Consider the following 72089-nt stretch of genomic DNA (forward strand, 5'->3'; position numbering starts at 1 on the left):
TACCAACTACTGAGGATACATAGTACACCATGCATCATTCATTCATATACTGGCTACTATCACACTACTTTGTTTCAATAGGAAAATGAATGGCAACTTGAAATAAACTAATACTTAAGTTAATGGTAGTTCCTGTGTTTTGTATTTAATAATATTTATTTCATATTTTGTTAATTAAACATTTCCATTACTTTCATAACAGCACATGTGACAAATTTCTGTACCAATATAAGATTATTATGCAGGTATGTTTTCTTCTATGATTACAATATTAATTGTTTAGTAGTAAATATAACCTAATTTAGGTTTGCTGCATAACAAAAGACTGTTACAGAATAGAAAATTTGGCTGAATTTCATTATCAAAATACACTGCAGTCGAGATTTCTGGGCATGCCTTGGATTTACTTGTTGGTTGTTTGGCTCAGTAAAGCATAGTAAGAATATGAAGCATTCACAAGCTGAAACAAATGTTGAAAATATTAGAATCTGCAGTAATTACGTAGATCCCAAAAGCATTTAACAATGTACTCTTAATTCAAACAAATCACTGGTTAATGAATTATAACATCAGTCTGCATAAACTCAGTTATGATTAAACCTGTCAGCTAAAATCTATATCTACATCTACATCTACATTTACATCCATACTCCGCAAGCGTAAACTCCGTGTGGAGGGGGGTACCTTGAGTACCTCTATCGGCTCACCCTTCTTTTCCAGTCTCGTATTGTTCGTGGAAAGAAGGATTGTCGGTATTCCACTGTGTGGGCTCTAATCTCTCTAATTTTATCCTCATGGTCTCTTCGCGAGATATGCGTAGGAGGGAGCAATAAACTGCTTGACTCTTCGGTGAAGGTATGTTCTCGAAACTTCAACAAAAGCCCGTACCGAGCTAGTGAGCGTCTCTCCTGCAGAGTCTTCCACTGGAGTTTATCTATCATCTCCGTAACGCATTCGCGATTACTAAATGATCCTGTAACGAAGCGCGTTGCTCTCCGTTGGATCTTCTCTATCTCTAGTATCAACCCTATCTGATACGGATCCCACACTGCTGAGCAGTATTCAAGCAGTGGGCGAACAAGCGTACAGTAACCTACTTCCTTTGTCTTCGGATTACATTTCCTTAGGACTCTTCCAGTGAATCTCAGTCTGGCATCTGCTTTACCGACGATCAATTTTATATGATCATTCCATTTCAAATCACTCCTAATGCGTACTCCCAAATAATTTATGGAAATAACTGCTTCCAGTTGCTGACCTGCTATATTGTAGCTAAATGATAAGGGATCTTTCTCTCTATGTATTCGCAGCACATTACACTTGTCTACATTGAGATTCAATTGCCATTCCCTGCAGCATGCGTCAATTCGTTGCAGATCGTCCTGCATTTCAGTGCAATATTCCATTGTTACAACCTCTCGATATACCACAGCATCATCCGCAAAAAGCCTCAGTGAACTTCCGATGTCACCCACAAGGCCATTTATGAATATTGTGAATAGCATCGGTCCTACGACACTCCCCTACGGCACACCTGAAATCACTCTTACTTCGGAAGACTTCTCTCCATTGAGAATGACATGCTGCGTTCTTTTATCTAGGAACTCTTCAATCCAATCACACAATTGGTCTGATAGTTCATATGCTCTTACTTTGTTCATCAAACGGCTGTGGGGAACTGTATCGAACGCCTTGTGGAAGTCAAGAAACACGGCATCTATTTGGGAACCCGTGTCTATGGCCCTCTGAGTCTTGTGGACGAATGGCGCGAGCTGGGTTTCACACGATCGTCTTTTTCGAAACCCATGCTGACTCCTACAGAATAGATTTCTGTTCTCCAGAAAATTCATTATACTCGAACATAATACGTGTTCCAAAATTCTACAACTGATCGACGTTAGAGATATAGGTCTACAGTTCTGCACATCTGTTCGACATCCTTTCTTGAAAACGGGGATGACCTGTGCCCTTTTCCAATCCTTTGGAACGCTACGCACTTCTAGAGACCTACGGTACACCGTTGCGAGAAGGGGGGCAAGTTCCTTCGCATACTCTGTGTAAAATCGAACTGGTATCCCATCAGGTCCAGCGGCCTTTCCTCATTTGAGCGATTTTCATTGTTTTTCTATCCCTCTGTAAGTATAGTTTTCTGGTTTGGTAAATCTCAGTAATGAATAAAAAGAAAATTTTTCTAATTTTCTGTTTCTATTTGTAGAACCTGAGGAACGGCAAAAGCTGTTCTTTCGATTCGCAAAATGTCAAACTCATGCACTTCTTTGCGTTACAAATGGAGTTACACTCCTCGAAATGGAAAAAAAACACATTGACACCGGTGTGTCAGACCCACCATACTTGCTCCGGACACTGCGAGAGGGCTGTACAAACAATGATCACACGCACGGCACAGCGGACACACCAGGAACCGCGGTGTTGGCCGTCGAATGGCGCCAGCTGCGCAGCATTTGTGCATCGCCGCCGTCAGTGTCAGCCAGTTTGCCGTGGCATACGGAGCTCCATCGCAGTCTTTAACACTGGTAGCATGCCGCGACAGCGTGGACGTGAACCGTATGTGCAGTTGACGGACTTTGAGCGAGGGCGTATAGTGGGCATGCGGGAGGCCGGATGGACGTACCGCCGAATTGCTCAACACGTGGGGCGTGAGGTCTCCACAGTACATCGATGTTGTCGCCAGTGGTCGGCGGAAGGTGCACGTGCCCGTCGACCTGGGACCGGACCGCAGCGACGCACGGATGCACGCCAAGACCGTAGGATCCTACGCAGTGCCGTAGGGGACCGCACCGCCACTTCCCAGCTAATTAGGGACACTGTTGCTCCTGGGGTATCGGCGAGGACCATTCGCAACCGTCTCCATGCAGCTGGGCTACGGTCCCGCACACCGTTAGGCCGTCTTCCGCTCACGCCCCAACATCGTGCAGCCCGCCTCCAGTGGTGTCGCGAGAGGCGTGAATGGAGGGACGAATGGAGACGTGTCGTCTTCAGCGATGATAGTCGCTTCTGCCTTGGTGCCAATGATGGTCGTATGCGTGTTTGGCGCCGTGCAGGTGAGCGCCACAATCAGGACTGCATACGACCGAGGCACACAGGGCCAACACCCGGCATCATGGTGTGGGGAGCGATCTCCTACACTGGCCGTACACCACTGGTGATCGTCGAGGGGACACTGAATAGTGCACGGTACATCCAAACCGTCATCGAACCCATCGTTCTACCATTCCTAGACCGGCAAGGGAACTTGCTGTTCCAACAGGACAATGCACGTCCGCATGTATCCCGTGCCACCCAACGTGCTCTAGAAGGTGTAAGTCAACTACCCTGGCCAGCAAGATCTCTGGATCTGTCCCCCATTGAGCATGTTTGGGACTGGATGAAGCGTCGTCTCACGCGGTCTGCACGTCCAGCACGAACGCTGGTCCAACTGAGGCGCCAGGTGGAAATGGCATGGCAAGCCGTTCCACAGGACTACATCCAGCATCTCTACGATCATCTCCATGGGAGAATAGCAGCCTGCATTGCTGCGAAAGGTGGATATACACTGTACTAGTGCCGACATTGTGCATGCTCTGTTGCCTGTGTCTATGTGCCTGTGGTTCTGTCAGTGTGATCATGTGATGTATCTGACCCCAGGAATGTGTCAATAAAGTTTCCCCTTCCTGGGACAATGAATTCACGGTGTTCTTATTTCAATTTCCAGGAGTGTATAAAAGACATTTTTGTATAATTTCTGGAAGTTATTAACTTCAGTGAAGCTGTAGTAGATCCTTTATATTCATGTGCATACAACGTATTGGCTTGATTTTTGAGTCCAGGAATACCAGTAGTTGTTAAGAGTTCGTTTTGCAACCTTGTAAAATTCTGCAGGAAAAAATTAAATATAACAGTAATGGAATTAAGGTAAATGAGTCTTAAGTGAGTAAATTATTGTTGTAATCTGGTAGTTTACGTGTAGCATAATGAAATAATGCTGAAAATTGGGAATATATGGCTATTTAGTTTACAAGTCAAGAAGATTTATTTAGTAACAAATTTCAGTAGAACGTAATTTAGCGGCCAACGGGTATCGCCTACTACTTCAGATGAAAGCATCTTCGGTTCCGTGTCAGTTCCCAGCTAATCCTTAAATTTTGGGTAAAAATCATCGGCAATGGCAGCGGAAGGCCCCTGATACAAAGAGTCACCTTCGTGTTGCCAACGACCTTGTCAAAAGAGGGCCGAGGAGTACACAGAGGTTGGGACATCCTGTTACTCTTGGGTGGGGAACTGCACCTAAAGCGGAAGAATCAGTAATGATTAACTGCATGAAGCTGCAGAAGACAGAAGACAATGAAAGAAAGCGCAAAAAGACCATAATACAATTGTCACAGAATATGTGACCTGCAGCTGAAAAAGTCTTATCGTGATCTACCCACTGACAAAAGATTCCGTATTAATTCTGACCTCTAAGAGGGGATTGTGTGGGGAGAGGTAGCAATGAGAAGAAGGTTAAATAACCAATGAAAGAGTAGCGTTTTGAGAGTCTTAGAGTGGAAAGTGAGTCGTTTGAAAGTGGAAGAGAAAGCAAGGGCTGGATCTAGGTATACTCGGGATAGGTGGTGTGAAAAGAAAAGAATATAGAGTAATATCAAAAGTACCAGAAAATATTATAACTCGGATTACGATACACTGAGAATACAAAGTAGCTGATAATGACGCTGATCTGAGATAAAGAGAATGGAACAGGGGAGGAAGTAGTAACGCCCCACATCGCAATGAGAAGACTGATCATCAACAAAAGGAAGGAACGGAGCAAGTTTTCGGTTCCGTTCAACACAGTTCAAGTACCATGGCTCCGGCTGACGTATCCTTGTCAGACGCATCGGATATAATAGTCATTCGATATGCTTTTGGTATGGAGTTGTCTTTTCCGAGTTATGATTTTTTATGCGACGTTCCCATTTTGCTACAGACGTCTTAGGTGCTCTTCGTGATCCATTCATTGATTTATTTTATGATATGATTTATTTTAAGGAACTCAAGTGCTTTGTTGCAGAGAAGATGACTTGATAACCCATAACTGACTGGTACGCTGCGTACAGCATCAGTGTTTCTGGTGGAAAGGTAAAGTCCTCAGTCTGATTAGTGACCAAAAGTGATGCAGAAATTACGACTCGAAATAAGCATTTGGAGCAATGTGTGTCAAATCCCCTTGCTACTATCTAGACTTGGATTTATCTTGGATTTCGCTTTACTTTGTGGAGGCTTCGCTCTGGAATTTACATGGGACACATCCTTAGACATCCTTAATCTGCAAAGATGTCATCGTTCACTGAACTTTAAACCATAGTCTTCATTTCTCCTAGCCTGATGATGTGGGTTAACCAGTGTACATGAATGTCCATCAGCATACAATTACTAAACCATCAAATAAAATAAATGGTTCATTTCTGATACAAATCATTCACTTATCCAAAACTAATGAAGTATTGTACGAATTTAATAGTCAAGAATTGAGTGAAATTGCTAAGTTAACATACAAATTCTTCATTTAGTTTTCTTCACCAAACTTCCATATATTCCACTAAAATTGAGATATAAATTCTAGCTATATTCTGTACCTTTCAGGGTCAAATCTCTTCCTACAGTGTATATTAAATTACTGAGTAACCGACCACACAGACCCGCTAGGTGTCTGGTTGTGCGCTTATCAACTTCACTTCACTCGCAGAGGTGTCGAGTTCCTGTCTCGGCACGGCATCGCTTGTATCCTCTACGACAGGACCAGCTGTACCATTGCCATGTCTGAACGTCAAAAGAAAAACATGGCACAGATGACTTGAAATCTATCGTATGCAAGGCAAAGAGTCATACATTGACCTGACAGTGCTGTTACTGATCTGTTTCATTGTTAATCTACAATTCATAGCTACTGCAGAGCTTTGGGAGGTAGTTACGCACATACCGAAAGAAAGGCTTCTTTGTCGATGCGGTACAGATGCCCAGCGGTGAGAATCAACGGCTTCTGGGCACGACTGATGAGAATCCTCAAGGAGAGCTTGAAACGGGGACTGGTCTCCACCCATGAGGAGCTGTACGCAGCCAGTGATACTGCCTCTGCCTGTGGACAACAGTAGTCTATCTGCATACCTGCAAGTACACGAGCAAGAACTGCACATCATGTAATCAGTGCTGAAATTCTGAGCCGTATTGAGTTCCGAATGATTTGCTTTACTTAGGCACGCTACAAAAAAAAAAAAAAAAAAAAAAAAATTCACCCACACAAAACAAAACGCTGATAACGATTAACACTACCTCTCGCATTTGTAATAGCATTATCTGGACGAGAAGGATTTTGCAGAAGTTTCTTCCAACATGTTACCTCCATTTCAAGACAATCATTGATGATCGTGTAGAGCAGGACTTAACAACTGGCCGGATTTGAGCGCGAGTACTCGCGTCTGCTCAGGCACGTGCTCGCGAGCAGGTGCAAGGTCGCGAGTAGGGAGGGAGTGGAGGGAGGGGAAATGCGCGCGCACGTATGAATAGGACCGCAGCGTGCCTATTGAATTCGCGCCCACTGTGTAACGTTAAAAGTACTACGTGCAGCTCTAACAGTCACTTCGCTGGTTAAGAATCATGTCAAGTCGCTGTTGTGTAACCCCAACCATGCTTTCGCAGTTCAACCCCCATTGGGAGGAATTGTATCTGTTTACAGAAAAAGTTTAGTATGTCACAAAACGCTGAATTCTTTTAGGAAATTTAATTTGCAGCGATATTATATGTCGTACCACGAGGAAGACTACGGAAGTGGAAAATGTGATTGACCAGATCGTGCACAGGAAGTTATTAAACTTAAAAGGAAGCTATCCGAAGAAGATCTGGATGACGAAGAAAAATCAACTGAGGCAGCTCTCAGAGTGAGCTACAAAATTGCTTTGTTTTTAGCAAAATCCCTGCGCCCCTTAACTGATGGCGATTTAATAAAAGATGTTTGGTAGTTGCAGCGGAACATTTGTGTCCATCTCAAGTTGAACAGTTTCGGATTGTGCCATTATCTGACAAGACCATTATGCGTCGCATACAGGACATGGCAGACGACGTCCAGAGCCAGCTTGCAAATATCTATAAAGATTTTATGGCGTATTCTCTAGCTCTGGACGAAAGTGTTGATATCACTGGAACAGCGCAGCTTCCCATTTTTATTAGAGGTGTTAATAGTGATCTTCAGGTGAGGAAGGAGCTCCTCGAAGTAGTAGCCATGATGAACACTACAACCGGAGGTGATATTTTAAGTAGTGTTGAAGAAAGTGTTGAAAATATAGGATTGTCGTGGAATTCTTTAGTTTCAGTGTCTAAAGACGGTGCACCAGCGATGACAGGGAAAAAATTAGGTTTCGTTGCGCTGTTGAAGGAGAAAATGCAAAAACTGACCGTGCCGAATGAAATTAGGGGCGTTCACTGTGTGATCCACCAGGAAAACTTATGTGCAAAGAGTACACTCTAAAAAATGTAATGAGTGTTGTTGTTAGTACAACCAATTATATAAGGAAGCATGGGCTACAACACAGACAATTTATAAGTTTTCTTGAGGATGTAGAAAGCCAGTATGGTAGCCTGCCTTATTACAGCGAGGTCCGCTGGCTTAGTCGTGGCGAATTATTAAATCGAATTTTTGCCTATTAGATGAGATAAATATGTACATGGAAATAAATAACATGTGTGTTCCTGAATTGAAAGAGCCTTCATGGAAATGTGATCTCGCGTTCTTAGCAGATTTAACTAGCCTTCTGAATGCTTTGAACATTTCACTATAAGGTAAAGATCAGCTAATTACTCATTTCATAGATCGAATAAGAGCTTTTAAAATGAAATTGGCACTTTGGGTGAGTGAGCTATAAACAGGAAATTTAGCTCATTTTCCTAAATTATCATCCATGCAAGATGTTCACAAAGACTGTGAACGTTATTCACATAGTTTAGTTGCCCTTAAGGAAGAATTTGATCAACGCTTTCAAGATCTGACAGCAGTAGACAGTGATTCTGATCTGTTCTCCTCTCCATATTCAGCGAATATTGAAGAGATTCGTCCTGAGCTGCAACTAGAAATTATTGACCTGCAGGGTGACAGAGAATACAGAGACAAATTTCAGAACAAGAAAAACATTTTGGAATTTTACAGACTCTTCCCTCAGGATAGATCTCCTCATTTGCACAAACTGGCGGCTACAATAATATCAATGTATGTTAGTGAATAACTGTTCTCTGCAATGAAATGTAACAAGACACGCCTGAGAAACGCATTGTCTGATCGAAATTTAAACTGCACGCTGCGCCTACGATGCACAAGAACAATTACTCCGAACATAGACGCAATTGTAAAGGGCAAAAAGTACAAGATAACAGAGAATCCCACACTTCAGTGACACCTTTTATTGTGTAACAGTTCAAAAATTAATACGAATGTAGAGGCATACACAAAGCTAATAAAATTATGTGGCACTTGTACATTCTCCTTTATTTGTTTCATTTGTCACAGTAATAATTCGTGAGTGATATTCCTGCAGGTGGCCGCGGATTGACATTGACTGGCAGCAGCTGTTGTGTGCCCCACATGACTCTCCCCACTCTCCGCTCTGGTCCGGTAGTGGGGGTAGCATGCTCGCGCTGCTCCGTGCTCGCGCCTTGCTGCTCACAGCTTGCTCCGCGAGCACGTATGTTGTGAAGCCCTGGTGTAGAGCTACGAGAGTACAGGGATGTTTCTTGAAATGTTTCATTCGTTTTTCCAAACAGTTCCAGAGGTCGTGTGTGGGATTAAGCTCTGTTGATTTAGTGAACCAATTTCTGTTCAGATATATACCTGAGCGCTTCTTAAACCATGAACGTATTCGTGCAGCCCTATTAATATGGCTGCTGTCAAGGCGAGAGTGTTGAAAGGTTAGGCTACCACTCATAAAGATTTGAAAGAAAAGGCATCAGTTGCCACTGAGAAGGTTGAAATAAAAATCTAGGTTCATGTCCACAGTAACCTGCATGAGTAAGTTGGTATGAAAACATCCCAAAAATATCAACGAACAACCTCTGGTCAGAACTACCTCCTCCACTCACAGCGTATGAAACACTTCATTCGCCCGTTGATGAGCTCGACTCCTTGCGTCATTTGAAGAGAAGCTAAACTGTGACTTAGCAGATCACTCTACACCCCTCCAGTGAGCTAAAGTTTGGTTTTCTTGGCCCATTGAAGACAAAAAGCTCTTGCTACAGTACACCCTACTCCAACTGTCTAGCCCGCATCTCGTGGTCGTGGGGTAGCGTTCTCGCTTCCCACGCCCGGGTTCCCGGGTTCGATTCCCGGCGGGGTCAGGGATTTTCTCTGCCTCGTGATGGCTGGGTGTTGTGTGCTGTCCTTAGGTTAGTTAGGTTTAAGTAGTTCTAAGTTCTAGGGGACTGATGACCATAGATGTTAAGTCCCATAGTGCTCAGAGCCATTTGAACCATTTTCCAACTGTCTACTGTATGCCGCTCCTTCCGTAATTCCGGTTGGATAAACCAAAAAATCAGGCATTTCCAGTTGTGTGGTCGCTTGGAAACTGATTTAGCTGGAGATGCATTCACTGTAAGCAGCAGTCACTGTCGGGTGACAATCTTCTTCGGTCACTCCAGATTATAAGCTGCTGAACGTCGTACATAAATCCTTGTAGACACGTAGGCCAATTGTCTCTCGATATCTGAGTAGGTCTCAAGATTCCAATTTGATAAACCAACAAATCCAGCATTTGCTGTTACTGTATGGTCATGGGCCCTCCTAGATAGGACAGATAATTTCTCTCATTTTGCCACGTGTCAATGTCGACCTAACTTTCTTCCAATGTTCCTCACAAACGCATGGTACATAGACACTTCTTCACTGCCATGACGTTCTTTGGAGGTCATCTGTGTCTGGTAGCCGTTGCACATCATCTATTGCGCTACAAAGTGACCAGTTTGCTCATTTAAGTGATTACTAATATTGCGTCAGGTGAACGTATACTCTCTATTAACTAACGCAGTCTGCAGGCAATACACCAGTATGATTTTATCTTTTAGTTGAGATTTACGAAGTATGATTTATGAAAACAGTGACATATTGAAGTCACAGTTCGGAAACTGTGTATTTGCGCTCCTGACGATGTTCAAGTGGCAGTACTATCACGTATTGTTGAGTACGTCGCTAGACATGGAACACAACAGTGATTGTTTCGCATCAACAAGATTAACTTACCATTTTTCCTTTTCCATCCTGCTCACATGGCCTGTGCCCGAAGAAACAGCATACAGGTCAATTAGATGGACTGTATAGAGAGAGGAAGCAGTGTCGGATATGCTTCATTGTTCAAATAAAGATGTCCACTGAAGGGAATTTGCACCAAAGTGTCATTATCATAATAGAATTAACAATGATTTACTCACTGCAATCAGAAACGATAGGTATGACAGGACTATTAAAGCCTTACTTACAGTGGGCCGTTGGAAATACTACCAGGAACCGCTGAACTCAATTGTTGCATGTTACAGATAATTCCTTCTTCATTCACCGTGACATTCCTTGATTTGTGTTTGCCCTTAGGAATCTGTAGACTCATATTGAACTGATGTCATGGTTAATTTGAATAAATAATAGTTCCATGCGTAAAAGCATGTATTACTGATACTGAAACTGATCCCTAGTAACCCCTTTCATGTTATATCAGTCACTACGTTTCTCTGTTTAAGGGGTGAAGCCTCCCAGACAACGTTTTCATGGTAGGTGGTTGAGCAGTGGCTAAGAGACTTGGGAAAGTAATGCGCTGGAGTGACTTCATTTTATTTCACAATCAGCAACCAGTTTCCTTTCTCTAGCCTCGTGTGAGTATTTTTCTAAGTGTGGATGAGTGGATGAATGGTAATTAACACACCGGTGGTAGCTAGAGAGATGCATTGCACCTTAGAAGTTGTATCAACGCCATTTGAGACCCCACTATAGATAAACATCACCACAGCCTCCTATCTTGCCTGAGTTTCCCGTTGTTTCATGTATACGTTAGCTAAATTCATGAGACGCACCTTGCGAATATACCGTCAACCGTCTCCAGCAAGCCGGCTTTGGTGCCTTTTGAATCAGTCTTGTCCCAGTTCCTCGTAACACAGTTTGAGACAATTTCGGATGTTCTTTGTGAGGAATAATTTGATCCAAGCTTCTGACATAGTTAAGCAAGATCCAGGTGTAATTTGTGACTTTATAATTGAACTTTTCCTTTCATTCGGATCTGACAATGTGTCTTCACAACATCCACTATAAGCCACTTAACTTTTTACTCTCAACTTCTACATTAGCCGGCCGCGGTGGTCTAGCGGTTCTAGGCGCTCAGTCCGGAACTGCGCGACTGCTACCTTCGCAGGTTCGAATCCTGCCTCGGGCATGGATGTGTGTGATGTCCTTAGGTTAGTTAGGTTTAAGTAGTTATAAGTTCTAGGGGACTGATGACCACAGATGTTAAGTCCCATAGTGCTCAGAGCCATTTGAACCATTTTTGAACTTCTACATTAATGCACATTATCTCCCGAAGTATAGAACCTTCGGAGTAATAAACTTCGTCGTAGTTTTCTGATGCCAATGTGTTTCAGGATCTGTGAGTGATAGCACTTTGTGCTTTCCTCCGTATCTTGTAAAGTCATGGAAGCCCCTAAGTGTTCATTAAATCAACGTTACTGGTGCATGCGTTTTTTTCTGTTTTCATAGTGCTTTATTTGGTGAACTGAAACGATACATTATGTGAACATGCAGACAAGTGCAGTGAAATCTGCACAACATCAAAGCATATTATCTCCATTGTGAAATATAGAGGATTGTCAGAACAAACTGTTAGAAGTATGGTGAGTGTATTCCCGTCAGCCATTTTTCGAATTTAATTTCTGTTTGTGATAAGATCAAAAAACGTTGTTTTCGTCGTCGCCGGCGAATGCTGGTTTACAAATCACTTGTCAATGTGAACGGCACTCTTGGTTCTTCGACATCTTCTGGGAAGGGTAAAAAGAACGAAACGAGAGGAGTTTCTAAAACTGCTCAATTTGTTCTTATTCATGGACCTACTTTATTTTGTGGTGCGAGGTTAAATTTTTCTATAATGAACGTTTCTTCTTCCTCTAGTTTGGGTAACGGATGGCTAGCTGTAGCTTTCGTTGCTTGTAACAATGCAGTTAGAGCAGGTTTGGAATCCTTTGAAACTAGGGAAATCTTAGCTTACCGTACTATACCTGTTTCTGAGATTATTATTGCTAGTGAGGGTTCCTACCTTTTTCCGCACGGGAGTTTGTCTTTGTCTTGTCGTAGACGTTGTAAGATAAATTCTGATTGTAGCATTCACTTATTGGTGAAGGCGAGTGGTCCTTCTTCTTTGGAAGATTGTCGCATTGCGGGTGATTGTACTTTATATAATCATTGAAAGTAGTAGTTCTCAACAAACGGCCCTTTTAAGGGCCATAAATACTACACACTGATCTTGCCAAAAGCCGAGAAGCGATTCTTCTTAGTGTTCTAGCTCCCTGGGGCACTCTGGGATGCTCTGTGTGGCACTCTGGGATGCTCTCTGGGATGCTCAATAGATGTCGAGCACAGTCTCTGATTGGTTGACCTGTTTTTGGCGCGCGATTCAAATTGGGTTGGATTTGTGCAAAAATGTGTTAGTGGGACATACTTAGCTTCAACTCTGCAAGCAATTACGAGTTAAACGAACCTATTTAAGCGTGGAGAAATTTTTATGAGTACGAATATAATGAATTTAACATACTTTCTCTGGGAGACCCTTAAGTTAGAAATCACATTGTAGCCCTCCTTTCAGCTTTATAGCTTTCTTACAATTTTTTGTGTGAGCAGGAACTCGAGTAGGTCTCTTGTGTGTACGGTTAATCGAATTTTGATGCTGAACTGTTCGGTTCCTGGAGACTCCCGGAGACTTGGAAAGAATATAGTGGATTGTGAACGGATGGTACGTGTTTATGGTAATAAATAGCCACGCCATTTATGTACATGCTTCAGTTTAATATCCTTCTGTGCACAAGGTGTCTATCCTGATACGCCCCTTCCTCTTATTCCTAAAAAGAAAGAATATTTCCACTTCAGAAAAATTGTTTCTTAAGTACATTACTGTAAGAGAATGAATCATCTCCACAATTGCAGAAACCCATTAATGTTTATCCGTTGCGTGTTCTATCAGAGGGAATTAACATTGTTTGGCTTCACAATAAGAGGGATTATTAACGGATTCGCACAACATTGCGACAATAAAAAGAAATGAATTCAGTGATTTGCCCCTTTCCCTTAAGATAAAAATAAGGCAAAAGAAAATCCATGTCAGATGAGCATACATTTTCTCATTTACAACCCATCGCTATTACTACAACAGGTTTTGGTCCCTAAGCCATTATCAAGTGGTAAACTATTTAACAAGACGAACGGCGTTACTGCAAAAATTTTCAATTCTCTCAATTAAGGAAAGACTCTGGCGTAGAATGTAATTCAGTTAATTTGGTTTCTAATTAGTGTACTTATTCGCTTATAAATTTTATCAACGATGCGATCGTATTTGAGATGCGATTGGTGGATAAATATTTTTTCCCTGACACATAGTTGAGTTAAAAGTTACTAATTACCGCCAAGATGACGTATACCATTTAGACCAAGTCATTGTATGAAACTGAAAGCTTATGTATGTGGGGGTACACTTGCAAAATAAAGTCGGTCATAAAAAGACAAAGGAATGTGACATCCCGACGTCCTTGTGTGGAGCTAAAGATGCAGGGTGATTTTTAAAACGCTACTTTCTTCTGCCGACTGTGATGTATTTTAGCAGAGAATTTAAATTGCGCCCAAGGTATGCGATGGCTCTGTTTTTCTGGAGCACCTTGGAGAGGTCAGTAAGGACTTTTTAAATACACAGCTGCACGTCAGCCCCATTGACCACCAGGACCTACATAAAGGTGCCATGTTGAAGAATTGCCGACCGGGGTGGCCGAGCAGTTCTACTCGCTACAGTCTGGAACCTCGCGACCGCTATGGTCGCAGGTTCGAATCCTGCCTCGGGCATGGGTGTCTGTGATGTCCTTAGGTTAGTTAGGTTTAAGTAGTTCTAAGTTCTAGGGGACTGATGACATCAGAAGTTAAGTCCCATAGCGCTCAGAGCCATTTGTGAAGAATTCTTTCTGAGTTCTGAAGCCTTGGAAGTTCATGTAAGACTGCCTGTTTTCCGTTTTTATTCGTTTTATTGCAGAATCTAGGGAAATATATAGTGTATATCTAAATTCTCTTTACAGACGTTGAGAAATTTTAAGGGGGATACTGTGGTTGTACTTTGAAAGGAAACGTCCCGAGATTTAGTCCTTTCACGGGAAATACACATCAGGACGGCCTAGTGGGTAGTGGAGCCACCATACATCTGGAAATGAGTCCACTAACTGATGCGACATATTTAAAATTGTGATAATATTAAATCGCCTTTATTCTCAAAACTTGTAATGTGAGCAATGTACACATGTGACATCTCCAAGGACCCTTACGTCTTCGATCGGAGAATTGTCAAATGTCGTTTCAATTTACGTACCGGAAAAGCAATGAAACCGTAGCTTAGTGACTGAACTAGGCCTTCGGTTCTTTGTAATACATACGTCTAGTACTTTCTTCAGTTTTTAAATCATGTTGAACACGCATGAAATAGAGGCTGCAATTCAAAATTTAAAAGTTGTAAGAAAATCGCAGAAGGTGAGCACTGAAGTACAACTATGAAACCAAGACAGTTCAGATCCAAGTTAAAGTTATGAGTGACTGTTTTTCAATCATCGGCTTTCAAGCTGGTTTAATGCAGCCCACCATTAACTCCTCTCTCTTTTGATAATGTCTTCGTCCCATTGGTCCCAGAGTAGCACCACTTCACCTTCTGTCTTCCTCTACAGTTTCTTCTTTCTACAGCTCCCTCTGATGCAATTGAAGTTATTCCCTGATGTCTTAACACATAACCTGTCACTCTGATCCATCATCTTGTAATGTTTTCCATATGTTCATTTCTTTACCGATTCTGCGGACAATCGCCTTAACAGGTAAGTCCACATGTATTTCAACATACTGCTACACCATCTCACAGGTAAATTTCTTTTGGCACTAACGTAAACTGCAGAGCTACTAAAGTACATTCTCAGAAATTTGTTTCTCAAATTAAGATGTATGCTTAATACTAGTATTCATTTTTGCCTATAATAGTCGGCTTTTTATGTTCTCTTTGCTTCATAAGTTACGTTTGATCTTGTTTTTGAGATTGTAGAATTCTTTAACAGTGTCTACTTCCTTGTCACCAATTTCGATATTAAAATTCTCGCTGCTCTGATTTATACCATTCTTCATTACTTTTTTACTTCTACGGCTTATTCTCAATTCATATTATGCACTCATTAGACTATTCATTCCCTTCAATAGATCCTACAATCCTCCTCACTTTAACAGACGATTTGAATGTCATCAGAGAATCTTATCGTTGACAAAAATGTTGTAAACAATAGGAGGACACCGAAGACAACGTCCAGGAAACGGGAAAAGGAGTTTGTACGCTGCAATGCTGAGACACGGAATGTAGTTAGCGATCCGGTAGTCGCATCAGCACTTAGGACGGCCGCTACGTACGCGGTGAACTAGTTCATAATGTTATCTTTTCCAGAAATGTCTTCGGATAAGAGTTTCAGTTTCTTTCTCCTTCTCAGGAGGCTGGTATTCTACTCCTACAAAAATCATTCGGTAAAATCTCTAATGCCACTCACCCATCTTTTTTCTATCTGGTTGAGACACACTCTACACAGCACTACGATGAAGAAATAAGTTCACTTTTTACTTTAATCTTCAAAACAGGAAGGACAAGATATCTGATCATCATCTTGCAGAGAGAAAATGATATTCTAAACAATAATTAAGAAAAAAATGGTTCAAATGGCTCTGAGCACTATGGGACTCAACTGCTGAGGTCATTAGTCCCCTAGAACTTAGAACTAGTTAAACCTAACTAACCTAAGGACATCACAAACATCCATGCCCGAGGCAGGATTCGAACCTGCGACCGTAGCGGTCTTGCGGTTCCAGACTGCAGCGCCTTTAACCGCACGGCCAATAATTAAGAGCACCAAGCACCTCAGTAATATCTGTAGCTCTCATAAAGGACAGTACCCTTATCGACAAAGAAGACATGCAGATCTGCAAAGAAGATTCTTTTAACACTACGCACTTCAGCTGTCAAAACGCTGTTCTTAGAAACTAGAGTTAAACAAGTAGATTCCCGTTTCGATTTGTTTCTAGTTCTGTAAGATGTATGATAGCAGATATCTGATGAAGAATGATGATTAAGGTAGAAACTATCTCGTGTAAATATAATTATTGTAATATTAGATAGTCCACAAGCAACATTCTACAATTTTGTTTCACAAATTCAGGAAGTTACAATGCATGGACCTTTCACCGAGGTACAGCTATACCGTAATGAATAATTAAATACATAACTTTTTTAGTGACGTGAGAGATCAGATTAAGGAAAAAATTCCAACATACCTCGGGAAGAAACAACATCAAGGGTGAAATGTCCAACACACTGGAAAAATAGGAACTTATACAACAAGGTAAATTTCGTTTCCTTGTTTCGACGTGGTACTCACTTGTATAGTTACCTCGTTAGCTGCCCAGCAGTAGAGGTAGACTTGTGTACACGGAACGGGGAGAAAAGATGTGCACTTCAGTGCTGAACTGAAGTCCTTGCTCTGCAAAAGAAAGCAATGAAGGCTCCAGAAATGTTAACTAAACTATTTCAGAGTATTTGTAGTACAGAGTATTGAAGAAGATTGTCTTTTCACGGATGTCAGATCTTTGTCGACTTTTGGTACAAGTCATAAAGAAAAGGGAATTTTCTAAAAGATACTATTATATTGAGAAAAGAACATTGCAAGTGCCATCATTTCTCTACGTACCCACTTGGTGTTTTTCTTGGGAATGTTCCCAATTCTGTTCTGAAAGCAACTTCCTATAATCACACACAATCACATTTGCATCATTTGCGTCTCGTCATCCGACGGAAACTCGGGTCCACACAGGTATGACCAAATTGATGAAAAGCATTTGAAGGAGGGTCAGTACTGAGCGATTGGTGCTACAGCAGCTCTAAACCAAGGTTTTGGATACGCTCTATTGTTCTCCCAATTGTACAATGGCGGGGCATTATCCTGAAACAAAAGCACGTCTTTCCAAAGCTTCCCTCTCCTCATCGTTTTGCTTTGCTGTTTCGAACTTCGCTGCATCTCACAGTAGCTGTCACTATTACTGTTTGACTTTCAATAATCCAGCCGATCCTCATCTGATCAAGTTTCGTGGTACATCTTGGCGTTAGATTTCCTTGCTGTGGTACAAGATATATGCCACCACTCCAAGGTCAGCTGCTTTCTCTGTGGTTTGTTTCATCAAGGGTTACAATGTGACTGACAAAGTGACCGTCCTCTTAGAAAAGTCTGAAATGTGACTTCGATGTTCCCAAATGTTCCCTTTTATTTAGTACATCTTTTGACGAAGTATCCATCGAGCATACACTTTGTGATAGTTTAGAGATTCAGTGTTATTACAGATGTTGAATTGTGGCAGTCTCGTCAATTCTGGCGCATCAAAGATCGCCAGTAATCCACTGAGTGGTCTCGATGTACATGTTCGTTTTTCAAATGGATGCCCTAGCCGAACGCTTTTTCTGCACTTTTCATGTCATTTACCCATTTGTAAATTTGATTGTATATTAAGACAACAGTCACTACAAACAGCTGTATTCTAGACAGCTGTATCAGTAGACAGAGAAGAAGGCCACTATAAACAGTGGTGTAAACGTTGCCTAAATCAATAATAGTCTTCTACTATATGACGCGATACAATGTCGAGAAATTGTTTTGCATAAACTGACTATCGCCGTGTAAGCCTACAGAATTACATATAATAGTGTTTTTGTATTGTATTATATTCCAATTGAAAACGTGTCCGATCTAAGTACTGTCCATCGACAATAAATGATCAGTGCACTTATGTTTCATAATAGGAGAAAATCATTGCTTTACCCTTCTCCTTATGGTTAATGAAGGACGATGCTTATCCACAACGATTATACTCTTTGAGTCGTAAGAAACAGTCACCATCACAATTCCATTATCTCTTTCTTTCGGTACATTCTTACCTTCGCCAAGCTACTTTTTAATAAGTTAGGCTCAGGGCACGTATGATCGTATTATCCATCGTCAAATTACAAAATCAGTTTTTTGGGCTATACTTCAGATTTCAGAATTGTGGTTTAAAACGTCATTTCTCCGTACCGCTTGGTCTGGAGACGACAAATAGGGCAGGGCTTACTTCAAAAATTTGTGTACATAACCATAACGGATACCCACTATCTCAACCAGCGCATTAATTTTGATGTACGGCCGTCTGTCATGTTATCAGCAATATCATCCACCGTCTCCTGTAAAGAAATCTCAGGCAGGTGGTCGGAATCTATCAAACATGCTATTCCTATACAACGATGATTGTGTAGATTTGTCAAATAATAGTCGGACGTGAGTGCTGGTGACAAGGTTCAAAGGTGTATAAATTCTCCTCCCAGCTCGCCCGTCCCTCTCCCCTTAGGAAACATTAAAGCAGCTTAACTTGTGCAACGGAGACACAAGAGTACACTTGTACTGTAGCACAGTGGTTAAAGCGGACCACCTGTGGTTTCCGCTAGCTTGGCAAGCTTCACGGGATCGGTTCAGCCTACTGTACCTGAAAACGGGCTGCGCTGTCAATGCAACTTGACTAGCCAGGTATATGTTTGCGTAGGTAGTTTCATTGCAGTTTATTCATCATAAAGGTGGGAGCAGCGAAATGAACAACCCAAAATTAAAGGAGACTGAGGAGAAATTAAGAATTGGGGCAGTTATAGTAGTCACGAGACTAAGAGTTGTTGTGTGTTTATGACGCAGCACGAATTAAATCGGTGGGTGTATCGCAATGCAAAGTGTGTAAAGGGTTTCTAAACATTGGAGTATGTTACGAAATGTTTGTAAATTTGACCAGCAGTTTTTTTGCTCTATGAATATTTTGGAAGAGGACAAATACTTAGTGGCTCACAAGTATGTGTAAATATGTGCTGAGGTTTTGAGGCCATTTAACAGAACATAGGATTTCTAATTTTAGGGGAAACATTGATTGGAATAGGAAGAAAAATATGGCTCATTGGACATTAAAAACCATGTTATCGTGACATGCAACGTAGTACGACGGAACCTTAGTATGAAACAAAATGTTATTTATCAGACCTGTACTTTTCATCTCAATATAAAATGAAAAACTAACTTCGAGTTTGCTAAAATGCAATTTGAGAACTGAGAATTAACTATTTTGGCCAGTTGGAATGAATATAGGCGATTGCGGTACACATACTTGGAAACGTAATTCAAAATTGATGTAACGGGGATCATATTTGGCTGTAACACACTAAAGATACAGGAAGTAGGCTTCAAGATGTTACGTTAGTTGGCGTTTCAGTATAGTAGGCGTCTTCAGGCTCTTAAATGCAAAGGATATCAGCTTACAGTCATAGTTCTAAATACTACAGAACACATCTATTAGATCTCTGTCGGTCGATTATGGCCAGGGGACACCAACTAGTACACACTTCTCAATTAAGTAAATCCTACCAGAAGCCGTGTAATTTAGGATATTTAATTTTATTTCGAACGCAACCAGTTTCGGCAGTTCATTTTGCCATATTCAGGCCCCATACGCTTTTCTCGAATCAACAAGTTTATCGTATAGCGCCATAAAACTGGATACCGTGAATCCCAATCGTCGTGCAACTGATTCATATGAAAGCGTGACACCAACTGGGCTTTTTTTATATGTCTATAGATTCAGCCACATTATTACCCAGGAAAACTTGATGTGGTTTGCTGACCTTACGGTAGTTTAAAGCACTTTTATTCCCTACAATCAATGATTTTATGTCCTTCTATGTATTGATCTGTTTACTGCATACTTATTACCTTTTAGTAACATCTCAAGTTCTTCCTTATTGAAGATAATATCAGTCATATTAACTACACTGTAGAAAAATTTGTGACTACTAAAATTATTTACATTATTGGCGTATAATTTCTGGAGTCCTTTTAGGATACAAATTTTCATATTGTGATTGTTGACAAAATTCTCTCTTCTGTTTTCCATTACCCACTCAGCCTGACCCCAGTTGGAGTCACGCTTTCATATGAATCAGTTGCACGACGGTTGGGATTTACGGTATCCAGTTTTATGGCGCTATACGATAAATTGTTGATTCGAGAAAAGCGTATAGAGCATGAAGATGACACAATGAATTGCCCAAACTGGTTGCGTTCGAAACAAAAAAAAAAAAAAACCTAAAGTTCACAGCTGTTGGCAAAGTGACCTGAACGGTTCAATTACAAACTGAGTTAAGACTATCCAATACTAGTACAACGTGGTTAAGTTATAGAGAGAAACTGTTCGCGTCGTAATAACTAAATAAGCTCTCAATACGGACCAAGGCTTATGATACTCGGGTATTTTCACTAACATCCGAACTCTGCTCATAACACTACAATAACAACTTACAAAATAAATTGCTAAGTAGCGTAGCGGAAAGACGGCAGGCGAGCAAGACTCCTGTAACCCTGCATGGGTTGAGCATAGCTTGGCTTGGATCGGAGTAAGGCAATCTGCCGGCGATGCTGCTAACGTGTGGTGGCTTGCCTGCCTGGCCAACAGGCAAGGATGTGCAGAATAGAAGCGCAATGCGTACATCTGTGCCGTAGTTCCAACGAACTGATCTCAGTTCAGTTTGTAACTGAACCGTTGTCTATCAAATAAATACTTTTATCATCCGGGTGTAACATCATTATACATTTTCTATAAAAGTGTAACACTAGTCACTTTTGATGGTTCCCAACGTAGAAATGCACATTACAACTTTTTCTCAGTTGCAACACTCAGATGCGTTGAAGGTGGCTGTTTATAGTGGAAATCTGGATATGCAAGAACAATAATAAATCAAATGGATTGCGACTAATTGCTGTAATAATATCCTTCCTTGCAACAATATACAGTCACTGGGTACAACGGTGCCACATGGATTCGAGGTTCGTGAACTTCATCCTTCCATCCGCATTGTCATATACGGTATTTTCGAGGTAATGCAGGTAACATAGTGTCATTCCCGACTGCCTGCGTGAAAAGCTTCAGTACTGATGTTAACAAGAGTTATTATCACTCTTGTCCCGGTTTTTATTATGAAAAGTGCATCTTTTGTCGAGGGGATCCACAGTTGCTACCGTATATGAGTAAATGAAAAATTCTACTAGTTTGATGTAAATTACGCTTACATTTATGTACTTTTCTCGATAAGTTGATCCATTTATCAACTGTAAGAAATGTACATGATTTACACTTTGTGTGATGACTTGATCCATTTATGAACTATGAGACATGTCCATGTTATATGCGGAAACTTGCATATGGGATTTATGGAACATTTCTGGAAAATAATGGGTAGCTCCTAAGTTTCGGATTCTTCTTGTAAATATAAAAGGAGGAACCTATACCACTTGAAACCAGAAGTTACTAGTTTCGTAGTCGAGATTGCTACTGTCTCAATTACGACAGCATTTTAATTCTCTCTTCACAGATATGGCGTGACTGCATGGATTAAAGCCTTTCTGAACGTTTCAGTGTGTTTGAACGCCCAGACGCACTTTAATACATATTACCCTGGGCAGTAGATACAGTATGTGGCAATTAAACAATTCCTTGAACTGCCCTATCATTTCATATAAACTCGACTCACTTCTTTTTGTGGGTTACGTGATGCTCACAATTCACGCGATACCTATCAGTGACGAATTGTCTCTTGCTGTGTGAGTTGCGGAAATACGTGAAAATGTACGCTCAAAAATTCGTTTAAATTAGTTGGGAGGGTCCGGAACACACTGTGACAGCAGACTGTCTCCTGTCTTCAGTTGAGAGGTGCACACTATGAACACTTTGTGTGAGATGTTCTGAGCAATCCGATAAACACACTGAATGCCACTTGGAATGACCAATGAATTTACAGTAGTTATCTTGAGTATTCGTCGCTGCTTAACCGTTTGGCAAATGAGGCTGGTTATGATTTCCTTCTTATTTTTGCATGAGAAATAGAGACATTAAGTGGTATGATCTCTTTTCCACGCACTCAGTGTAATCCTGGACAACGTTACCAAAACAGCTGTTACATTTTATGAGATTCAACAACTGCAGGAAATGTACTACTTTTCCTTTTCACATATCGTGGACCAGTAACATCATGCGTAGCATGCAGAAGATGCTCGCGAAAGCTCTGGTGAAAACATACAGTGCCATTAGAACACTAATTCTGATACACCTAATTAATGTGCTACTAAGGTAAAGTACCACAAGGAACTTACATATGTTGCTTGAAATAATGCAAAGCATATGACTAAAACACTGGCTCCGAATTGCATTATTGCCATGGGACTCATTGTGTTCTGCAGATGAGTGACAAACCTGCAACAAAGGAACAGTTTCTATATTGAAAACATGTTGCTGCGACAGGAACTTTACTTGTTTGCTACGAGTACTTGCCAAGTTAGAGAGAAAAAAATGAAGCGCTCTGTAAGTGTTACGGATACACTTAGCTGCCGTAACAATCTTCTCGTTGTACGTTGCGTCAGTTCATAGTTCTCATTATTATATCTGACTGACAATTGCAGTATGTAAGCTAAGATAACGGTGTGTGCGAAGTTAGGCGCATTGGTTGGCTAAATGTTAAGAGTAGACAAGAAGGCGATTAATTTTGCTACATCGAAAGTATTATAGATAAATAAGGCAGATGCTAGAAGGACTTAGCAACAAGTACTGACAAAGCTTAAAGTGGGTTGTATAAAAAAAACTGCTAATATTAAAAGTATAAAACTATGGATTAAAAAGATATTCAAAAAGTGGTACATAAGGAGAGCAGCTCTTCACAGGTGTGAAACATACAGGAAGTAGAGATGAACGTAAGGGTTATAAGCCTTAAAAACTTAATGGTACGGAAACTGTTGAAATTCAGATGGGTTGACAGTATAGAGAATAACGACTTCGTGCAACGTGGTAAGGAGACATGAACCTAACTAGCGTACAGTGCATACAAGGAAGAGAGTGAGAGAGAGAGAACAACCGCAGAGCGGTCCTAGATAAGAGTCTACAACAAAGATTGTTCATGAAACAGGAAGCACTAGTTATGCCAAAGGAAAGAGGGTAGCTGGCAGATGACAGAAGCAGACAACCGCGTCAAAAGGAGGTTACGTCTAGTGGCAGTAACCACGCCTATCGACGTCTACATCAACATCTACATAGATACTCCGCAAGCCACCGTACGGTGTGTGTAGGAGGATACCAAGTACCGATATCAGTCATTACCTCCACTGTTCCACTTGCAAAAAGAGCGACCGAAAAACTATTGTCTATAGGCCTCAGTAAGAACCCCAATTCTTCGTATCTTATCCTAAGCCGACATACGCGCATTATATGATGGCGGCAGCAAAATCATTCTGCAGTCAGTTTCAGATGACGGTTCTCTGAATTTTCTCAATAGCATTCCTCGAAAATAGGATCGCCTACACTCCAAGGATTCCTATTTGAGATCCCGAAACATCGCCGTAACACTTACGTATTTCTCGACCCTACCGGCAACAAATCTAGCAGGCCGCCTATGAATTGCTTCGATGTCTTTCTTCAGTCCGACCTGGTATAGATCCCAAAAACTTGAGCAATATTCAAGAACAGGTTGTACCAGAGCTCTATATGCGATGTCGTTTACGTGTGAACCACGTTTTCCTAAATTCTCCCAATTAACCAAAATCCGCCAATCATCTTCCCTACCACAGTTCTAACATGTTCGTTCTATTTCAAATCGTTTTGGAACGTTACGCGTAGATATTTAAACGACTTCACTGTCTCAAGCAGGACACTATTAATACTGTATCCGAACCTTAAAGATTTGTTCTTCCAACTCATCCGCATTAAGTTACATTTTTCCACATTTAGAGCTAGCTGCCATTCATCACAGCAACTGAAAATTTTGTCTAAGTCGTCTTGTTTCTTCTTACAGACACCCATCTTCGACACCTTACGGTGTTCGTCAGCTAAGGATTTGTTGTGTTTCCTACAGTGTTTAATGTTATCTCTAATAACTACAAAATGTGTATAGTAAGAAGGCTTTACGACAGGATAACATAGCTGATGGTAAACCTTTAGGGATGTGAGGTCTTTGTCGTTGTCCAAGGATCTCTTCTATTCCTGACGTTTCGTCCAGAACTGCGATGGACATCCTCAGAGGCGCTCCTCCGTTGAGTCTTGCCGACTGCCCGGTCGGACGTCTAGAGCGACATATATACTGCAGAGAAGGGGGCGTGGTCGAAGTAACACGTGACGAGCAGAGATAATCCTTAACAAATGTAAAACTGAACTAACGATTGTCGTCTCGTCAAAAATAAAATTGCCTAGCGATTCTGCAGAGCTACTGTCCATACGCCGCTAAGTCTCATTGCCTCCTCTTTCCTGTTAAAAGTATCCTCATGCTCGTCAATTTCAATGGCTTCTATACATAGTCGTGGATAATTATTTAGCGTTATAGATAAAATTTCTGTTTCAGAAAACTTCATTTTGTGGTTTCCTGACTGAAGAGCATGCTCTCTCAAAGGTGATTTCTCTATATTTCCTAGTCGACAAAGACTTTTGTGCACTTTTGGCCATGTATTGGTAGCTCTAGTCTAAGTATTATTTGTACTATTTTCGTTATTTTTACTTATATTCTACATTGATCTCTCGCATTTGTTGCATTTGCTATTTATTTTAACTTGTAAATGACATGTGATAGTCTATTAACTTTGAAAGGATACCAAATCCCTGGACGCAATAAAATTAATATATAAATACGAGTGTGTTAATGAAGTATATAGCAAGGCTAAGATGAAGAACATTCACCGTAAGATTTTCTGATGATCTTCGATACAAATGCGCAGCGAGTTGTACATTTGGTCGGTGCTTCTCGTCAGGAGGTCTTCCTCAAAGTACGCGGTCTTTCCTTTACACAAGGTTCTGGACACGACCGCCATCTCCTTGAGGCGCACGGTTAGGATCTGTAGCTGGGCAGCCACAAGAATCATGGCCGACGCGAATAGGCAGTCGACGCCGAAGCTGATCTGCGTCATTAGCAAGCCGGCCGCGCACTGGGCGAAGTAGGACAGCGCGTAGTGGTGTCTGTTGCCGTCCCAGGGGTGCTGCGCGAACGGCAGCCGGCGCTCTTCCGCGTGCGCCACCAGCGGTATGGGGTACCACACGAAGCACTGCGACAGCATGAAGAGCAGCGTGCCCAGCGTGGTGCGCTTCGCCCGCCTCCGGGAGGCGCGCAGGATGGCCGCCGGCACAGAGCCGCCGCCGCAGACCTCGCTCTGCAACGACACGAGGGCGTCCAGCCGGCGCACCAGCGCGCTGAAGTGGCGCCTGGTGTACAGGAAGACGACCATTTTGAGGGCGCCGCAGCCCTGAGTGATGGCGGTGAGCAGCGCCAGCGTCGTGTCGTCCATGTCTCCCCAGGAGAAGTACGCGGCCAGCGCCCCTTCCACGACATTCCAGAAGCCCAGCAGGAGGCCGCAGGCGGTGTACAGGTAGAAGGGCCAGAAGTCGTGCAGCGGCCACAGTCCGAACAGCCACAGGTGGCGAATGTTCAGGCTAAGGACGGAGCGCCCACTGTCTGCCCACGAGAGGGGTGAATACGTCTGGTCTCTCTGTCCGGTCCGCATCTGATTAAAACCACACGGGGAAAAATTCACAGGTGGCAAGTTTAAAAAGTAGAACACAATGATTTTGAGGCCAGTATGCTGCCAACGAAAAAATTTTAGTACGAAGAGGTTGGAAAAATCTGCCAACAGTTGCAACTGCCTGATTGTTTCAACCTTTTCAGATTTACGCAGTTGCTGATTCGCAGCTATCTTTAAGATTTTTAGTATATTTTTAGGGCTAGCTGTACGCGAAACTGTTGTTGGACAAGTTTCAGCCACACTCCCTTGTAAACATACCCTGAGGGGGCTGCAAACGAGCAGCGTCAGACAACATTGACCATAAATTTGTATCTTCTTCCGAGTCTCATGCAGAACGTTTTGTTACGAAGTTGCATCACTGCATTCCGCTTAGCTCGCATAATATTACACTACTGGCCATTATTTAATTATTTCATAGGGGTTTGTTGCGCAGAACAGCGATGATGTTAGCATCCTCGCTCGAATTTGCCACGAAATGGTTACTTCGTATTAAATGTGCAATACATTTTAGAAACCTTGTGTACCAATGTCAGTCCATCTGCTGTACATAAAACACAGGAGAATAACCGATTACTAAGCTCGTACATAGTATAAAAGTATGTGTAAGTATATATGTATATGTACGTATGTTCCACATCTCTTCTTACCGCCAATGGACCGATTTCAACAAAACTTGGTACATATATCATCCTCTGGTTGGAAATCATCGCTGTCGTAGTAAGAGCAAATTACCTATCACAAGGGTGGGCGTTGTAGTGGAAAAGCAAAGTAGTCCACGACACACGAATATCCATATTTTTCCCATCCATTATTTGAGAATAAGAACACTTAGGAACTTTCGAAAAACTTCAAATACAATTCCAAAACTTTTACACTTCATTTCTTGGCTGCCGATCACCCGAAAATGACGACAGGAAAAAATTTTATCGCCTAGAAAAAAGTTTATCGCTCATTAAAGTTTCGCTGCTCATGCAGTAAACATGCCCCATGAACCATGACGTTTTAACTTATCACGTCTATACTAATAACTGCATTGGCGACAAATTTTTAAGGTAGCAGTCACACTCACCACTGAATGTACTACAAAAATTATATCATTGTACGACAAGTAGTTCAGGAGATGATGATGTCATAAACGCTTAGATGTGTGAAAAACTGCAGTACGTTTAAATTTACGATTTCATTGCTACTACCTCTATTCATAACACTTTTCGCACACAGTATCAACATATGTCGCTGAACGTATCTACACAAACAAAATATTCACCCCAACAAAAGTTTTCAATATCATGGAGTTAAACAATCCATCCACTGAGCTTTCTACAATATCTTATTAACAAAACAAACATAATTACTACTGAAAACTATAACGATTTTGGTAAGCTGCACAAAACATTACAAAAAATGCAGGCTCACTCCTAAGTGGATCTCTTCAAAACAAAAACAGTTGCCTTTATTGCATGAAGATGATAATCAGTCTTTAGGAGTCAATATGTCCTCCCCGCACTCGGATGAGTTTTTCCAGTCTTTGAGGCGTGCTATGGATAAGACCATCACGTTTTTCTTGGGGTATGAGATCCCACTTCTGAATGGCAACTTCAGTGAGTCATTAGGATTGTCAGTTTGATTCGAACGCTGTGCAATGGCCACCTCCAACGGGTCCCACCCATGCCCAGTCGTACTCATACCCGGGGACTGTGCTGACCAATGCATTCGGTGGATGTCGCATCTCTGAAGATCCCGAGACATTGCTAGAGTGCAATGTGGTGTTGTACTGCCATCGACTACGATGAAGTTGTTACCGACCGCGAGTCTATAGTGACTTACAATCGCTTGTAGGACCTCTTCGAAGGAAAATTTGCGTAGATGGGAATTAGAGGGATTCGTCGTGCCATCACTACTGCCAGAATATTGCACTTCCACCTGCAAATAGATGGACGTCCTGAACTTATCGGCGTTCCTGGAGTCATCTAGCACTTCTCTAAATGCTAACATTTCTAGTGTCTGCTCGCACACCAATCCTCGTCTCGTCAGAAAACGTGACATTACTTCATTCTGCAATGGTCCAATATTGATGTGCAGGAGCCTAGGTCCTTCGACTGCATCGGTTCCGTAGGCTCAGTACAAAACTTCTGACTGGTCTTCTGGAATGGAGACCATCTTGATGCATTCTTTGGTTGAGTTGCGGAACTGAGAGGAGCTAATATTGATAATGGACATGGTCGCGGATGGCTGCTGCTGCAGCTAGTTAAACGAGACCTCTAGTATCATAGACTACGCTTTATGATAGTTTTCCATACATTGCTGAGCAGTGCATATTATTCTTCGACATGCAGCTTAGGAAATATGACGTAATAAACACAGAGATGAGTGAAAAATGCCGTCTTATACATGACGTTTTAATTTAATACTTCTTCAGTAACAGCTCTATGCAGAACACATTTCACAGTTATCATATACTCGTATATCACTGCATGTACATCTGAAATTCCATCACTCTACAGTACATACGTTATAGATATTCAGTTCCGTGGAAATGAAAAAAAAATGGTTCAAATGGCTCTGAGCACTATGGGACTCAACTGCTGTGGTCATAAGTCCCCTAGAACTCAGAACTACTTAAACCTAACTAACCTAAGGACATCACACCCATCCATGCCCGAGGCAGGATTCGAACCTGCGACCGTAGCGGGCGTGCGGTTCCAGACTGTAGCGCTTTTAACCGCTCGTCCACTCCGGCTGGCCCGTGGAAATGAAACTGCAGGGCGAAACTAGCTTGAGGCATAGCTTAAATATATGTATACATACGCGTGAAATATGTTAAATATATGTGAAATACACTACTGGCCATTAAAACTGCTACACCATGAAGATGACGTGCGACATACGCGAAATGTAACCGACAGAAAGAAGATGCTGTGATATGCAAATGATTACCTTTTCAGAGAATTCACACGAGGTTGGCGCCGGTGGCGACACATACAACGTGCTGACATGAGGAAAGTTTCCAACCGATTTCTCATACACAAAGAGCAGTTGACCGAAGTTGCCTGGTGAAACGTTGTTGTGATGCCTCGCGTAAGGTGAAGAAACGCGTACCATTACGTTTCCGACTTTGATAAAGGTCGGATTGTAGCCTATACCCGATTGCGGTTTATCGTATCGTGACATTACTGCTCGCGTTGGTTGAGATCCAATGACTGATAGCAGAATATGGAATCGGTGAGTTCTGGAGGGTAATACGGAACGCTGTACTGGATCCCAACGGCCTCGTATCACTAGCAGTCGAGATGACAGGCATCTTCTCCGCATGGCTGTAACGGATCGTGCAGCCACATCTCGTTCCCTGAGTCAATAGATGGGGACGTTTGCAAGACAACAATCATCTGCACGAACAGTTGGACGACGTTTGCAGCAGCATGGACTGTCAGCTCGTTGGCCATAGCTGCGTTTACCCTTGACGCTGCATCACAGACAGGAGCGCCAGAGATGGTGTACTCAACGACGAACCTGGGTGCACGAATGGCAAAACGTCATTTTTTCGGATGAATCCAGGTTCTGTTTACAGCATCATGATAGTCGCATCCGTGTTTGGCGACATCACGGTGAACGCACATTGGAAGCGTGTATTCGTCATCGCCATTCTGGCGTTCACCCAGCGTTATGGTATGGGGTGCCATTGGTTACATGTCTCGGTCACTTCTTGTTCACATTGACGACACTTTGAACAGTGGACGTTACATTTCAGATGTGTTACGATCCGTGGCCCCACCCTTCATTCGATCCCTGCGAAACCCTACATTTCAGCAGGATAATGCACGACATTCTGTTGCACGTCCTGTACGGGCCTTTCTGGATACAGAAAATGTTCGACTGCTGCCATGGCCAGCACGTTCGCCTGATCTCTCGCCTATTGAAAACGTCTCGTCAATGGTGGCGGAGCATCAGGCTCGTCAGAATACGCCACTCACTACTCTTGATGAACTATTGTATCGTGTTGAAGCTGCATGGGCAGCTGTACCTGTACACGCCATCCAAGCTCTGTTTGAGTAAATGCCCACGCGAATCATGGGCGTTATTACGGCCAGTGGTGGTTGTTCTGGGTACTGATTTCTCAGGATCTATGCACCCAAATTGCGTGAAAATGTAATCACATGTCACTTCTAGTATAATATATTTGTCCAATGAATATCCGTTTATCATCTGCATATCTTCTCGGTGTAGCAATTTTTAATGGCCAGTAGTGTACATTTGATAGGCGCGTATGCGGCCAAAGCCATGGGTAAAAATATCATTCTAAACCCCTTGAATGATTTCAGCCACATTCGGTACACACATCAGCTACAGTCTGGAAATAAATACTGTAGCTTTCTGCTAATGTGAGTGAAATAATGTCGAGAGAGTATGGAAGAAGAGGAGCTGGACAGATAACGAGATGTAATAAGTAGGAGGAGGAGGATAAGGAGGAGGAGATGAACAGAGGTAGGTGAGGATGGAAACTGACGGAGAGAGGAGATAGAGAAAGGTTAGATGAGGCTAAGATATAGGGGAGGTGGAGATGTACAGACGGAGGGGGAGGACGAAATAGACAGAGAAAGAGGAGGACCTGGACGGAGAAGGGGGAAGAGGAAGAGATGGAAGCAGTAAGGGTAGAGGAGGACATGAACAGGGAGAGGTGTGAGGAGGAGATGAGGAGAGAGAGGGGCGGGAAGAGATGGACTGATGGACGATCAGCGTAAATAAATGCCTGGCCAACGCTAGGTTCGCAACTTTTCGGTTACGAAATATCAGTAGATGTATATTTAAATTAATATTTTCTCTGCTTGTAGTTAATTGTTTGCAGTACTGGTATTCAGTGAAATTCCAGCGACGCAGCACCATAGCACGCCGCCAGCTGAGCGAACACAGTAGGGTAGTCACGTGATACAGTGGAATACTCGTGTGGTGTTTCATTTACTGCAGTAGATGAGGAACAATGACACAAAGAGTCAATGCCGAGTCCATAGAAGTGTACAGCAATATACAGCATCATATAACACAGTGGTAGGTTCCACATAGGCTTACAGTGTGGTCAAAAAAGACTGAAAGATGAAGAAAGCTGTAGTGTACTACCTTTTAACCTAGCACGTCCGTCACCGATGTAATAAGTTAACATAATTAAGTCATATATGTAAGTATTGATGTATTATTATTATTATTGTCCATTCTCAAATGTAAAATCTCTTTATGTTGTACGTTTTTTTTATGTACAGGGTGATCACAATTAAAGTTAAATTTCCAAACAGCTGTAGAAATAACACTAGTGGTCAGAATGACGTCAAGTTGCAACGGAAAACTGTCGGAGAAGAGGGAACACGAATGGCAAACGAAAAATAAATAGTTACAAAATTTAGCAATAGATGGTGCTGTAAGCATCATAATTTAATAGTGTGTGACTACAAATGACAAATGAATCAAACAACAATGCCTAAGGTGTACGTTTGAAGTCAAACGAACTGCACTACAAAGTGTTCATGGGTGCATAGGTTTGATACTGTTAGTTTCTTAAGTTCATCCACCACGACTAGGTCATGCCACATCGGATGGGAAAATTCGCGTTTTTAATTGTTCTGAGGCCAAAAACCGCATAAAAAGCACCAGTCAAAATCAAATAGAATTATTAATTTCCATGTGACTGGCGCAAAACACGTTCTATATGCTGTCCACCGTTTTCTGCAACAAGTGAAATCGATAAACAGCATGTTCCACAACAGCTCGAAGCGTTTCCGGGGTCACGTTCAGAATGGTTGCGCAATGCGTGCCTTCAGTACAGCTAAGTTTGGAATTGGAATATCTTTCAGATAGCCCGACAGCCAGAAGCCAAATGGATTAAGATCAGGTGATCGGGACGGCCAGGCTATAGGAAAATGGCGGCTGATAGTTCTAGCATTTCAGAAATTGCGCTACAGCAGATGGTTAATTTAATGTTTGGTTTGTGCGGCGCCAAAGTGCACGGTCATCAGCGCCTGTGCAAAGTTCCAGTATTTTTAACAGTGACATTTTTTTCACAGTCCAATGTAGCCACTGTCAGGAATGATGAGGATCATGATGAAATGATGAGGACAACACAAACACTCAGTCCCTGGGAAGAGAAAGTCCCCAACCCGGCCAGGAATGGAACCCGCGACGCAGTGAACCAGAAGTAGCAACTCTACCCACAATACCACGAGCTGCGGACATGTTTAACTGGATTGCAATGTGTGGAGGTGCACTATCTTGCATAACAATGATCACATCCACACATTCACGCTGTTGGAGAGCTGGAATGATGTGGTTGCACAGTGACGGTATAGGTAACAGGACCTAGAGCTCCTGTCTTTTCGAAAAAATATAGCCCATGATAAAGGATGCCGAAAACCCGCTACACACAGTGACCTTTTCAGAATTGATTTGCGTGTGGGTTTTCCGTTGCCCATATTCGATAATTCTGCGTATTGACATATCCTATCAGATGGAAGTGGGCCTCGTCTGTCCGCAAAATCTTCCCCGTCCAGTCATTGTTCACTTCCATGCCAGAAAGAAATTCTAAAGCAAAGGTCTTGCTGGCTGGTCAACAGGAAGCAACTCGTGCATATGGGTGATTTTGAATGGATAGCAAAGAAGGGTGTTTCGTAGGATTTTACACACCGTGCTCACGGGTATGTCCAATGTTCGGGCAATTCTCTGTGCACTACACGTTTGCACATCACCTCTCGTCTCCTCCTGCATTGCTGTGTCCACTGCTTCCACTGACTTCGAGTCAATTCAGTTCCTCCCTCTACCAGGTTGCGAACCAAAAGAATCCAACGTTCCGAATTTCAGAATCATTTTCTTCTGACCCACGGGATTCATCTGACCAATGCCTTTTTCCAAACCGTCTCATTGTCCGGAACTTCTGCAGAGCGACGTGTGCACAGTCATCATTCTTGTAATACAGCTTTCCAAGCACAGCGCGATCCTGCAATGAGACAGTCATGGTGAACGTCACAGACGCGAAAGGAGGAAAAGTCGTGTACTCGGCGTGTTTATAGCAACTTCAGTGGGTCGTGCGCATGTCAGGTGTTTTCATTTACGTATTGTGACACATACAGCGCCTTCTATTGATCAGGTTTCACTCTATTTTTTTTTTCTTCTGCCATATGTCGTCCCCCTTCTCCGATATTATTCCGTTGGAATTTGACGTCATTCTGACCAGTGGTGTTATTTCTACAGCGGTTTGAAAGTTTAACCCTAATTATAATCACCCTGTATATTTCCTTTATAATCGAATGTAAAACATCATAATTTCGATGAGTCATGCATAGGGAATCTGTAGTTGGAATCGTGGAGGTTAAGAATGGTGGAGGGATGTCAATCATCTGTTAGCGCTCCAAAGCAAAGGGCATTGGGGCCCTTAAGCTATTGCTCCTAGAATACTAAAATCAGTAGCTAGCCGCCGAAATGCCTTCATCTTGAAGTGTGAAAGAAATGGGACTTGTATGGGCTCTACAAGCATATCGCATCGTGGCATGATGTGCACTCCTCTAAGAGGTCTAACACTGGAAAGAAGAAATTTAACAGAGGAATTGGCATTAAGAACCACGACTGTGTAACAACTTCCAGCGTCATCGCCGTAGCTGGCCATCACATTTTCACCAGCAGGAAATGTACAGAATGAGCCACTTTATTGTCACGATTCAACAGACAGTATTTCCCAGGAGGAATGGTCAACACTCAAGGATATGACAGGAACACTCATCTGAAACAAAAATCTTCATATGCACGTGTGGACTTTTCCAAATAATTTCTGAGGCAGAGTATATTCAATGTAAATTTGTTTATCGGCTAGTGACGCACACGTATGTGTCTTACCAACCCAACCTCTCGACATCTTATTATAGCCCAACCAACATCGTTCACTTTAACACTCTTTGCTGGGAATGTATATTTGATCAAAAATGGTTCTAATGGCTCTGAGCACTATGGAACTTAACATCTGAGATCGTCAGTCCCCTAGAACTTAGAACTACTTAAACCCAACTAAGCTAACGACATCACACACATCAAAGCCCGAGGCAGGATCCGAACCTGCGAGCGTAGCGGTCGCGCGATTCCAGACTGAAGGGCCTAGAACCGATCGCCCACACAGGCCAGCCAATTAATATTTGTCGTTAAGCCAGCCCGTTAAACGCACAGTATTCGATGGTGTGATTTTAGTGAAGTAGTGTAAACGAATATCGTAATTTCGCCAATTCATGCGTAAGTAATCGGTAGTTAGACTCTTAATAGTTAAGGATGTTGGAATGAAGTCCCAATCCGTCTGTTAGCGTTGCCAAAGAAAAGACGTGAGGGCTCCTAAACTAGTGCGCCTACAATTGCACAGTCAGAGTTAATGCTTCAGTTAACAGAATTAGTACAAGCGCTGGCTAAAATGCCACATATGTACACTAATTAAGAATATGCGGGCATCATGTATGTTTAGAGCTCCTGTGATGGTAGTGCTAATGCTGCTGTCGAAGAATAACAGTGGTGTGAGAGAACCTAGCAGCTGCAGTTACCCTAACAGCTGGAGCGGCTGTGGTAGAGTGATTAAAATAAATGTCGTGTGACTGGGGCCTCCCGTCGGGTAGACCATTCGTCGGGTGCAAGTCTTTCGATTTGACGCCACTTCGGTGACTTGCGGGTCGATTGGGATGGAATGATGATGATTAGGACAACACAACATCCAGTCTCTGAGCGGAGAAATTCCCTGACCCAGCCGGGAATCGAACCCGGGTCTTTGGGATTGACATTCTGTCGCACTGACCACTCAGCTACCGGGGGCGGACGGTAGAGTGATTAACTGGCCATGGACATTGCCAGACGTTAGGCCATTATGTTTTATTTTATGTTATCCCAAGAGTGCACAAGTGCATCGAAGTAGACGGTGAGATAATCGAAAATGTGTTGTGAACTGTACAACAAACATAATGTGGCGTGTACGATAATTATTAGATGTGAATATGTTAAAAATACATTTTTCCGCTTGATACTTTTCAAAAAGTGACGTTTTTAACTGATGTATATGTGTACACATGTAAACTTGACCATTTATTGAGTAATACAAAAAATAAATAGCAATATACATTACATGTGTCCTACCTCTGAACCAATCGAAATAGGGCATATGTCCATATGATGTCTTTTGCTTGAAGTGATCGTTATTTTTATATCCCAAATACTGACCGGTCCGGTCCTCCTAGGAGATCCCGTATGTGTGAATTTCAGTGCAGTAGTGAAAGGAGAACATCATTGACCTAAGTGACGTACCCTTTATTGGCCGCTACGGTCGCAGGTTCGAATCCTGCCTCGGGCATGGATGTTTGTGATGTCCTTACGTTAGTTAGGTTTAAGTAATTCTAAGTTCTAGGGGACTGATGAAATCAGAAGTTAAGTCCCATAGTGCTCAGAACCATTTTGAACTTTATTGGCAATCCTGTTCCTGATTATGGAAGTTTATGAGCGTAAGACAGCAATTAGTTGATAGATATTTGATAACGTTAATAACAAAAGTATTCAAAACTTGAGTCAAATCACTTAATTAACTTAAAAGAGCCTGAAATACAAATGTATCTCCGTGAAATCTAAATTTCAAATTGCAACTGGTAACAGAGGCTACAGATTCTCTAGATGTTTTGAATCAACTTTTGCTTAAATAAGTAACACACTCTAAGATAAAAATTAAAAAAAACACGCATCTCGAAGGAATTATACAAGCTGGTGATATACTGATATATCATAAAAATGTAGGCGAACGATGCTAACTTGTGAACTTCGTCCGCCGATGGATGAAAATTTGACGTTGCAGTGCAGTTTCACTGCGTAGGTGGAAAGGATAGTAAGCAGGGCACATGTCGATACCAGGGCACAAAGTATTTGCGAATTTAATTCCGAATACTCAGTTGGACAGTAACTACGCCCCACAGAATGCTTAAAGAAGCCGGTTGGAATAATTGGCGAATAACTCGAAAATTGAACAGGAGCGATACCACTGTTCGACAATGTTGGCAGGAAAGGGTGAACCATGACCGAACACAGAGTGAAGAAGGAAGTGGTCAACCTAAAGAGAGAACAGAACGTCAAAGCTATCATCAGAGAGCTTCTCGGAGTCATCACTATCACTGATCGGACGTGCAAATGTTCCGAGAGTGACTACATGGATCAGCAATAGGCGATTCACAGAATGGGGGTTCAACCCACGGCGCCCCTTTCGTCGACCACCTCTGTATACCTACGAGCCCGTGTGCAGTGACGTCGTGAGCACTTGGCCTGGATCAGTGAAGTGGGATTGTCTTTGGAGATGAGCCCCGTTTAGAACTCAGCCCTGATGAGCAGCGAAGGCGCCCCAGTCACAAGTGGGATACCAACCCGAGTACTCGAGGCCCGAGTACCACGAGTGATGCTCTAGGGTCCATTTCATTTCATAGCAGGACCCGTTCGGTTGGTATCCACGGCTACCATACATGACAACGGTTAGTCGACGATATTCTATGCCGTGGTTTGACGCCCTTCATGGCAAGCCATCCTGGGCTTACACTTCAGCAAGATAATGCCCACCCGCAAACGACGAGAGTTTATACACCACTGGCCATTAAAATTGCCACACCAAGAAGAAATGCAGATGATAAACGGGTATTCACTGGACAAATATATTATACTAGAACTGACATGTGATTACATTTTCACGCAATTTGTGTGCATGGATCCTGAGAAATCACTACCCAGAACAACCACCTCTGCCCGTACTGATGACCTTGATACGCATGGGCATTGACTCTGACAGAGCTTGGATGGCGTGTACAGGTACAGCTACCCATGCAGCTTCAACACGATACAATAGTTCATCAAGAGTAGTGACTGGCGTATTGTGACGAGCTAGTTGCTCGCCCACCATTGACCAGACGTTTAGAATTGGTAAGAGATCTGGAGAATGTGCTGGCCAGGGCAGTAGTCGAACATTTTCTGTATCCAGAAAGGCCTGTACAGGACCTGCAACATGTGGTCGTGCATTATCCTGCCGAGATGTAGGGTTTCGCAGGGATCGAATGAACCAGGGGTGGTAACACATCTGAAATTTAACGTCCAGTGTTCAAAGTGCCGTCAATGCGAACAAGAGGTGACCGAGACGTGTAACCAATGGCACCCCATACCATAACGCTGGGTGAACGCCAGTATGGCGATGACAAATACACGCTTCTAATGTGCGTTCATCGCGATGTCGCCAAACACGGATGAGACCATCATATAGCTGTAAACAGAACCAGGATTCATCCGAAAAAATGACGTTTTGCCATTCGTGCACCCAGGTTCGTCGTTGAGTACACTATCGCAGGTGCTCCTGTCTGTGATGCAACGCCAGGGGTAACCGCAGCAATGGTCTCCGAACTGATAGTCCATGCTGCTGCAAATGTCGTCGAATCGTTTATCAAAGTCGGAAACGTGATTGTACGCATTTCTCCTCCTTACACGAGGCGTCACAATAAATTCTCACCAGGCAACTTCGGTCAACTGCTGTTTGTGTACGAGAAATCGGTTGGAACCTTTCCTCGTGTCAGCACGTTATAGGTGTCGCCACCGGCGCCAACCACGTGTGAATGCTCTGAAAACCTAATGATTTGCATATCACAGCAATTTCTTCTTGGCGGTTTAATTTCGCGTCTGTAGCACGTCATGTTCGTGGTGTAGCAATTTTAATGGCCAGTAGTGTACTTGTTTTCGTGCTTACCAAATGGCTCTGAGCACTATGGGACTTAACAGCTATGGTCATCAGTCCCCTAGAACTTAGAACTACTTAAACCTAACTAACCTAAGGGCAGCACACAACACCCAGCCATCACAAGGCAGAGAAAATCCCTGACCCCGCTGGGAATCGAACCCGGGAACCCGGGCGTGGGAAGCGAGAACGCTACCGCACGATCACGAGATGCGGGCTCGTGCTTACCAAACTCTACCTTGACCAGTAAAGTCACCGGATCGCTTCCCAATTGAGGATATTTGGAGCATTATGGGCAGGGACCTCCAGTCTCAGTATTTCGCCTATCTAAGAAGCCAGTTGGCACGATCTCACACAGCCGAATAATTACTTGCACAAGGGCCAGAGGTGGGCAAATGCGTTAATGATCCTCTCAATTTATGAAGCTCCTACTCCTTAATGAATAATTCAAATTTTGTGAAATTATAGAAGTGGGGTTGTCTGTACATCATATCTACCGATCTCTGCCTCATGCGGATAATTCCTTCGTGGAACGTAGTTTATTTATTTGGGCTACAAACTTTATCTTACATGCTATACGTTCTTGTAGATTAAAAAAAACTTCCGTAATCGTTGTCGACTACTATAACGATTCACGAGGAATCGTATTCCACGAATCGTTTCGAACAGTGTTTAATTAAGTTTCAATAAATTGGTTGGGTTGGGTTGTTTGGGGGAAGAGACCAAACTGCGAGGTCATCGGTCTAATCGGATTAGGGAAGGACGGGGAAGGAAGCCGGTCGGGCCCTTGCAAAGGAACCATCCTGGCATGTGCCTGGAGCGATTTACGGAAATCACGGAAAACCTAAATCAGGTTGGCCGGAAGCGGGATTTAACCGTCGTCCTCCCGAATGCGAAATATTTATTTAGGTGGTCACTTAGAAAACGCTTTTGTTTGGAAATTTTTGTCACTTCGTTCGTGGATGATATGGGAAACATTATAGAGGCTGTAAGTGAATTAAGATGCTAACATCTTTGACTACTTACAATAATAAGCTTTCACATTTTAATTTCTGTGTGCTGAGCGGATTGCCAAATACTCTGAATTCTTTTTGGAGATTTGGACTGCCGAACTTTTGTTGTATGGTTACATACTATACCTATTGCTAATGAATCTAGTTTCGAATCCTGTTTACAAATTTATTCGTAGTTTTTGTTGACTATCCGATTGCTTTCATCCTCTTGACACAACAATACAGTCACTTAATCCTATAAATGAAAGACACCTACTAAACAGCAAAAAGGAAAAGCATTGTTTTGTGACCTGGTATTGCCTTTAGTATAAGAGAAACGTTAAATTTCCTCTATGAAGATCCGAAATTCGCAAGAAAAATGGAAACCTGGTGCTTTAACATGAAATACAATTGATGCGATAGCAGGAAAAGTGAAAATTAATGATGGCTCAGCCTTCAGCGTTTTTCCCAAGAAAGAGAAGGACGTACCACTATGACCCCAGAAAAACGAGCGAAGCAGGCAGTGGAAACGTGCGGATACTCCAGCACCGATGAAAGTTGAGGAACCAATCATTACAAGGTAAAGTGATGCTATTCGTTTTTTTGTTGCTGTCATGCGAATAATGTGGCGAAATTTGATTACGCTCGTAAGGGGCTAACAGTCACAGCAACATACTACTATATAATCCTCTACTTAATGTCTGACCCAAGATTCTGATGATGGCTAACGCTGAAACGCGAAAAATGGGTTAGTAGATGAAGAAATACTAATTTATAGTTCTCTCTGCATTACAAGTCCTTCATCTGCGACCAATTCTGAAAATTGCAGACTTTCCTAATTATTCTTCGTGGTCGCATCCCTCCTGTGTGCCTTTGTCGAAACCATTACATTTTTCCGTTTTGTAAGTGACAATTTCAGTTTCCGTTAATGTACTCTGTTCTTTTCCCCCTAAATTCTCTCGTCTTTACGCCGTCTTCCTTTCCCCTTTCCGTAAACGGTCTCACTCCAGTTATCCTACAGCTACTACCTTGCAACACTTCTAAGTAGCAGATGAAATAGATACCCAACCAGTTGCAATAAATGGTGGTTTTCAAATAATCCTTCTAATGATTTAAACGGGTTTAAAACTGTTGAAACCGTGGTAAAGGTTAATTGAAACCCAACATTTATTGCAACTTGTTGCCTGTCTATTACACCTGTTATTCTGTAACCGTTGCTGAAGTACAGCCAAGTTCATAATATTTAAGTTCCTGTCTACCAAGTATCTAAGACTGTTTCTTTTAATTGGACATCAAATTTAAAATAGTAAAAACTGGTTTTTTTAATTGAAAATCACCTGTACTTGTACGATCATGGTATCATGAAAAATTGGAGGAGTCACCGGCACCAGCCATAGGGAGCCAAAAAAAATCTGAAGCTGGCTTTTAGGTAAGCCGAAACCGGTTAATATAGAAATGTTATTGCGATGTCGACTTTCATTTCTAAATACTGCAACTGGTTGGCTGTATATTTCACATGCTATTCTGCAACCGTTGATGAAGTGCAGCCATGTACAAATTATTGTAGACCCTTGTAAGTATTAGACATTTCATCCCAAAATACCTATTTCTTCTACTTCGGCCTTTATGAGATGTATTTGTAAATCATATTTAACTTCTCGGATACACCCTTGCGTTAACTCTTTTTGCAGAGATATTTTAATATGTGTTTGTCAGCCTGTTGTCATTCACTGCGTGTAAGTGTGTATTCATTATCTTAACGTTTTCAATTAGAAATTCAAAATGTATTTCCTCAGTGCTTCTTAATTTTCATTACTCTTTGCTTTTAAGTAAAATTTCTGTAGTGATTCTTCTCTCCAGTATTTCGAGTTCATCTAATTTTTGATTCAGTACTAGCCATTTACTTACGTAGAAGTATTCAGTTTCCTCTATAATACTGTAAAGCATCAATTTTGCATTTAAACACAATAAATGTTTTTCATTCCGTATATTCTTTCACGTTAACGTGTCTTTAATTTATGGTAAATTTTCCTTAACCAATATTTTCCGACTGTCTCTTTTAGGTACTTCAAATGTTTGACCGTTGTCAGTCTGAAAAAAAATTGTGTATTTTTTTATGAAAACGATACATTTTGTTCTCTGTACAGAAATTCTTTGATGTGTTGTTTTGGCTGTCAGTCCTCAGGGATTCACTAGTATCTATGAACGTGCCAAATTTTAGGTAGTACAACAAAATTGAATGCTGTTTCTAGGCAGTTTTTTCAATACACTGTATCTTTCTTCCCAGTTTTATTTGTGACGATGAATTTTAAATCTATTTTTCATTCCAAATTCTTACATCATACATATACTTTACGTTCCCCTGTCTCAAAAATCGGTCTTCTATTCATTTTCCTCTGAACTCTTCAGACAACTTCTAAAACTGAAATAAAACCATTGATATTTGTTTCATCCAAAGAGCTAGGGTATTAAAATGTTTAAGAACATTTGATTATTTTGCATCTTTCATATTGTAAAAACACATCAATTTGCAGCTACACGGCTTACCTTGCTCATGTGAGTGCCTCCTGGGCGATTTGTTTACTTCTGCTAACCTTCCACAGGGTTCATATATCAGTCATTTTGTACCTGAATGTTTTTCAGAAATTTTGTGCGTCAGAGATAATCTACCGGCACGCGTTATTTTACATGTAAAAAGAAAGGCAAAGGCAATGTTCCGTCGAGCACTAACTCTCACTCGTAAAACACTGCCGAGGCAACAACACCGATGCTAAAAGAGTAACAAACAGAATATAAGCTGTGAAGTGCTACAGCATCACTACAGACGTGAAGAAACAATGGCGTTATAACTGCAGTCAGACTAAGCTTAAAATAAAAAATAAAACTGTAGAGTTAGTGCAATCAATAGCAAAATTTATGAAAATGCCTCTTTCTTCCTTCGGTATGCGCGATGGTGGTCTCATTTATTCCTGTACACGGGCTACTAACCTATTTATCCTTAAAGCAGTTTTGTATTGTTACAAAAAGAATGCAAACTATACGAATGCAGCATCAAATGAATTTGACAAAGAAGTGGACGTACCTCCTTTCTCCCCTGTAGTTTTCCAGTGAGAAACTCTGTAGTTGATGAAGCGTCAGTTGGACCTGTACCCAGCCTCAGAGTCGGCCCTATTCTCGAGTAAGTGCTGGCCGTTATCCCCTCTGCTCTGCTCAGAGCTGTGCGAAGATGTCGTGAAAGAGCCTCTGAACGCTACTAAAGTTCACTTGCATTCAGAGCCGTATTTATATATTCGTCAAAGAAACGGGTGTAAATTCCATTAGTAACAGTCAGTATGAAATTATTGAGACTTGCTGAATTATTTTGTGATTGAATTATTCACTTCATTTACCACGTGGGCTCATCTGGAGTTATATAATGTAAACAAACGCAGAACGTCGATGAAAGTGAATAATGGAAAGCTCCATGTTACCCTTATTGCGTTAAATAATCTGGACCGTTGACAAAATTAAAATTACGGCTGGCCATGTTGTGTAACAGCTGCTACGTTTCTTAGCAGGAAGTAATTAATCAAAGGAAACAACTTTTGTTGTAAATAGTTTCACTGCGCTACAGGTAAAGAAACTTCCTGACTTGTAGTTTAAAATTTAATATCGGGGTCAGTGGTTGCAGAGCTGAGTTACTTTATCGGAGTCAGGAAGGTAGCTCTGAGAATACTGATATGTAATTTACACCGAAGTGTTTATTCGTTGTTAGATTCACGAAGAGGAATTTTGCTTTTACACTCAGCTAATAAGTTCTTGCGGTCTGCATTAACAGTTGCAGATGCCATAGATTAAAATATTTAAATCCTTCTACGTTTGTTAAGTTACTGTCAACTGTGTTACTCAAAGTGTATCAAAGCAATTCTGATAACATGTGATGTAGTCAACGTACAATGACGCTACTGTAGCAGGTCACGTTTTACATCCGTTCAGGGATCCTACAATACATCATCAGTAGGCGTCTCTAGGGAAAAAGAAGAAATGATTTTTGCTGCATTCGTCTGAAGAACGAAATTCCTTGCTGTTGCAGTAACGAAAGAAACATGTTGTCAAAATTCATATTGGAATCGCTCTCCAAAGTTTCATTCACGAGCGGTATGTCACTCTGGGAGATGCGTGACATTATCTGGTCAATCGTAAACATTGTGTCGTCAGAGCCATTCTTCTGTGGAGCGTCACTATCATTAACATTTCCCAAATAGATTCAAATTCTAGTTTACCTATCCACAGGTGACTACAGAACAGCTGAAAAGTTATACTTTGCTTGGGGATGGGCAAATGCACCTACGAAAAAGAAAAATCGCAACACTAATATAAAATTAATATATGGTAATGTTATTTAGGGAATACATTTGCCTACGTAACATAGTAAAGTGATCGATATTACAAGATCTCTGGGTAGTTTCAGCATGAGATAATCCACTGCAAATATGAAATTCTGATACATTAATAACTGTTGTTATAGCAAGAATGCTGACCGCAAGCATGAAAACGTGCATGCACTGTGTTGTACAAGAGATGTATGTCAGTTTGTGGGATGGAGTTCCAAGCCTCTTGCATTTGGAGGGTCAATAGAAGGACGTTTAATGCTGGTTGAGGATGACGCTGGCGCTATCTTAAGATTATGTCACATATGCGCTCGGTTGGAAACAGATCTGATGATAGAGCAGGCCAGGGCAACATGTCGACACTCCGTAGATCATGTTGGGTTACTGCAGCGGTATGTGGGCAAGCGTCATACTGTGGAATGCTGTTCATGAATGGCTCCACAATAGGTGGAATCACCAGGCCAACTTCTGCAGTGATGATGCGTGGGATAACCACAAGAGTGTGCCTGCTGTGGTTGGAAATCGCCACACAGAACTTAACTCCGGGCGTAGGTCCAGTTTGTCTAGCACGGTACATGTCAGTTACAGGCCCTGAACTGGCCTCCTTCTAATGAACACATGGTCAACACTGATACCGTGGTACGACCAGCTTGCGTCAGAAAACACAACAAACATCCACGCTGCCCTCCAGTGAGCTCTCGCTTGACTCCACCGAAGTCGCAAATGCTGGTGGTTTAGGCTCAGTGGAATGCAAGTTACGGGGAGTCTAGCCCGGAGCTGTTCTATAAGTAACCGATTTTTAACATTTCGTTGTGTCACTGTGCTACCAACTGCAGAAGCAGATGCAGTACGATGCTCCGGAGCCATCCGCCGAATACGATGGTTTTAACTCTCGGTACCGTCAAGTGCCTGTCGGAAACCCGGTCTTCTTGTGACTAACATACTCGTTGCCTCCCCTGCCACCACTAATTATAGTGGCTACGTTTCTGCCCAAGAGTTCCTGCAATACCGCAGAAGGAACATCCAGCTTCTCGTCGACCTCCTTCAAACTCATTGCCGTCTTTATGGCATAATAGCATTCCTAACGAACATCAACTCACCTCGTCCGATCTCAAAGATAACTGACGCTAACGACCGTTACAGTGTGTATTTAAAACAAACCTGATTTGTATCCTCAGAGTGGAGCGGCTAGCGTCTCTCTTATTCGAATGGCGCGAATGGACATCATATTCCAGATGTAGAAACATGCCTACCAACTTTCGTTCATATCGCACAACTCCGTCTTGATGTAGCGATTTGTTTTTCCATCAGTGTATATGGATCTGATACGGATAGCACCGAGCTGTATAGAGAGTAATACGTAGTTAACATTAAAGAAGTAACTACATTTTTCTATGTTAGAACTAATATTATGAACGAAATTTAATTACACAAAATGAAATAACAAGTTACATTGTAATGTGGTTTTCGAGTGTTAATTTTTAATGTGAGCTTTTTCGAGTGTTAATTTTTAATGTGAGCTGTTTGAAATCTGTCTCATAACGCGTAAGGCAGACTCATCACATGTTTGAAACTGGGTATAAAGGAAATATTTATCTGTAGAACAGGACGGTTTTCGGGCGAACAATGATTGTATAAAAACACTCAGTGACGGACATGGCACATAATATGGAAATGTTACATACCACGTCTACAGAAAGGATGGTTCAGTGCTAAAAGAAATAGATAACCAGAGGAAAAACTCTGACGGTATTCTGCTGCAGTGGAAAGCTGTAGACACAGCAGACTAGCACATGTGTAAAATGAACAGTGTGCTGACTTGCATATTTCGTGAGCGTTAGCTATTGCAAAACTTCTACATCGAGCTGTCGACATTCAAACCATGTGACATGTTTTTGCGTTTCGGATTGCAGCTAAGAAATATGGATACAACTTACAGATAAGGTGGCACTTTTGCTCACAGAAGGATGATCCCATGTTACAAATATCTGTAAATATTAAAGTCGCAGTTTCCAGAAGTGGAAATAACGTATGGGAAATAGAGAACAACTTGGAAATGACATCGGCGTTCGACAACAGCATCTATGATGGTAATGCCTGAAAGCATAGAATAAGTTAGTGCTGGACACTATGCCAATCATTCCTTCTGTTTTGGACGGGTATTCAGGTGCTACACTGAAGGAGCAGACCACTATGTTAGTCACTCCATAGAATGCCTGCCGTGTGACCTGTTTCTGCACGTTGTAATGCTCCATCAAATCCCATTCCTCTACACGAATCATTTAGTATGTAAATGTCCGAAAACACATTAAAGTGTTCAAAAATTGCATCCGTGGACTATGAGTATCGTCTTTGACTACTAATCAGAATGTCATCGGTCCCATGTTCGATTAAATTTTGATTAAACGGCTTCTGGCACAAGAAGTCGTTCTCGCTCTGCCATCGGCCTAGTCAAAGTGGGCGAGGGAATGGACAGACGTTCGAGACACTATTTAGCCCTGCTGGTGGGGAACTGTCCCTAAAAGATGGAATAAGAAGAAATAATCAACAGCATGAGGATGCAAACGACAATGGGAACCACTGAACTAAAAACACACGTTGTGTATCCACAGGACATTTGGCCCTTAACTGAAAAAGTATCCTGGTTGTCTGTACATTGGCAAAAGACACTGAAGTATCCCCCAATCGAACTTCCGGGAGGGGCTGCCAAGGGGGAGATGGCCATAAAGAAAAGACCGAATCCCCTACGAAAGAATAAAGTTCTGTGAATCGGAGGGTGGAATATCAGAAGTTATAACGTGGTATGGAAGCTGGGAAACCTGAAAATGGGAAATGCTAAGACTCAGTATAGATACAATGGTAGTCACTGAACTGAAATGGAAAGAAGACAACCATTTCTGCCGTGCGGCGTGGCCGCGCGGTTAGAGGCGCCATGTCAGGATTGCGCGGCCTCTCCCGACGGAGGTTCGAGTTCCTCCCTCGGGCATAGATGTGTGTGTTGTTCTTACCATAATTTATTTAAGTAGTGGGTAACTCTAGGGACCGATGACCTCAGCACTTTGGTCCCTTAGGAATTCACACACATTTGAAAATTTGAACAACCATTTCTGGTCAGATGAGTACAGGGCAATATCAACAGCAGCGGAACATGGAACAACAGGAGTAGAATTACTTATTAATAGGAAGGTAGAGCAGAGAATGAATTATTGTGAGTAGTTTAGTGGTAGGGTCACCCTCATCAGGATCGACAACAAACCCACACTGACAGCCATAGTACAGGTATACTCGCCGACGTTGCTAGGAGAAGGTGAAGATGAGGAGATAAAGAATGTATATGAGTATATTGAACGTGTAATTAGGTACCTAAGAGGAGATGAAACTCTATTAGTCATGGGAGATTGGACTGGGGTTGTAAGAGAAATGGTAGAGGAAAGGATTACTGGAGAATATGGGCTTGCTAGTAGGATTGAGAGAGGAGGAAGTATAATCATGTCCTGCAATAAATTTAAGTTAATGATAGCAAATACTCTGTTCAAGAATCACATGAGAAAAAGGTATACTTTGGAGGCATATATGGTCAGGCAGAGTTGACGAAGTCAAATACTGGATTATAAGGCGGATATAGGAGCATGTATAGACTCAGATAACAAGTTAGCACTGATGAAGAGAAGGATGAAGTTTAAGAGGCTAGTCACGAAGAATCAATACACAAAGAAGAGGGATATGGGAATACTAAAGACTGAAGAAGTACCCTTGAAGTTCTATGAGGCTATAGCTACTGCGATAATTAGTAGCTCAGTAGGCAGTTCATTTGAAGAGGAATGGACACGTTAGAAGGAGGAATCGCTGAGGCTGGAAGAAAAAATGAAGTCCAGAGAAGGCTAAACTGCTATATGAAAAATGTGGATAAATCGAAAATGAAATGCTTATCGGTAGGACTAACTCAGCATACAGGAAGGTGAAAACTATAGTCGGTAAAATGAAGGGCAAGGGCGGTAACATTAAAAACTGAATGGGAATTAGACTGTTAAATGCAGATGGGCGAGGAGATAGGTGGGAAGAGTACTTTGAAGACCTCTGTGAGGAGAAGGACTTGCCTGATAACCATACAGAAGAACAAACAAGGGTCAACAGGGAAGAGGTAGGGGATCCAGTATTAGAATCAGAATTTAAGAGAGCTTTGGAGGACTTAAGATCAAATAAGACAGAAGAGACAGATAATATTCCATTTAACTTTCTAAAATAATTAGGAGAAGAGGCAGAAAAACGACTATTCACGTCCAAGTATAGATCATATGAGATTGACAATACGCCATCAGAGATTCGGAAAAACATCATTCACACAATTCTGAAGTTATCAGGGACAGATACGTGCAAAACCTATAGCACAATCTGCTTGGCAGCTCACGCAACCAAGTCGCCGACGTGAATAAATGCAGATGAATGGAAAAAATAGAGGGTCTGTTTCGTGACAAGGACAATGACTGTGAGATAAGGAAGGGAAAGGAAAGGTAATAGCACCAGAGAGACATTTATCACGTTGCGCTTGATAATGTACGCAAGACTGAAGAAAAATTATGATACGCTCATATTCTTCGACCAAGAAAAAGTGTTCGACAGTGTAAAATGGTGCAGTGAAAAATGTTCTAAATTCTGAGATAAAGAGAAGTAAGCTATGGGAAAAGACGGATGTTATACGATAAGTGCGAGAACCAAGAGTGTACAATAAGTTTGGAAGAGAAAGACGTTCTCGGTTTAAAAATGGTGTAAGACAGTGATGCACTCTTTCGCCCTGATTTTCAGTCTGAGTATAGAAGAAGCAATGATGAAAACAAAAGCAAGATATGAGACCATAGCTAATATTCAGTGGGAGAGGATATCAATGATAAGATTCTCAGATGGTATTGCTTTCCTCAGTGAAAGCGAAGAAGAATTACACGATCTGTTGTTGGGAATGAACTGTCTAATAAGTTCAGAAAATAGATTGAGCTTAACTCAAAGAAAGACGAAAGTAAAGAGAATTTGCATAAATGAGAAGAACGAATAACTTAACATCAGCACTGGTGTTCACAACCTGTATGAAGTTAAGGGATTCTGCCACATAACTAGCAAAATAATCCTTGACGGACGGAGAGTGGTGAACCCAAAAGAACAGACCAGCGTTGGCAAAGACGGAATTCCCGGCGACGAAATGTCTGCAGGCATGAAACAGAGGCCTCAATTTGGGGAAGAAGTCTCTGAAAACGTACGTTTGGAGCACAGCACTACATGGCACGGAAACATGGTTTGTGGGAAAACTGAAGCAGTAGACAATCGAAATATTTGAAATGAAATGCTACAGGGAGACGTTGAAAATTAGGTAGACTAATCAGGCAGGAAATTAGGAGGTTCTCCGCAAAACCGGCTAGGGTAGTAATCTGTGGCAGACACTGATAAGAAGAACGGACGGGATGACAAGACAGCTTTCAACGGTATTTAGAGTGGGTTTTTCGATGACAAGTTTGAATTTTAGGAAAACGCATTTCCCAAATATTTAGATGTCCTGTTTAAAACTGTATTTAAAGTACTGAGATTACGTAGACAGTAATATTTAATTATTTAGTTTTAAATTGCGGCATACGATATTCCACAGTGCGTTTATAAGACACGAAACATACCTGATACAGCCTGATTTTCTAGTGATATAATTGAACAAAAGAGGGTTATCTTTTCCGTTGGCTACATTGAAATACGGTTGACAATCTGTTTTACGAATATTTTATTGTTTTCTTTTCGAGTGAATCCATGTGCTTGTTGTGAAAACCGTATATGATGAAGTCACTGACCAAGGTATTTAAAAAGCGTGTACATTGGCGCAAGGAAGTAAAGATTACCCAGAATTCCTCGGATTCATCGTGTCTGCTTAGGTATCTGACGTCCCAGTAGCATCTAACTTCTACTCCGGTAGTGATACATTGAATGATCTCACTACACATGAAAGTGCTTCAAAAAGAAAACATGATGCTGCACACACAGGTGAATTATATGATGTACACATTAGACTGCTTTATGGATTGTGAGCTAAAGGCAATGGCAGGTCTGCAGATGTCATGTTATGTGGTGAGATGAACCTCCCTACTCGACCCTAAAAAATTTGTCAAATACGTCAATGCAGTAGGTTCTAATGTTAAAAATGTAACACAGGAATGTATAAAGATTCTAATGAGGAAGCAATTGTTGAAAATAATAATAACCGGGACTTATCCATAGCATGGGAGGTGACAGAAGAGTGGCCACACCTCTCTGAAAAATGTAACAGGTAGAGCTGTGGACACTTACAAGATAGTTTATGTGCCAATACTTTCAAAGCATTGCATTTCAGATGTAAGGATAACATGACAAACAGAAATGAGGAAGAGTGCATAGCAAATTATTGTGGTTCAGGTGGTGGTATAAAACTTGTTGGAGAAAGAAATATTTATCAGTGCTCAGTAAAATGGTACGATGTTAGCTACATAAATTTTCTTGGAGATTTTGGCTCAAGGGATTTCAAAGAAACTGAGAAACTGAGGCCGTATGGGAACCATGTTAACATATGCAGACTAAAGTGTGTTGGCCACCTTCTTAACTTGATGGGACTAAGACTTTGATGGCTCGAGGCTAGCATGAAAGAAAAATTTTTTTGAGGGATTTAAGACTTTAGATGGGAAAAAGAGAGTGACATGTGCTGCTTTAGACTACATTCATAAGTGCTATGGTCTAGCTATTACACATAAATACAGAAAAAACAGAATTAAAGAGAAGTGCGATACAGGCTCTGATTTTCTTTCACTCAGCTTCAAGCAACGAGAATTTCCAACATAGGCTATGTCCAAATAGAGAAGATAATTGATGCAAATACAATAGAGGCAAGATAACTAAACATAATACAATCATCCTCATCATTTGCTAACTACAATAACGGATGAAATAAGTCCAATATTCTGACATCCCGCAGATATTAGTCTACTAAAGAAATGTCTTCACGGCTGGATTCAAAATCCAGATGAGGATATGAACCATATGATATGGAACAGATTGCCTGAAACTGTGTATCTGGATGTAAACATTCTTCGCTTTGGGGTTTTGAAAGCGATTCATCACTCAATCAGAGCAATAGAACAAAGTACAAAGTTTTCGGATGATGGGGCTCTGCATAGGATTATGAACAGCAGCAGCTGTGCCTTGTTTAGACAAGTAATGGTTCAAGTCTTCAGATAATGCAGTAAAAATCTGTTCAATGATGCCTAGACAGATTAGGAGATCCATCAGGAGGAAGCTGCGGAACAATTCTGATGATACTAGCTATGGAGCAGGCACGCATTTAAGTAAAATCTCGGAAGTTCATTTCCTGTAATTTTAATTATTTTGTATATGAGCTATATATTTCCAGAGTCTGTTTGTAGTAGAAAGACGAAATTTTCACTTGTTCCTTTAGCCTTTGTAATACAGCTGAATTAAAAGACTTTTAAAATTATTTTATATTAAGGTATTTGAATTTTAGAATACGTTTTAAAATGTAATACTTCTTTTAAAATATATAAAAAACCAAATATGTCAAAAACTAAACTTTCTTTTTTTCCCAAAATGATGATCTCATTACAAGAGTAGAACATACGTTCGCGTTCTGTAAATGATCAGAAGTATAGTCCCAGCAACTCATGAGATAATGTTCGTAACGTATGAGACATCAGGGAATATCTTCCATGGCGATAGATGGAGCTGTAGAGGTTAAAAACTGTAGAGGAATTGTAATATATCCAGCAAATAACTGAGGACGTAGGTTGTAAGTGCTACTTTGACATGAGGACGTTCTCAGGGGAAAGGAACAGGTGGCAGTGCACATCAACCTGTCATAAAAATAATGATTAGAAAAAAATTCGCTCTCCCCAAATGTTGTAGGTAAAGACTTTATAAACCTAGATGGGAAGAAAATCAGATCATAACTGACTTAAGACAGAGATCCTAATATAAAACAATATTTATTGCTCTTTGTCGAATGATACACAAGTGATAAATATCTAGTTCAATAATTAAAGTATAGCGCGTACTATTCAGTCATGGCGTTCAAGGCAACTCTTTCTTCCACATAGCGCTAAGAACAAAATCCTGAAGTCTTCTGTTGAATGTAGTATTGTTATCAGATTATTCTTCTCCAATGGCTACTTATTAAATTCTGTCTACCTGCTTCCCTACAAGTTCGTCTGTTATGTATCCATCATATCCACTGCATCAGTACAATTGAAACCTCCCCTGCGAATAATTTATGAATGATTGTGCTGATAAACCCCTTACGTTATTTGATTTTCAAACAGCTGAGCAAAACTGGACGTACTCAGACATTTCTCTCTTTACTTATTCTGATCATCACTAAACTGACACAAATATTTTTAGCACAACGCAATGTGACTTTCAATAATCCCTACAAAAGAATGGCCCTGACTAACAATAACCTATATCTTCCATGAATCACTTACCTCACAAAAATCTTGGTTACTCGATCTATTGCAATACAGCGAGCGCCAATACTGCCAGTTAAATAAAAGATTCTAACTACTGAAGTCACTAACTACTGATAGGCATAGTTAGCAAATGAAAGATTTTGATAGAGAACAAACAATGTATTTACCTTAATAGTGTTCAAAAGTCATAATATATACATCAGTTCATGACATCCAATCATACAAATTTACTGTCTCTGATGGACACACGTCCAGATCATCCGCTCTCAAAACTCCGCCACCTCTCTCCCCACATCCACCACTGCTGGCGGCTCACCTCCAACTGGGCAACGCTACTTGCTGTTCACATCCAACTGCCCAACTAGCGAATATTACAACAATGCCACAGACTACACACGGCACAGCCAGTGATTTTCATACAGAGCGCTACGTGGCGTTACCAATATAAAAACCTAAACAGCCTACTTACACCTAAACACCCTACTTACCCAATAATTCTTCAAGCCTATTAACCATTACACATCACTAGACAGGGACAAGTACGCTCCAAAGCAAATCCGAATCATCTGTGCCGACCGGAGTGGTCGTGGGGTTCTAGGCACTACAGTCTGGAACCGACCGACCGCTACGGTCGCAGGTTCGAATCCTGCCTCGGGCATGGATGTGTGTGATGTCCTTAGGTTAGTTAGGTTTAATTAGTTCTAAGTTCTAGGCGATCGATGACTTCAGAAGTTAAGTCGCATAGTGCTCAGAGCCATTTGAACCATTTGAAGCATCTGTTTCGAAATATGTGTAATACCAATCTCCACCAGTGAAAACATAATGAATATATACGTCTTCCTGCATGTTACACACCCTTAAATCATTTCGTTATCTGTGACATATATTTGGCTGCCGTTTCCGCCACATCTACCGTCCAGTGAGGTGGCTTAACCATCTACTCCAAAGGGCAGGAAATGTGGTCTGCGGCTGGTAACATACGATCTAGCTACATGCCACAGAGCACAGTGTTTGGGGTTGACGCACTGTTAGACCTTTGCAAGCCGACGCCGCTTCTCATTGACTTCGATAACCGCTGCACTGCTGAGGGCGCAGCATTCATCGGATTTAGCCGGTACCGGCTTGCCGAGCGCCACGTGTCACCAGCAAACTTCCCGCTATTCCTCCTCCGCGCAGCCTCTGTAGGACACCTCCCAATAGCTAGCTATCCAGTGCCAATCTGGCCTCGACATCGACTCCTGACTTTGGATATGCTGCCAGTATATTTTCCCGAGTGCAGCGTACTGCTACAGAACCATGACCCTCATCAGTGGAAAGTAAGCCGGCCATGCACTTTTTATCGATTGTGACTGACTGAGCGCTCAACTTCTTCCTTTAAGAACTGTACCGTATTAGTAACTACCTGAGTGCCTTTTCCTCCTTGCACGTGGATAACCCACAATGGAATACTTTACTCTCTCCTATACAAAAAAAAAATAGTTTTCAATATATTCATATACAGGGTGAGACACTAACTATTGCCATCTAGAATAACTCCGAAAGTGTGATAGTAGCTGAAAAGCATGCGGGGGCCATAATATGACATTGGTTTTTTTGTTGCTCGGTGGAATAGAGTCAGAGATATGAAGGTCATCTTTTTCTTTTGTTTTGTTTTTTTAATGGGATGCTGTAGTTTGGTACTTATTTTCTGATAGCGGCTATCGAGACGAGTCCAATGATTTGCAACAGTAAGGTCTTTGAAGGTCAACAAAGGTAAAAAACGTGGCTTGAACGTCCATTTACAGAAGGTCTTAAAAGTGATGACCATTGGTATCAATACAGTGCTGCAATCTTCTCATCATGGAATGATTGATGTTCTTTATCACTTCGGCATTTACCGAAGCACATGCTCTGACACTTCTCTCATGTATATCGTGCAAACAGTAAATATTCACCGAATACGGCGAATCCATCTAACGTGTCGTTGACATGTAAACACCATTCGGCTGTTTCGCAATACAACACTAATGGGAACGATAAGACTAGTAACGTCGAACTACGCGAATTTGAATAATGTATACCTTAGAAGAACAAGTCAATATGCTTCTTAATTAGGTAGAATGTCAACGAAATTCAGTGAGACCTAGAGACCTATACGCTGAAAGCTATCCTCAACGTACTCACCCTACACGTCTTACATTTAAATATGTGTATGAAAAATTTAGAGCAACAGGATTTTTAACGCATCGGTAACATATCCGGCAAAGGAAAGTTACTAACAACGAAACGGAAATTGGTACTCTTGCCACTGTGGTTTGAGATCCTTATGTTAGTTCGCGTCAAATCGCAAGGGAATCTGGCATTAGCCAGAGTAGTGTTGCTCGTGTTCTGCATCGCCATAAATATCGTCCTTACCATATTTGTCTCCACCAAGAATTAAATGGTACGCATTGTATGCGTCGCGCTGAATCTGCCGATGAGCTCAACTTCAGATTCAGAGGGATGACTCATTTATTAATTTGATTTTTTTTTACTTGTAACGCTACATTCACGAACCATGGAAATGTGAATTTGTATAACATGCATTATTGGGCAACTGAGAATCCATGTTGGCTGAGGCAAGTTAGACACCAAAACCGTGGTCAATGAATGTATGATGTGGGATTCTGGAGGACAGAATTATAGGCCGCTATTTCATCGAAGGAAATCTTAATGGTAGGAAGTACACCACATTCAAGCAAGAAACGTTAGGTGCGTTATTGGAAGAAATACCTTTAGGAACAAGGAACAGAATGTGGTATCAACACGATGGGAGTCCCGCACATTTTTCGATGATGGCTATGAATGAGTTGCAGAGACAATCCCAACTCGCTGGATTGGGCGCGGAGGAGATATGTCGCAGATGGCTCGTTAGCCAGATTTGATGCCACTGGATTTTCTCTTGTGGGGATTTGTAAAAGACATTGTTTATGAAGATGTTTCAATTACATCTGAAGATATGAGAGAGAGAATTGTCAGAGCATGTGATTCGATAAGTGCCAATGTGCTAAGGAATACCACTCAGACCATGATAAGAAGATTGCAGCAATGCATTGATACCAATGGTCATCACTTTGAAGACCTTGTGTAAATGGACTTTCATGCCACCTTTGTGACCTTCGTTGACCTTCAAACGCCTTACTGTTACACATCACTGGATTCGTCTCGATAGCCGCTATCAGAAAATAAGTACCAAACTATAGCATCCCATTTAAAAACACAAAGTTGACCTTCATATCTCTGAAGCGACCTCACATAGCAACAAAAAACCAACGTCATATTATGGCCTCTGTTGTCCCATGCAACTTTTGTCCCACAAACTTTTCAGTTCCTATCATACTCTCGGAGTTATTTTGGTGCCAATAGTCAGTCACTCACCCTGTATATACACAATATTTGAAGATAGTTTTAAAAAACAATAGAGGGAAATTAATTATAGCTGTGATTGTCATTTGAAAGAATGAACTCTACCAAACACAGGTAGATCCGTCAAGTGGACTTTTTCCATGTCTACAGTACTACACTAAACCACCCACCGTACTGCAAAGTGTTTCCTTTTCGTTTCTGTTTTTCTTTTTTTTTTCAGTCATCAGTCTTCTGACCGGTTTGATGCTGCCCACCACGAATTTCTCTCCTGTGCCAGCCTCTTCATCTCAGAGTAGCACTTGCAACCTACGTCCTCAATTATTTGCTGGATGTATTCCGATCACTGTCTTCCTCTACAGCTTTTGTCCTCTGCAGCTCCCACTAGTGCCCTGAAAGTCATTCCTGTCACTTCTCGTTGTCAATGTTTTTCACATATTCCTTTCCTCTCCAGTTCTGAGCAGAACTTCCTCACTTCTTACCTCATCAGTACACCAAATTTTCCGCATTCGTCTATAGCACAACATCTCAAATGCTTATATTCTCCTCTCTTCTGGTTTTCCCACAGCCCATGTTTCACTATCGTACAATGCTGTGCTCCATACGTACATTCTCAGAAATTTCTTCCTCAAATTAAGGTCTATGTTTGATACTAGTAGACTTCTCTTGGCCAGGAATGCCCTTTTTGTCGGTGCTAGTCTGCTTTTGATGTCCTCCTTGCTCCGTCCTTCATTGGTTATTTTGTTGCATAGACTTCCTTAACTTCATAGAGACCATCAATCCTGATGTTAAGTTTCTAGCTGTTCTCTTTTCTGCTACTTCGCATTACTTTCGTCTTTCTTAGATTTGCTCTCAGTCCATGGTCTGTACTCATTAGACCCTTGATTCTGTTCAGCAGATCATGTAATTCCTCTTCACTTTCACTCAGGATATTGATGTCATCAGCGAATCGTATCATTGATATCCTATCACCTTGAATTTTAATTCCACTCCCGAACCTGTCTTTTTCCCCATTATTGCTTCTTCGATGCGCAGGTTGAACGGTATGGGCGAAAGACTACATCCCTATCTTATACCTTCTAAATACGAGCACCTCGTTCTTGGTCGTCCACTCTTATTAATCCCTCTTGGCTCTTGTACATATCGCATATTACCCAACTCTCCCTATAGCTTACTCCAATTTTTCTCAGAATTTCAAACATATTGCACAGTTTTACACAGTCGAACGCTTTTTCCAGGTCGACAAATCCTATAAAAGTGTTTTGGTTTTTCCTTTAATCTTGCTTCCGTTACCAATCGCAACGTCAGGATTGCCCATGTGGTGCCTTTACCTTTAATGGAGCAAAAATGGTCGTCATCTAACACAGCCTGAATTTTCTTTTCCATTCTTATGAGTAGTATCCTTGTAAGTAACTTTGATGTACGAGTAAGCTGTTAAGCAGATTGTGCGATAACTCTCGCACTTGTCAGCCATTGCAGTCTTCGGAACTGTATGGATGATATTTTTCCGAAAGTCTAATGTATGGCGCCAGACTCACACATTCTACACACCAATGTGAATAGTCGTTTTTTCACCATTTTCCCCAATGATTTCAGAAATTTTTATGAAATGTCATCTGTCCCTTCAGCATAATTTGATCTGAAGTCCTCAAACAACTGTCCTAAATTCCAACACAGGATCCCCAAAATCTCCTAAATCGACTCCTTTTTCTTCTTCTATCATATCACACACATCATCCCCTCCATAGAGGCCTTCAATCTATTCTTTCCACCTATCCGCTTTCTCCATTGCATTTATCAGTGGAATTCCCGTTGCACTCTAGACGTTACCACCCTTGCTTTTAATTTTACTCTAGGTTGTTTTGACTTTTCTATACGCTGAGCCAGTCCTTATGACAATAATTTTCTTTATATTTCTTCATTTTTCATGCATTCATTCCTCAGCGACTTGTATTTCTGTATTTCCCTCAACATGTTGGTACTTTCTTCTTTCGTCGATTAACTTAAGTATTTTACCATGTTTTCTTCGCTGTTATCTTCTTTGTGCCTATGCTTTTTGTTTCCATATTCTCTGATAGCCTACTCTTCATTATTACTAAAAAGTGAACTGAGTGCTCATCTGCTCCTAGGTACGCCTTACAATCTAGTATCTGATACCAGAATCTCTCTGTGACCATGATGTAACTTAACTGAAATCTTCCCGTGTCTCCCCGCCTCTTGCATGTATACCTCGTCCTCTTGTGGTTTTCGAACAGGGTGTTCACTATTACCAAATGAAATTTATTACAGAACTCCATAGTCTATCTCGTCTCTCATTTCTAGTCGCAGTCCCATATTGTTCTCTAACTTTTCTTCTATTACCTCGCCTACAACATAATTCCAATATTTTTATCTCCCTTTATACGCTGTATTACCACATCAATATCGTCATATACTTCCTCCGTCTCTTCATCTTTAGCTTACGACGTCGACGTGTAAACCTGAACTATCGTTGTCGGTGTTGGTTTGCTGTCGATTCTGGTAATAACAACCCTATCACTCAACTGTACACAATAACACACTCTCTGTCCCACCTTCCTCTACTGCTGCTGTTGATATTACCTATTACTCATCTGACTAAAAATCCTTGTCTTCTTTCCATTTCACTTCACTCACTAGATTGAGCCTTTGCATTTCCCTTTTCTGATTTACTAGCTTGCCTACCAAGTTCCAGCTTCTGAATTCCACGCCACGTCACTTAGAGTGTTATCCTTTCGTTGGTTACTGAGTCATTTTATCATGGTCACCTCTCCTTCGCAGCGTCTCCCAGACATCAGATTTTGGGGACTACTCCAGAATCTTTCGCCAATAGAGAGATCATCGTGACGCTATTTCAATTAAAGGCCACATGTCATTATGTGTGTTCAAAGCAGTGGTTTCCATTCCCTTCTGCATCCTCATGCCATTGATCATTGCTGATTCTTTGATTCCTCCGTCTTTAAGTGGAGTTTCCCACACCAAGACCAAGAAATTGCCCCGAACTTCTGACCAATCCTCCACCCTCTTTGATAAGACCGTTGTCAGAATGAGGATGATTTCTTATGGGGTAAGTCTTCGGCTGCCAATGGTGGTTATTAATCAAAGTTTAAGCGGTGGTGGATTTCGAACCCCAAGACCGCGGATGTTTTAATTACTAATTCTTTTTTTTCCTCACAGTTGGGACTAGAACCCGTAAGTGCTGTTTATTAGAAACGTGCTAAAAATTTCATCTTTTTTTATTACGTGGGTGTCTTGGTACTATCATTAAGCTTCAGTAGACCATAGTCAAATAATCATGTAATATAAGCAGCAAATGGGAGGAAAAATTAATTATGACAACAAAGTAATAAATAAAAAGAGAAGGGGAAGAAAACGAGAACATGACATGTATTAGCAATTTTATGCAGATTTTATGTTTTATTAATTTTTTAAATTTTTTATTTGTATTTGTAATTCAAAAAAATTTATAAAACATAAAAACTGCATAAAAATTGCTGATACATGTCAATTTTTATTTATTTTTGTCCTACCCCCCCATGAACCATGGACCTTGCCGTTAGTGGGGAGGCTTGCGTGCCTCAGCGATACAGATGGCCGTACCGTAGGTGCAACCACAACGGAGGGGTATCTGTTGAGAGGCCAGACAAACGTGTGGTTCCTGAAGAGGGGCAGCAGCCTTTTCAGTAGTTGCAGGGGCGACAGTCTGGATGATTGACTGAACTGGCCTTGCAACACTAACCAAAACGGGCTTGCTGTGCTTGTACTGCGAACGGCTGAAAGCAAGGGGAAACTACAGCCGTAATTTTTCCCGAGGGCATGCAGCTTTACTGTATGGTTAAATGATGATGGCGTCCCGATGGGTAAAATATTCCGGAGGTAAAATAGCCCCCCATTCTGGTCTCCGGGCGGGGACTACTCAGGAGGACGTCGTTATCAGGAGAAATAAAACTGGTGTTCTACGGATCGGAGTGGGGAATGTCAGATAACTTAATCGGGCAGGTAGGTTAGAAAATTTAAAACGGGAAATGGATATGTTGAAGTTAGATATAGTGGGAATTAGTGAAGTTCGGTGGCAGGAGGAACAAGACATTTGGTCAGGTGAATACAGGGTTATAAATACAAAATCAAATAGGGGTAATGCAGGAGTAGGTTTAATAAGCTACTACCAACAGCATAGTGAACGCATTATTGTGGCCAAGATAGACACGAAGCCCATGCCTACTAGAGTAGTACAAGGTTATATGCCAACTAGCTCTGCAGATGATGAAGAAATTTATGAAATGTATGATGAGATACAAGAAATTATTCAGGTAGTGAAGGGAGACGAAAACTTAATAGTCATGGGTGACTGGAATTCGAGAGTAGGAAAAAGGAGAGAAGGAAACATAGTGGGTGAATATGGATTGGGGGAGAGAAATGAAAGAGGAAGCCGTCTCCTCAAATTTTGCACAGAGCATAACTTAATCATAGCTAACACTTAGTTCAAGAATCATAAAAGAAGCTTGTATACATGGAATAATCCTGGAGATACTAGAAGGTATCAGTGCTCTTGCTCGCGAAAGGCAAAGGTCCCGAGTTCGAGTCTCTGTCGGGCACACAGTTTTAATCTGCCAGGAAGTTTCAGGTTTTAAATTGTAAGACATTTCCAGGGGCAGATGTGGACTCTGATCACAATCTATTAGTTATGAACTGTAGATTAAAACTGAAGAAACTGCAAAAAGGTGCGAATTTAAGGAGATGCGACCTGGATAAACTGAAAGAACCAGAGGTTGTACAAAGTTTCAGGGAGAGTATAAGGGAACAATTGACAGGAATGGGGGAAAGAAATACAGTAGAAGAAGAATGGGTCGCTCTGAGGGATGAAGTAGTGAAGGCAGCAGAGGATCAAGTAGGTAAAAAGACGAGGGCTGCTAGAAATCCTTGGGTAACAGAAGAAATATTGAATTTTAATGATGAAAGGAGAAAATATAAAAACGCAGTAAATGAAGCAGGCAAAAGGGGATACAAACGTCACAAAAATGTGATCGGCAGTAAGTGCAAAATGGCTAAGCAGGGATGGCTAGAGGACAAATGTAAGGATGTAGAGGCTTATCTCACTAGTGGTAAGATAGATACTGCCTACAGGAAAATTAAAGAGACCTTTGGAGAAAAGAGAGCCACTTGTATGAATACAAGAGCTCAGATGGAAACCCAGTTCTAAGCAAAGAAGGGAAAGCAGAAAGGTAGAAGGAGTATATAGAGGGTCTGTACAAGGGCGATGTACTTGAGGACAATATTATGGAAATGGAAGAGGATGTAGATGAAGATGAAATGGGAGATATGATACTGCGTGAAGAATTTGACAGAGCACTGAAAGACCTGAGTCGAAACAAGGCCCAGGGAGTAGACAATATTCCATTAGAACTTCTGACAGCCTCGGGAGAGCCAGTCCTGACAAAACTCTACCGTCTGGTGAGTAAGATATATGAGACAGGCTAAATACCCTCAGACTTCAAGAAGAATATAATAATTCCAATCCCAAAGAAAGCAGGTGTTGACAGATGTGAAAATTACCTATCAGTGTAATAAGTCACGGCTGCAAAACACTAACACGAATTCTTTACAGACGAATGGAAAAACTGGTAGAAGCCGACCTCGGGGAAGGTCAGTTAGGATTCCGAAGAAATGATGGAACACGTGAGGCAATACTGACCCTACGACTTATCTTAGAATATAGATTAATGATAGGCAAGCCGGCCGGTGTGGCCGAGCGTTTCTAGGCGCTTCAGTCTGGAACCGCGCGACCGCTACGGTCGCAGGTTCGAATCCTGCCTCGCTCATGGATGTGTGCTATGTCCTTAGGTTAGGTTAGGTTTAAGTAGTTCTAAGTTCTAGGGGACTGATGACCTTAGATGTTAAGACCCATAGTGCTCTTAGCCAGCCAAGGATAGGCAAACCAACGTTTCTCGCATTTGTAGACTTAGAGGAAGCTTTTGACAATGTTGACTGGAGTACTCACTTTCCAATTGTGAAGGTGGCAGGGGTAAAATACAGGGAGCGATATGCTATTTACAATTTGTATAGAAACCAGACGGCAGTTATAAGAGTCGAGGGGCATGAACGGGAAGCAGTGGGTGGGAAGGGAGTGAGACAGGGTTGTAGCCTATCCCCGATGTTATTCAAACTATATATTGAGCAAGCAGTAACGGAAACAAAAGAAAAATTCGGAGTAGGAATTAAAATCCTAAAAATCCTGGAGAAGAAATAAAAACCTTGAGGTTCGCCGATGACATTGTAATTCTGTCAGAGGCAGCAAAGGACCTGGAAGAGCAGCTGAACGGAATGGACAGTGTCTTAAAAGGATATAAGATGGACATCAACAAAAGCAAAACGAGGATAACGGACTGTAGTCGAATTAAATCGGGTGATGCTGCGGGAATTAGATTAGGAAATAAGATACTTTAAGTAGTAAACGAGTTTTGCTATTTGGGGAGAAAAATAACTGATGATGGTCGAAGAAAAGAGAATATAAAATGTAGACTGGCAATGGCAAGGAATGCGTTTCTCAAGAAGAGAAACTTGTTATCATCTAGAATAGATTTCAGTTCAGGAAGTCGTTTCTGGAAGTATTTGTACGGAGTGTAGCCGTGTATGGAAATGAAACGTGGTCGATCAATAGTTTTGACAAGAAGAGAATAGAAGCTTTCCAAATATGGTGCTACAGAAGAATGCTGAAGATTAGATGGGTAGATCAAATAACTAATGAGGAGGTATTGAACAGAATTGGAGAGAAGAGAAATTTTTAGCTCATTTTGACTGGAAGAAGGGATCGGTTGGTAGGGTATATTGTGAGGCATCAAGGGATCACCAATTTAGTATTGTGGGACAGCGTGGAGGGTAAAAATCGTAGAGGGAGTCCAAGAGATGAATACACTAAGATTCAGAAGGTTGCAGGAATCAGTAAGTATTGGGAGATGAAGAAGCTTGCACAGGATAGAGTAGCATGGAGAGCTGCATCAAACCAGTCTCTGGACTGAAGACCACAACAACAAGATAACCAGGCAAGGGGAAATGCTTAAATAACACCTCGTGTAAGGAGACCATAAAAGAACTGACGCAGCGGAGCCAATCGCAATTCTGAATCCACACGGTTAACGTTTAAGGAGAGGAATGTACTGGCTTGGGCCACTGACCACAGCTATACAGGGATATACGGAACGCACCGACCAGATCTGGTAGACAGCAAAGCGTGAAGTTCCATTGCGGAGTCCACAGATGAATGAGACATCGGGGGACCAGAACCCCGTCATTGCAATCTTTTTTCTTAGATTTCTTATATGCCGCAGCACGGTCAGATTGGAAATGCTGTTTCTGTTGGCTTTGTGGCAAGGTGGCCTCTGCAGACGGAGATGTGGGAGAGGTCAAGGCACAACTTCCTGCCTCACAGAACAAGGGACATATAACGCAGATTCATTCACTAAGGCGGAAGCATTCTTTGGAACTACCGATGCCACAGGTCATTAGTCCCCTCGACTAAGAACTACTTAAACCTAACTAACATCACACACATTCATGACCGAGGCAGGATTCGAACTTGCGACCGTAGCAGTCGTGCGGCTCCGGACTGAAGGGCCTAGAGCCGCTCGGTCACAGCGCCGGGCTGTCACTGTTACATATTCTATCCTGGGGGCATTATGATTCTGAACCTGTCGCATAGGTAAAGGCGTATATTCATCCACACGATTATCAGACTTGACTTTTTGTTCATTATGATCCGAAGCAGAAGTAGATCCCATGTCGCGAGTGGAAGGAATAAGATCAGCAACCGTCAATTTGCGACGGTGCACTAACAACGTCTTCAATACAAAAACCCTCCACGGGGAATGAGACCAAATGTGTCCACTTTCATTACACAGAAAGGAGGTTTCCTCTTGATCAGTATACATGAAACGAATGCGGTAACCATTCACTTGTGAATGTGATGGAATATTGCGTTTGACATGCATTTCCACGGAACGAAAACCACTATAACACTGTAATCTGTGTTGGGTAGACCAACTTACACAATGGACGTTATTCCCACTACCATAAAGAGTCAATATGTCCTTTAGAAAGTTGTCATCAACCTTCGGTGGGAGGTTGAACAGTCGAATATTTGTATAGTCATCAGCGAGTGACACCGTACTAACGGAAACAATGCCATGTAATAACGGGACTTGAAAACGATGTCGCGACAGTAATCTTTCAACGTGAAGGGGATCCATAAATTTCATGTAAAACACGTACTCGCCTTCGTCAAAATAAGCGGTGTGGACCTGATCAGGTTTCAGATGAGTTGTATTGAGAAGCCAATCGTGGCTGCACGTGTCGCGTAGTTTTATCGAAAGTAAGGCTCACAGTACCGTTTCGTGTAACACACATGGAAACCATGGTAGCCATAGTCGAGCGACCGACGCTGCTCGAAGTAGACGACGACAGACAGACAGTAAGGCGGAGCGGAAGCATTACGGCTCGCTCAGCTGACAGAAGAACCCTAACGAGGAAAATTTCGCACGAGCGACGCTGCGCAAGTGAAATAAACAAGAACCTGCCCGCTCGGTGCTCGAAGCGGAACTACTCCCCAGACCACGGGTGCACCCTGCGGAGTTATTAGCTCATAAACAAATCACATGCTGCTCCTGCATGCATTTCCGACCACGACAGTTCTCAATCACGAGTATGGCATCCGGGTATGTCACAACGTGACGTTCAGTCTATTCTTACACTTATTCACCATGTCCGTCCAGCTGTATAACCTGTTGCTGCAGCTGCATTTTCTAGAATTACAAGAATTAAGGGTTTATAGAGTTCCGTTCCAAAAGGAGTGGCCGGTTTCCACGATCCATGCATGCCATGTCACTAGCTGCTCGATGAACCGGGTCGAAGTTGCACAGTCTATGCAGGTTTTTATGTACCATCCAAGCTCACCAAATATGGGCACCGTTTGACCGGTGGTGAGCATCTCTTAGCATGGACCGATAGTATGTGGGCCACTATGCTGCGTTGATACGTAGATATTGAAGTTTCAGCTGCTGCATGATTAACGATTATGGCAGAGCTCCACGAGTGGTCGTAATTTCTGAACCAGTTTGCATATTTTACTACTGGCACACAATAACAAAGCAAGTCCAACACAGTGTCGATATGTTAAGAGATTTCCAAAACAGCGGAAACTTCAAAAATGGTTCAAATAGCTCTAAGCACTATAAGACTTAACATCTGAGGTCATCAGTCCCCTACACATAGAGCTACTTAAACCTAACTAGCCTAAGGACATAACACGGATCCATGCCCGAGACAGGATTCGAACCTGCGGCCGTACCAGCAGCGCGGTTCTAGAATGAAGCTGCTAGAACCGCTCAGCCACAGAGTCCGCCAAACAGTGGGAATTGTTCAGATGTGTATAACGAGTTTTCTTAGAATCATCGCTCTATAAAACGCAATGGCGCCCCACTTGTTGGGCACTATTCACTTCAGCAAATCTGTACCATCCCTGACAGTTTCGGGTTTACCGTTATTTTAGTTTTGCTCTTGAATATCACCTATTGCTGCCACTTTTCGATAAATAATACATTAATGAAGAACTAATACCACTGAAGGATTTGCAACCTTCACCTTGCCCTTGTATACATGCTATGGCATTTTTTTCTGCTAGACTGGCCATACTCGCGAAGTTCCTGTTTGTGTTTGTGAGCATGTGAGTCCGTCAAAGTTCGCGTGTAGTGCCTCCATATGAGCTTCTACCCGGAATCTTCTATAGATATTCGTCCATCCAGCGCGGTATACAGTGTGTATCATAATTTATGGCGTAAACACATACAGTTAAAAGTACACGATACTGGAAGCAAAAAAGTCTCAGTAAACATAGAGTCGAAAATGCAGACCTTAAGAGCTGCAAGCAATTTTTCATCTTCGATACTGTGAAAGAAATCTCTTGTACCGCAAGCTGTTTGCTTCCCATACTTTGAGAAGTGACGGTATTGACCAAAACAAGGAACAAAAGTCGAGTAAACATGTGTTCTAAAATGCATACCTTGCATTTCTTCATTCGAACAGTTACGTTTGAAAGCAGCGGAGATGAAAAAGTGCTCATAGCTCTTAACGTATGCATTTTAGAGCACATGTTTACTGGACTTTTTTTCTTGATTTTGTCCATACTACCACTTCCCAAAATATGGAAAACAAAGAGGTTGCAGTGTAAGAGATTTCTTTCACAGTATCGAAGATGAAATATTGCTCGTAGCTCTTAAGGTTGTAAATAGGCTGTTTAGGTTTTTATATTGGTAACGCCACGTAGCGCTCTGTATGAAAATTACTGGCTGTGCTGTGTGCAGTCTGTGGCTGGTTTGCATTGTTGTTGGCCATTGTAGTGTTGGGCAGCTGGATGTGAACAGCGCGTAGCGTTGCGCAGTTGCAGGTGAGCCTCCAGCAGTGGTGGATATGGGGAGAGAAATGGTGGAGTTTTGAAATTTGTAAGACTCGATGTAATGAACTGCTATATATTTATGACTTTTGAACCCTATTAAGGTAAATACATTGTTTGTTCTCTATCAAAATCTTTCATTTGCTAACTATGCCTATCAGTAGTTAGTGCCTTCAGTAGTTTGAATCTTTTATTTAGCTGGCAGTAGTGGCGCTCGCTGTATTGCTGTAGTTCGAGTAGCGAAGTTTTTGTGAGGTAAGTGATTTGTGAAAGGTATAGGTTAATGTTAGACAGGGCCATTCTTTTGTAGGGATTATTGAAAGTCTCATTGTGTTGCGCTAAAAATACTGTGTGTCAGTTTAAGCACAGTCATGTATAATTTTTCTAAGGGGACGTCTCATATGTCGACCCTTTGCCAAGGATACCTCACTGGAATCTTCTGATTTTTTCTTGTAGTTTGTGTAATTAGTGTAGCTTTTGTTTATTGCTAGCGCATAGCTAGCTTGTAGAGAGAATCTCCTTTGTAGTTCCAGTCTTTCATTGTTGTACAGTAAAACAGCTGTGGCATGCATGTAGATTTGCAGCAAGTATTTCGCAGCTGCGCTTGCAATTAACGTAATATTATTTTCAGTGCTATGTTAATGTGTTTTCTTATTTTGCTCTTCAAATTGTATTTTTCTGTGTTGTCGTGTGAAATATTGTGATAATTATGACGTGTGAAAAACGTAACACTAGGCTCCAAAGTAAATTGAGAAATAATAGTGACGACGAGCGTAGCTTATCAGCACCACTGTGTAATGAATTAACAGACATTCAAAGTAGTAATTTGGTAATTGTGCATAGGGAAATGGAGCGGGCTGCAAATAATGACGTAGACAGTGAAACAAGTAGTGAACAGGGAAGCATTATCGATCGATCGGTCGGCAACAGCTCGCCTCAGGAATCCGAAATGACAGGGCACAATCTTGCAAATACTGTAGATTCAGGTTTTGCGTCCTCAGCGTTTTCTCAAATAGGTCAAGACACATCTTTCTGCTTTACAAAATGCGAATATTGCCGGTTCAAATGCATTGCTGAATAGCACTGAGGAACATGTTTCAGACACCAGTGCATTGTTATTACAATTAATGCAACAAATTGGACAAAAGCATCAAAAGTTAGACACAATGGAACAAAATCTTCGGAAGTTAGACACCACGCTTGAACAAACACGTGAAGATTTATCAAATGAGTTACATAACATTGAATCGAAAATTCAAAAAGTCTGTAATGACGTAAAAACACGCATGAAAATGCATTACAGAATCACGAAGCAGCCATAAAAGAACTGCAAACTATTATTCACGAAAATCATGAGACCTTGCAAGCTAAAATTGACTCAGGACACAGACTTAAAGGACACAGTAGATGCGATTTCAACACAAATGGACACTCTGAAACTTGGTTCTGAAAAACATACAGAGGAAATAATTTCACTATCGGACAAATTAGCCGAACTTTCAGATCAGTTCACTAACTTATCTACAAAGGTAGATGATGATCTGAATAACACAAGACCTGTAGCCTTCACGGACACTGAAGAGTATTAAGAAATTGGAAAATTCAAACAAAATCAAAATCAAATCAATACACAGTACCAAAGAGAAATCCGGGAAGTACAAGATCAGTTGGCACAAGTAATACAAAAATTACATATTTCAGAGGACACTCGCGCTCCAGTACGGGAAGAGGGACATAGAAATACGGAACAACCACAAAATAATAACACAGGGCACTTCGGAAATTATGAAAGATATTGGCAAGGTACACCGAATTTTGAGACAGAACCGCAGAAACGGCGTAAAAATGACCGACATGCGACTCGCCGACATGATGATTTTGACTATAAGCTGTTCATTACTACATGCAAATTCAAAACATTTAAGAAATCTGGCAACGACTTTCATCCACAAGCGTGGCTCCATCAATTCTCTCATTGTTTTCCTCCCGACTGGTCATTATAAAACAGATTAGAATTTATGTGTGGCTACTTAGAGAATGAACCAGCTGTAAGAATGCGATCGGTCATTCACGATTGACACAGTGAAGAAGAATTTTATCACGGCTTCCCCTCAGCATATTGGTCTCAAGCTACACAAGAGTGAGTAAAACATAGCATCATAATGATGAAACATTTCGAACAATCTGAATTTTCCAGTCTTGTGAAATATTTTGAAGACATGTTGCACAAGAATCAGTACCTGTCAAACCCATACAGCGCCTCAGAACTCATCGGCATTTGCTTAATCAAACTACCTGAACATTTACGACATATTATTTTGGCAGGACGTTGCAAAGATGACATTGAAGCTTTTCAGGGACTGTTACAAGAACTGGAAATTGACACTGACAATCGCGGAATGCGGAAACAGGAACACAACAATTACAGGTCACATCCGTCACAATTCCGCGATGAAACAAATAATAACCCGACACAACAAGCCTATTCTCACAACACAAATCGTGACCAAAACAGACACCACCCTTATGACAACCGTTGGCAGAATAATAGGTACAGAGAAAGATCGCACTTCCGTAGTAATGAATATGACAGAGATAACCATAAAAACAGACAATATTGGAACCAAAACAATTATTATCCAGTGAGACAGAATAACTTCAGACGCAATGGTCCACCGTGCAGTTACGATTCAGGGAGAAATTCTCCACCACGTGACCGACAAGAAAGAAATTATGGAATCTACCGACATGACGACAATCTATATATTCGTAACGATAGACCTGAATTGCATCAGAATTGGCGGGATTCAAACACGGCAGGGCCCTCTCGACAAGGTGAATTTGTAGAAGTTAGGTCTCCTAATCCCAATAACAACGCACGCCAACAAAGAGAATCGCACCGCAGGCAGCCACGTACGCCGGCTGGCTCAGAGAAAAATAACATGGAGGCTAACCTTGAGAAAAGTTCCGTATTCTTTACCGACGTATACTGCATGATAATTGCATTGAAGTTGAAACTCTGCATACTAGGAAGAGTAAAGGATTGCACCACATTTCACTTGTAAAACCGTTTATTGAAAGATAATCTGTTTTTTAACTTAGTCTTTGCCATGAAACATTTCACTTCACGCTACTAGTACAATTTGTCACACTGAGAAACTGTTAACATGCAACAATGTTTTGAAGTTAACTATCCAGCCTAGAACCTAGGGAACATTTTTAAACAGAAATTACGAATGCATTGTTATAACGAACAGACGACACAGTGTTGTTATTTGTACATTCTTGCTTGTTAGTTGCACAATTATGTAACGACTATCAGGCTTACATACTTAGAACATATACAGGTACTGCTAATGAGACTTTAATGCAACATTTTGGTTTACTTGAAAATAGATTCTGGATTTAAAGTACTTTCTGCAAGATACCAGATGACACAATGGTTAGTTTATGTGACAGCTACATGATTTTATCACGACGCTACTAATGAGTGACAATTTACAATGTTGCTTTTGTAGTGTTTCTGTTTTATATCTGCACAGTTTTTCTGAATTCTTCTGTAAAGTAAAACATGTTTTAGTAGTAACTTTTGTGGTATAGCTACAAGGAGACAGCCTTTTCCGCAGCACAACAATACGTTACAGCACAGTACTTTGTTCATCACGGCAATAAGCCTAATCAGTAAGATATCTATACGCAAAGCATTTAACTTTTGTTTATCATGAGGTAAGTACATTGACTTCCATAGAGCTTTGCTTACGGACGACGATAATTTCGACACTTGGCACATTTTTTACCCTTAAGTAATGACAGAGATTATGTTACAACAAGACGCACAATTTAGCGCTACAGGACACGCATTTGAGTGATTAATTTTGTACTTAAAACATTTATTTTTAAAGATTTTTGAATTACAATGATACAAAGGTTTTCCGTGATACCTTTCATTCCATTGATGTAATCTGTAACACCTGAGGGTATAATTACATTAATCCTCAGGGGGGTACACGCTTACTTTTGTGTATCTTGTGTTTGGCAAGCACAAGGAGCCCTAGCTAATATGGTATTTGCTTAAACAACTTTACACATCGGTACCATATTTCTCTAACACCTAATTACACAGCTATCTGATCATTTAACTGAGAGAGATAATCTTTTTTTTTACTAGATCAGTGACACATGTCTACACAATTACACAGTTGTATAACTTCACACTTATGAAATTGTACACTCCTGGAAATGGAAAAAAGAACACATTGACACCGGTGTGTCAGACCCACCATACTTGCTCCGGACACTGCGACAGGGCTGTACAAGCAATGATCACACGCACGGCACAGCGGACACACCAGGAATCGCGGTGTTGGCCGTCGAATGGCGCTAGCTGCGCAGCATTTGTGCACCGCCACCGTCAGTGTCAGCCAGTTTGCCGTGGCATACGGAGCTCCATCGCAGTCTTTAACACTGGTAGCATGCCGTGACAGTGTGGACGTGAACCGTATGTGCAGTTGACGGACTTTGAGCGAGGGCGTATAGTGGGCATGCGGGAGGCCGGGTGGACGTGCCGCCGAATTGCTCAACACGTGGGGCGTGAGGACTCCACAGTACATCGATGTTGTCGCCAGTGGTCGGCGGAAGGTGCACGTGCCCATCGACCTGGGACCGGACCGCAGCGACGCACGGATGCACACCAAGACCATAGGATCCTACGCAGTGCCGTAGGTGACCGCACCGCCACTTCCCAGCAAATTAGGGACACTGTTGCTCCTGGGGTATCGGCGAGGACCATTCGCAACCGTCTCCATGAAGCTGGGCTATGGTCCTGCACACCGTTAGGCCATCTTCCGCTCACGCCCCAACATCATGCAGCCCGCCCCCAGTGGTGTCGCGACAGGCGTGAATGGAGGGACGAATGGAGACGTGTCGTCTTCAGCGATGAGAGTCGCTTCTGCCTTGGTGCCAATGATGGTCGTATGCGTGTTTGGCGCCGTGCAGGTGAGCGCCACAATCAGGACTGCATACGACCGAGGCACACAGGGCCAACACCCGGCATCATGGTGTGGGGAGCGATCTCCTACACTGGCCGTACACCACTGGTGATCGTCGAGGGGACACTGAATAGTGCACGGCACATCCAAACCGTCATCGAACCCATCGTTCTACCATTCCTAGACCGGCAAGGGAACTTGCTGTTCCAACAGGACAATGCACGTCCGCATGTATCCCGTGCCACCCAACATGCTCTAGAAGGTGTAAGTCAACTACCCTGGCCAGCAAGATCTCCGGATCTGTCCCCCATTGAACATGTTTGGGACTAGATGAAGCGTCGTCTCACGCGGTCTGCACGTCCAGCACGAACGCTGGTCCAACTGAGGCGCCAGGTGGAAATGGCATGGCAAGCCGTTCCACAGCACTACATCCAGCATCTCTACGATCGTCTCCATGGGAGAATAGCAGCCTGCATTGCTGCGAAAGGTGGATATACACTGTACTAGTGCCGACATTGTGCATGCTCTGTTGCCTGTGTCTATGTGCCTGTGGTTCTGTCAGTGTGATCATGTGATGTATCTGACCCCAGGAATGTGTCAATAAAGTTTCCCCTTCCTGGGACAATGAATTCACGGTGTTCTTATTTCAATTTCCAGGAGTGTATTTTGTCTGTACTTTGTGAACTGTTCATGTTTTTTCGGAACCATTGTGATACTATGAGAGATTTGAATGTCGTATTTGGTATGGGATCATGATTTTTAAAGTACGCTTGAGGTAGATGACACTTTTGAAATGAGTAGAGAAATTTTTTTAGGTTTTGACGTTATTGCAGAAAGCTACGACGTTTTTGAGATTTGACTGAGGTGTTATGATGTTATTTTTACGACGACGATGTGTATTATGCTGTTGAGGTATGTTTATGATCAATAAGATGATGCTACCATATATGAGGAATTTGATTATGCTACGTATTTATTATCATGAAATATTGAAGAAGTGTCGACGAATAAGTATATGAATAATGAGTAGTGGTTAGGGACACTGATTTGTGGTAAAGGATGTTGGAAACCAAGAATCGTACTTTAAGATCTATGAAATGTGTGTAAATGCGCGAATGTATCACAATGCCAACGAAAACATTTTGAACACTGTTATATTCATAGGATTTTGTTTCTACACATTTGCAATGCAAATTCTCGACCTGTGAAATTATTTATATGAGACCGTCACTGTAGTGCAAACTGGTGTCGTAAATATTTCCGTAAGAAAGTTAAGTGACCACCTTCGTGTAATGCGTCGTGGGCACCCAGCTGTGGGACAGTCCCCTGGGAAAAAGCCATTAGTGTGTGCTTTTCAGAAGCACAGGTGGAGAAAAAAGGAGGCCATTATCCTCGCTATTGGCATTTCTTTGTTGAAAGCATCGCAAATACGACACGCTCAAACTTGAAAACATATGATTACATTGTGGAGCTCGTAATTTATGATATTTACTAAAATGCCTAATGAAATGATGAGAAACATTTTACATCTGTTGTCTTTGTAGTTGAGAGATTGCTAATTTTGTTTAATATCTGGTTTCCAGCTGTGTTGCAGCATTGGTTTTATAAAATAAACTTAAATGCATTTGCTAATGTGAACACTTTCTGTCAACAGATCTATTAAATAATTATTTTATGATCCACATTCTTCGAAAAAGGAGTTCTTGGAATGGAAAGAACAATAAGGAGGGACTAATAACAATAACAGCATATATAA

At 41.7% G+C, this 72089-nt stretch overlaps 1 protein-coding gene across 1 annotated transcript; it reads right to left on the reverse strand.

The window, feature by feature from the left end:
- Positions 1–348: 348 nt before the first annotated feature.
- On the reverse strand, positions 349–25896 carry LOC126101583 (odorant receptor Or2-like). Its single transcript, XM_049912237.1, has 5 exons — positions 25079–25896; positions 22516–22615; positions 16693–16794; positions 5957–6112; positions 349–460 (listed from the first exon to the last, which is right to left on the reverse strand). Exons 1-5 carry the CDS (start codon positions 25894–25896, stop codon positions 404–406), a joined length of 1233 nt encoding a protein of 410 aa, XP_049768194.1. The 3' UTR covers positions 349–403.
- Between the last annotated feature and the right edge of the window lie 46193 nt (positions 25897–72089).

This window comes from Schistocerca cancellata, chromosome 9 (assembly GCF_023864275.1).
Source record: "Schistocerca cancellata isolate TAMUIC-IGC-003103 chromosome 9, iqSchCanc2.1, whole genome shotgun sequence".
Taxonomy (NCBI): Eukaryota; Metazoa; Arthropoda; class Insecta; order Orthoptera; family Acrididae; genus Schistocerca; species Schistocerca cancellata.

Excerpts from the sequence above, each read along its gene's own strand:
- LOC126101583 (XM_049912237.1), bottom strand. The coding sequence starts at position 25,896 with ATGCGGACCGGACAGAGAGACCAGACGTATTCACCCCTCTCGTGGGCA. Across the intron at positions 6,113-16,692 it reads CTAACGAGGTAACTATACAA|GCAGAGGCAGTATCACTGGC; the intron begins GTGAGTACCACG and ends TGTTGTCCACAG. Across the intron at positions 461-5,956 it reads ACAAAGAAGCCTTTCTTTCG|CTTGTGAATGCTTCATATTC; the intron begins GTATGTGCGTAA and ends CATTTGTTTCAG.